At 33.2% G+C, this 72,089-nt stretch overlaps 4 protein-coding genes and 1 long non-coding RNA gene across 10 annotated transcripts; 2 read left to right on the plus strand and 3 right to left on the minus strand.

The window, feature by feature from the left end:
• Positions 1–2,161: 2,161 nt before the first annotated feature.
• LOC106665026 lies at positions 2,162–11,884 on the minus strand. Of its 2 annotated transcripts, none has more exons than XM_024228184.1 (9): positions 11,723–11,884; positions 7,339–7,420; positions 5,240–5,382; positions 5,002–5,137; positions 4,845–4,937; positions 2,836–2,900; positions 2,726–2,771; positions 2,508–2,575; positions 2,162–2,401 (listed from the first exon to the last, which is right to left on the minus strand). In XM_024228184.1, the coding sequence occupies exons 3-9, from the start codon at positions 5,366–5,368 to the stop codon at positions 2,177–2,179; spliced, it is 762 nt and encodes a 253-aa protein (XP_024083952.1). In that variant the 5' UTR covers positions 5,369–5,382; positions 7,339–7,420; positions 11,723–11,884; the 3' UTR covers positions 2,162–2,176. The 2 variants fall into 2 exon arrangements, with proteins under 2 accessions (XP_024083952.1, XP_024083950.1); XM_024228182.1 differs by lacking the exon at positions 11,723–11,884 and adding an exon at positions 9,582–9,941.
• A 1,664-nt stretch (positions 11,885–13,548) lies between these two features.
• LOC106663008 (protein tweety) lies at positions 13,549–59,458 on the plus strand. 4 transcript variants are annotated; one of them, XM_014387486.2, is made up of 11 exons: positions 13,549–13,813; positions 45,818–45,980; positions 46,702–46,862; positions 49,275–49,386; positions 49,447–49,781; positions 49,851–49,923; positions 49,989–50,347; positions 50,613–50,714; positions 53,854–54,009; positions 57,109–57,230; positions 59,209–59,458. In XM_014387486.2, exons 2-11 carry the CDS (start codon positions 45,855–45,857, stop codon positions 59,340–59,342), a joined length of 1,680 nt encoding a protein of 559 aa, XP_014242972.1. In that variant the 5' UTR covers positions 13,549–13,813; positions 45,818–45,854; the 3' UTR covers positions 59,343–59,458. The 4 variants fall into 4 exon arrangements, with proteins under 4 accessions (XP_014242972.1, XP_014242999.1, XP_014242989.1 ...); XM_014387503.1 differs by lacking the exon at positions 13,549–13,813 and adding an exon at positions 16,049–16,070; XM_014387494.2 differs by lacking the exon at positions 13,549–13,813 and adding an exon at positions 45,508–45,750.
• LOC106663027 lies at positions 50,730–52,787 on the plus strand. The gene is made up of 2 exons (XM_014387524.2): positions 50,730–50,884; positions 52,014–52,787. The coding sequence occupies exon 2, from the start codon at positions 52,093–52,095 to the stop codon at positions 52,744–52,746; it is 654 nt and encodes a 217-aa protein (XP_014243010.1). The 5' UTR covers positions 50,730–50,884; positions 52,014–52,092; the 3' UTR covers positions 52,747–52,787.
• On the minus strand, positions 53,848–57,102 carry LOC112127357. Its single transcript, XR_002910528.1, has 2 exons — positions 55,716–57,102; positions 53,848–54,001 (listed from the first exon to the last, which is right to left on the minus strand). It is a non-coding gene; the product is annotated as an uncharacterized LOC112127357 (long non-coding RNA).
• Positions 59,459–65,402: 5,944 nt separating the features above from the next.
• LOC106664014 lies at positions 65,403–70,739 on the minus strand. 2 transcript variants are annotated; one of them, XM_014389362.2, is made up of 5 exons: positions 70,636–70,739; positions 68,069–68,253; positions 66,285–66,561; positions 65,799–66,202; positions 65,403–65,731 (listed from the first exon to the last, which is right to left on the minus strand). In XM_014389362.2, exons 2-5 carry the CDS (start codon positions 68,251–68,253, stop codon positions 65,506–65,508), a joined length of 1,092 nt encoding a protein of 363 aa, XP_014244848.1. In that variant the 5' UTR covers positions 70,636–70,739; the 3' UTR covers positions 65,403–65,505. The 2 variants fall into 2 exon arrangements, with proteins under 2 accessions (XP_014244848.1, XP_014244857.1); XM_014389371.2 differs by lacking the exon at positions 70,636–70,739 and adding an exon at positions 68,326–68,439.
• Between the last annotated feature and the right edge of the window lie 1,350 nt (positions 70,740–72,089).

Below are 72,089 nucleotides of genomic sequence, written 5' to 3' on the forward strand. Positions count from 1 at the left end.
CGGTAATCACATTATGTTGTGAACATAACTGTGAAAACCACCAGTGCGCCGACTAACCGCAAAACATAGAGCCCCACTAGAAGAACCACGTGTTCCCTTTGAATTGTAAGAGATTGAAGGACCCGTCACCAAACAACATCAAATAACCCTTAACCCGTGTAAATCACCCCGATTTGCGGAGGAGACTGTGGTACTAGAAAGTCGAGACCGAAATTTTTACATACTTTTTTGTCAAACTTGTTGACCAACTTTTAAATAAATTCACTATTTTCGTGGTCCGCTTGACCAATTAATACAAGACAATTAATTAAGGTTTNTTGTATATCTTTCAAATTTAGCGTTTAGCCATTTTGGAGGAAAATCGGTGAAATATTATCTATGACTGGGTTTTAAAATTAAAAGAATCTTCTATAATTATTAATATAGAGGAGTTCAGCGGGTCTGGGGGTACATCAGCCGGTGTTAGCTAAGGGTAAAATTTTATAAGGCCCGGACTATTAAATAAGGATGTACTAACGATGTTGAAATCGGGAGATAGTTCACGCGAACTGTCTAAAAACATGTATAGTGTGTCAGGCAGGAAAAGACCCCCCACGTCAACATAATGGGAGATTGTTTTCTAAAAATTCCAGCATATTTCCCTATATAAACGGGATATGGAGATGTGAACTACCAACTAAATGTATCGTTATTTTAGTGGATATTTGTTAATTAAAAGAAAAGCATTCTTTTTATTTAAACGCATTTCATCAATTCTCTGCATATTATTTCACTGCAATCGGTAGATGGGACGACGTTGATTCTCACCCGGGATGCGGACGGGGCAGGTGAGTTGCAATGTTCGTAAAATTCTATATTCGGTCATGTGCATCCGTTCTGTAATTGATGCTGCGTTTATCTCTGTTGATGTAAAACATTTCTAAAAAGTTAAGTTTATGTTTGTTTTGTTCTGTGCTTAATATTTTTGGATTGTTGAATTCGAAATTGTGTTGGTGTTCAAAGAGTTGGGTGCCAGTGCTGTAGGATTTTGTTTGTTTTTTTGGAATCATAGATATGTTGTTTTACCCTCTTATCCAGATATTGAGATGTAATTTCGATGTAAGTTGCCGGACAATTTATACAATTGATTTTGTAAATTACATCAAACTTATTTTTTACTCGTGTGGGCTCTTTAATTTTGGAAAATTTTAAAATAATAATATAATATAAAACAGAAGTACGTTGGTTATCTGCAAGTGCATGTTTAAATTGATTTTTTGATTCAGTGTTGGAATTTCTGGAAACTAAAGACAATGATTTGCGACACAATTTTAATCAACTCAAAAAATGACATAGCCTATATATCTGATTTATTTGCCAAATTTAACGAAACTAATTTGAAACTACAAGGTGACCAATTAAATTTAATCAAAATTAAAAGCATAATATCTGCATTTGTTGCAAGACTTTTTCTTTACAAATGAAACTTGTGAAGAGGAGAACGATCACAGTTTCCAAATCTTTCGAAATTGCAAATTAGAGATGAAGATTTGCTTGCTTACTGTCAATACTTAACGGCTCTTCATACAGACCTGAACCAAAGATTTGAAGACATTCTTCACTTGGATATTTCCGACTGGGTGTTGACCCCCCCCCCCCCCAAGATCCCAAACAAAGATGAATCCGTACTAATACAGGAGCAGCTTATTGAAATATCCACAAATGAATAACTTAACCAACATTTGAACAAGGATACCAAAAATTCTGGTTATAAAAACAGATCCCAATTTTATATTCTGCATTATGGGTTATTGTACAGACATTGACTGCTTTCCTGTCTTCCTATTTGGTAGAACGTGGATTCAATGCTGTTATAAACCTCATCACAAAAGAAAGAAACCGATTAGAAATTATACACTCATAACATCTCATCACATTCATCCAAGTCATTAATTTTTTTATATTTTATTTTAAACAAAAGTAATTAATATTATAATTTATATATATTTATAATTTCAAAAATACTTCTTCAACAAAATGTTGTTTTTTTAATTTGTAATTTTTATATTGTGTTGTTTTTTGTGGCTTTTTCAGTTGGGGGTCCGTGGGCAATTTTTGACTATAAAAAGGGGTACATGGGTCAAAAAAGTTTGGGAACCACTGTACTAGAGAAACACACTGTACAGACTAAGTTCTATCAGCACTCAAAACTTAACAAATCACTTTTTTTATTAATTACCATGTTGCAGCTATTGTTGTTTAACACTGATTCTACAGGTTTATGTTTCTGTTCTGGATCATAATACTCTTGAATGTTTTGTCTTTCTTCTACATCACTACTATCCTCAGAATATTCACTTGTACTCGATTCACTCTGCAAACTGTGCCCAACATTCGCCGATAAATAACCTTCATCGTTTACCTACAATTGCCATATTGGTAAAAAATTAAATAATAGTTGAGAGCTGAGACTAAAAGATCAAAAAAAATTAATTCTGAACTTGGCTAAATATCTAGTAATTATATACCTTCTTAAATGATGTGGACTGTATTTCTGGTTCAGGTGTTGCAGGAACTTTATTCTGATTTCCTTTGGCTAAAAATGCATTCAATTACTATTTAAATAAGTAAAAAAATATATAATATAATGTATATTTTTAAAAAAATTGGCTATATTAGTATCATTAAATTTTACTTATCTGAGAATTGAAATAAAAAATCAAATAAGGAATCAATAATTAATTACAGCTATTGTTGTAAGCCACTGTATGTTGTGCGGTGTTTTCATCCACCTGTACATAAACAAAACCAATTACTGTTGAGTGCGCTAGATTACACATAAGAACAATGATTTACTTGCAGAAGGTTCCTATGTTCAGATTCAGGTTCTCTACCATGAAAATTCTTACAAACACGCAATCCTAAAAGAAAATTAAATTGTCTTTAAAGCCAAATGCCTAACCGACAAAAAATGAAAGCTTAGAAATCTATTAAACAGAGACGCTAAGATGTTAAGAATGAGTTAAATGTCTATAAATAAAAAAAAGAGTGTTTAAACTTGGAGCGCTAACATTAAGCGTAATTTCTTCACTCTGTAATATTTGCTTATTTTGACATAATACTGCTTGTACCTATTAGCCTAAGTAATATGCACGTTGAGGTTGTAATATGCATTAATTATCTAAATAAATTCTACACATCCCTACACTCAAGTGGACCAACCTAAGAAGAACCTTTGGACACTACGATGCATAAAAATGTATTCAAGAGTAATTTGGATTTTGGTAAAATCTGAAATCTCTCAGTAAAATCCGCATCTTGGCTAAAATCAAAATGGGTAGGTACATATAAAGCTGGGTTTCAATTGCGTGTAAATCACTTGCGTGACTATTTCGCAAAACTTGTCTCGCATTTTGGATACCTAGCAGGGACTTGAAAACGTTTTGCACGAGGTTTTTTATAGCGCATGTAAGTGCTATGCGTTGTCTGCTTCTCTCTGTGTAAATGCACACAAGTCTCGAGCTTCAGAATGAACCAGGAGGACTACATTTGTCTTATCCCACTGTATCAGAGCTATCAATTTTTGTGGGAAAAATAGAAGATGTGCGAAAGAAAATCTGGTTTTCTTTTTATTCTTATTATAAACGATGGCAAACCCTGATGCTGCAGTATGAATGGCATGCTTGTCTCATACAAACTGATGGCTCACCTTGTTGTCGTGAATGGCTCGTGGAAATGGTTAATATTATCGCGGAGCAGCACATGGAAAAGATTACTAGAAATGTTGAAGTAGGCCATTAAATTGATCTCTGAAAGGTGTCATAAAACCAACTCAAAAATAGCCTCTGACCTTTGATCGTGACAGGCCATGAAGCCTATCACAGGATCAAAATAGCAAAAAGCACTAGATGTGTGTATTCGAAACAAACGACAATGATAAGGTCAAACCATACTTTTCAGCTATCCAAGATTCACGGACAAAGAGAACGCCTGAGATCTCTCTTTCCACAAGGATGGCCACCAATGTTAAATAATTTCATCAAAAAAGAGGAAACATATAAAGCCTTCAAGGGGTTTCTTGTCGAGAGTTTTATAATCAACGATCTGGATCTAATAAAATTATTTCTCTCCTAAGTAATCGAAAATATTAATTACAGTTTGCCTTCATGGGGTTTCTTTTTCGAGAGTTTTACAACGATCTGGATCAAATAAAATTATTTCTCTCCTAGGTAATCAAATATATAAACAATAATTTGCCTTCAAGGGGTTTCTTTTTCGAGAGTTTTACAACGATCTGGATATAATAAAATTATTTCTCTCCTAGGTAATCGAATATATAAATTATAGTTTGCCTTCATGGGGTTTCTTTTTCGAGAGTTTTACAACGATCTGGATCAAATAAAATTATTTCTCTCCTAGGTAATCAAATATATAAACAATAATTTGCCTTCAAGGGGTTTCTTTTTCGAGAGTTTTACAACGATCTGGATATAATAAAATTATTTCTCTCCTAGGTAATTGAATATATAAATTATGGTTTATTTATTTATTGTCTATTTACTATTAACTTTATTATTTATTTTATTATGGAAAAATGGAAGTGTAGAGTGGGTTGTACTACAAGAGAGAACCAACAAAGAGAAACCTCTTTGCAAAATTCTTAAGTTTAGAAGGAGTACAAAGAACTCTTCTTAAATGAAAGTCCATACAGGCAATTAAAGTAAAACTGACTCCATAGATTTACATCCTAATAAATTAGAATATGAGGTCTGCGTCATGAACAGTGGGGAGGTGAACGAGGTGAAAAAAAATCTTAATCACAAATTAACTTAACAAATTGAATTACTATTTAAACTTTTACATACCTAAAGTATGTCCATTTTGGTATTCATATGGAACATGTGTTGAAGAATTACCAAGCAAAATGTCATTGTAGTTTTGACAATTTGATTTCTCCTCTGTAACCAAAGCGTTGTAATGAATTATAATGAAAGTACAACTGATGTAAACAAATATCATTACCAAAAGAATTCAAAATTGATCTAGTGTAATTTTTTGTGTCACGAACATTACTTGACATATCACCACAAAGTTTCAAAAAAGATGTCATTTGAGCTTCAATGAAGCCCAGATGTTTCAAGAACTTCTGATGCTGGTTCTATAACAAGAATAAAATTCGAATGGTTATTTTGGCTTACTTGAATGTATCAACAACAATAAATATTTATAATGAAATAATATACTGAAAACATAAATATACCTTTTTTTCATTTTCGACTGCCCACATTATCAAGTCCTTTGTAATAACGTTAAAGCCATTCACATTGTTCCTTCCGTTGAGTTGATTTATTTCAATCACATTCATTGCCATTGAGTAATAATTCTCCATCAATCTAGTATACTCTGTAATACATTAAATAACAGTTTAGCTCGCAAAGTACTGCTATAAATAAATAAATCCTTTTATTTAACCTGCTATCATTAACTGACTTGTGCATGATAGCAGAGAGTAGTTCAGAGCCACAAAAAATAAATTATACAAAATATTTTAACAAAATAAAATCTTCTAACCCAATATAAATATAAAATAAAAACTAATTACATTATTTTAGATGTAATTTTAAAATAATAAATTACCAAACAGAAACAATCTTTTTAAAAATAAGTTATTACATTTCATAAAGTTGGTACAATTATAATTAATAAAGAGTAATAATTACTAATTATTATTAAATTATGAAGAGCCCTCTCTGACCGATCCAAACCTCCAACGGTGCCAGTACTGGCCACCAATCATGGGAGTGTAATGCAGGCTTCAGAGGTGGCTGAAGATCTGGCATGGCACTTCACCATGGTGCCCAGTTCCAAAGCATATTCCAATAGCTTCTGGCAAAGGAAAACTGAGCACCAGTCATTGAAGTGGACAACATGCCCCTGATGATGGTGGAGTTCGAGTCCATGTTGGGGCGCACTTGGAATTCAAGTCTCGGGTGTGACGGTATCCCATATGAGCTGTTTCACCACCTTTTCCCCCAGGGAATGCTCCCTCATCATGTCACTGTGGGTTCATTGTCACCCCAGAGAGTCTCCTCATGAGCCATCATTCACCCCAATGAGCCCACAACCCCCATAATGTTTTTTCATTTGATTCTTATTAGTGAATGACTCATTTGATTATAGGGACTAAGTGAATTTACAGTTAGTTATAAGTTAAGTTAAAATTATTTGAGATATTATAGTCTTATAGTTTGTTTATTTTCCATTAAAACATGTTTAACAGTTATTGTTACATGGCAAGCTTTACCGAGTGAGGGGTTGATTCTTTGGCTATGTAGAATCTACTCATGTAATGAGTGTGGCCTATCCTCAGTCTAGACAACACTTCTTCCTGTTTGTTCTGTTGATTGGAAGATTCCATTTAAAATGATATAAACATGAAAACTGAATAAATTCTTAATAATTACTTAAATTCTGAGTATAAAAGTTTAGTGCTAAATCTGCAATTTTTCTATAAAATGATTTTAATAAGTGTTTCCTGGGTGATCATGAATGGTTTAATATAGCTGTTCGCTGTTCCACCCCAAGCGAATAAATTAATTTCAATTTATTTCTAGACATAAAATTTTCCAACACTCCAAATTTGTGAAAAAATTTGTAGATTCTACGAATTATTAAATCAATATGGAATTTAAAAGTTAAATTAAAATAAAAAACCCTGTCCAAATATTTTATTTTATTAGTAAATACCAAGTCACATGAGCAATCAATGGAGTCTGAACAAGTATTGAAAGCAATTTTCTTCGAGATTAAGTTTTCATCCAAAACTTTTTTGTTCTTGTTGGCTAAATGATAATTGTTTGAAAACCAAGAATGCACAATGCTTATGTCTTTATATCAGACAACACATTTTTTAAACCATAATCAGAAAAAAAGTGGTATCATTAGCAAAACTAAAAGGTTTACGAGATAAATTAGGTTGAACAAATTATTTATGTAAACAAGAAAGAGAATTGGCCTTAATATTGAGCCTTGTGGTACACCAGAAAAAATATTAGTTGGAACACTAACAGAAGAAGCAACTCTAGTAACCTGAGTTCGATTAGAAAGGAAAAACTAAAAAATTTCAATGGCACAACACAAATACCATATTGGACATCTTCAGCAAAAAGAACTCAGGATCAACAGTCAAATGCTTTACTAATGTCTAAAAAGACCCTAAAAACATAATTATTTCTATCCAGCTCATTTATGATATGGTCCATATTAAAGCCATCCCAGTTGATTTACCTGGTAAGAAGCCATATGTATAAATTTATAAGAATATAATATGTAAATGCATCTAGTTTACAGCTTACTTACCGATTTCTCTTTTGTTCAACTGTTTCTTCGCTAAAAGCAGCTTTCTCCTCAGGTTGCGGTTGGACTGAATAAGTTTGCTTACCTAGAAAGAAAATGGCTTGAAAATATTTAAAGGCAAGGAGTCAGTTAAGAACAGCCAATTGATCACGAATCAATTTTTTTCAAGTTGTCCATTTTTCCAAGAGTTAAATTAATTTCTTTGTTTAATAATAATAATACATTGAGACGTGCTGTTATGATCAGCGAGGGCACAAAACCCTGATTATTTCCAATAGTCGATCAGCAAATTGGATTAATGTTATTATTTAGAGTGTGGCGTTCCTAATCATCTGATAGAACAGAAAAATACCAATATGGTACACTGATGAACAAAATTAATGCATCACCCTTAAACTTTAATGTATTTAGATTTTTTTTAAATATTTTCCATACCAAAAATAAGACATTTAAAAAGAAAATGTTTATTAACTAATTCTAAAAACAATTATTGAGTAAGGGGGTAACAGAAAATTTAAAAGCAAATAAAAATAAATAAAAACTTTTGACCACTTTAATATCGAGTATTTCCACGTCTGGCAAGAATCATCCGTTAAACGCCTTTGCATACCTTGAAAAAGATTTCTGTTAAAATCTTGGGGAATTCTTTCCCATTCATTAAAAACAGCCATTTCCAACTGTTCTAGAGTGTTAGGACCTGGGTTTCACCGTCGTACTTGTCACTTAATTCAGTCCCAAATGTGTTCAGTTGAGTTCAAATCTCGACTTCGAGCTGGCCACACCAAACACTCAATTTCAACCTCAATCAGGTAGTCATCCACAATGCGTGATGTATGGAGCCTGGCGTTATCCTGCATTAACAAGAAAATCTACCTGATGTGGGGGGGGGCAAATGTTCTTCAATTATGTCTTGTAAGCACCTCTCTGAAGTTAAAAATAAGCAGAGATCTTCTTCACACAACCAATTCAGAGCATGTGTCCAAATAAATGTCACCCCAGAGTATCAATGATGCATTGTGGGGCCCTCTATATGAAATTACGACTTTTTGAAAATTTGAAGCCCACTCATCCCCCATCTTCAAATGTCCAATTCGCATGTTCTTGTAACAAGCCTGGCCATTTTCTGAGCTAGGGGTAAGAAGAGGTCCACGAGCCGTGTGACAAGCCCACAAGAGGTTATTTTTATCGGGCCTTCTTATTACTGCCCTGGAGGGAATCAAAACATTCCGGACTTGTCTTAACATATTTCTTATCTCATTTTCTGTTATGCTGTGGTTTCATATATCCTGATGATGGATGAGTAATTTAACCTAGGTTGACCTGTCTTGGCATGTTTTTCTGAAGCGCCGAAGAACGCTTCTTATTGCAGAGTGATTTACACTCAGCCTCCTGGCGACTTCATGCTGTATCATTCATATAATAATGTTAAGACCCTGACATTGTCATACTCACTCAAATGTATGATTGGAGCCATTGAAAAACGTTTATGAATAAGAATAATATCAAGTAAAATCAACAAATGAAAAAAAATTAAATGAAAGCGATCTGTATGCGTATCAAAATGGAAGGGCATACAGCAAAAAGGCTACTTTTTGTGCAAATGAGATTAATCAGTATAAAAGTAAACAAAGCATGATTTACTGTTTATTTTGACTATGATAGCTCATAATTTCCTGAAACCAATGTAGAAAGATAATGGTTTTAATTTTAAACTAAATATAATGAACGAAGTGTTAAATTTATCATCAATGTAAATAATAAACAAACAAAATAACAAAAATATTGATTACTAGAACAGAAGTCACTAGTGAATAGAGTGAAGTTGTTTAATAAAAATTATTAAATGATAAGGCAAAAAAAAACAGTTGAGGGAATTTATTGACCAGGTTCATTATTTCATCAAAAGGAATATTATGTCCATACTTAGGTGAATGATATTCAATTAAAATTTTTAATTAGAAACAATATAAAGTTAAAATATGTTAATATGTACATACACACACACGTATGACTTTAAGTGAAAAATAAATAATTTTTATGAAAAACATTTTGTTATAAAATTATGAAAGATGATTTAACTTAAAATATATAATTTTAATAATTGAAGATTTAACTTGTCTGCAAACTTGATTGTAGAATGAAGAAAGAGAGGAAGTAAAAATAGTAAATATAGAAAGTTATTGGCATAACGCATAATTCTATCAATAATTAGATGCCGAATCATACATTAATTGAGGAGGGCTTACTCTTTTTTCCAGGAAATTTCGCCTCTTTCGACTGTCCATGGTGCCAGGGTCAGTTGGGCGACGGCCTGCTGCAAAGTGTAAACAAACTCGGGTCAAACAACTCGGTCTCCCGTCACTTTCTCAGAGCGCGGCCGGACATTTCAAAGATGAGGGCCGCCGAGAGGCACCCGGTTATGCGCACGAAGAGGAAAATCGGATATTACGCGTCTGCCGAATTCCCGGGTATGAAGGAGAAAAAGGATAAGAGTAAACAAAAGGACGAGAATTGAGAAGCACAGGTCTGACAGAGTATTAGTACAGACTACAGAGCTGCCAGCACTGATCAGAGCAGTGCCAAAAAGGGATGGGTATCGAGCACTCGATGTTTCATAAACATTTTAAAAAACATCGATGATCATCGATGATCCTATTATCGATAGTTAATGTTTGTCTAATGTCGATGTTTTCGCCCGAACCATTGATGACCCGATCAAACAACATCATTATAAATTTGAGATTGATGATTGATTTTATTTAACCACAAAAAGTTAGGTCTCCTGGAACTTTCTTCCACTTAACGTGAGTTGTGTTGTTCATTATACATTTATGCTTTTAGTTTTTACAATTTATTTTACAAATAGAATAAAAGAAAAAAGTTTTACATATTTTTTATTAAATATTTCACGTTCATTTTTTTGTTAATAAATTTATAATATAATATGTATTTATTTATGTAAAAAACTGAATAATAATCAAAACAAAAAGAAAAGATAAACACTAAAAATTTTAGCAAGAATTTTTTATAGTTAATCATGACTTTAAAGGAATTAACCAATTAGTTTTTAATTTTCGTTATTATTATTATATTTATTTAGAGAATAAAAAAACATAATATAATATGAACATAATTTATGTTTAGTGGTCTAATTGACTATATTAATTATTTCAATTGATTAGTATTTTTATGTAAGGTCTTGGTTGAGATGAAAAAGTTAGCGTCACGAATGGGATTCGAACCCACGACCAATAGATCAATACATCGCTGCTCTAACCACTTGAGCTATCATGACTTCGATCTTTATTTTGAAAAATGGTAAGAAGTGGTAAAATGCAAAAGGTTGTAGATTGAGATGGGCTATAAAGGCTATAAATAGAATAATTAATTGATAATATGGTCAATTAGACCATTAAACTTAAATGGATTAATATAATAAGTAAAAGAAGTAATCACTTCACTAACAGCTCGCTCGATTGTCATAAGTCACTGAGAATCAAATCCAGATTACACGACATTTGAAAAATGGCAAAAAGTGGTAAAATGCGAAAGGTTGAGATGGGGAGTTGGTGTCTGAGTAGATTGAAGTCATGATAGATCCAAGTGGTTAGAGCAGCGGCGGCTCATGGGTTTGAATTTCGCACGTGACACTAACTTTTTCATCTCAACCACGACTTACATAAAAAAAAGGTAATAATATTTGAAATATGTACATAATATTAATTAATTTATGGTTCCATAATTTTATGATGTTGGTTATTTTCTATCAGATGTTATAGAATTTTCTTTTGAAAGTACAAAAACTGCTCCTCTCATCTGCTTTTTTATTATTATTATTTTTTTAAGGCTACGCCCTTATTCAGACAACATAGCAAAGCCCATACAGACCGTGCAATAGCAGCCCCAGGCCTGAAAAGAACGGAATCCCGCCAATCTCTTGCAACTAATGCTTTTAAACTTAATATTGTGCACAGGGTTTATCGAGGAGGTCTAGTTACCATTGACACCTCCCTTAAGCTTTCTGGAGATTCCTTGATCTCAGAATCCAGGGAGGCGCCCCTCACTCCAGTCCAAGACCAACCAGCACCCGAGGCCCTAGACGGGCATCACCATAACTTAGAGCCCATCACTCTGTCAACATGGGGTACCAGTAGAAAAAACAAGAGTTGAGGGGATAGAAAATTAAATTTTATCTATTAATTGGATGTCTGTTAAGAAGTTAAAAGTTGCTTTTATTGATATTGAATTGTTGTTTAGTGTGAAGTTTTCGGGGTTTGGTGGAGGGTTCTTGCAGAGGTGTATAAAGAACAATCAATTATGATGTCGAATGTGGAATGCAGTGATAGGAGATAGGAGAAGGTCTGGAAGAGAATGCCAATTTTTTTACCTTTCTTTATTGCAAGAAGTTTGTTTCCTGTGCAGACTCCTTATTGAAGCTTCCAAGACTCCCAGACGATAGTTCCTAATTTTGTGAAACCAACATAGAAAGATAATGGTTTTAATTTTAAACTAAATATAATGAACAAGGAGTCAAATTTGTCATCAATGTAAATAATAAACAAACAAAATAACAAAAATATTGATTACTAGAACAGAAGTCACTAGTGAATAGAGTGAAGTTGTTTAAAAAAAAGGATTAAATGATAAGAAAAAAAAATCAGTTGAGGGAATTTATTGGCCATGTTCATTATTTCATCAAAGGAATATTTTGTCCATGCTTAGAATTCAATTAAAATTCAAAATAAAATTAAAATTCAATTAAGATTCAATTAAAATTTTTAATTAGAAACAATATAAAGTTAAAATATGTATACATACATATTTGTGTACATATAGTTAAAATAATTGACGTTTATTACACACTTTAAAATAGACAAGGTTTATTACACACTTTAAAATAGACAAGGTTTATTACACACTTTAAAATATTTTATGTTTATTGCTTAAAATATTTTATGCTTATTACACACTTTAAAATAGTTAATTTTATTACTTAATTAAATATATTATGCTTATTACACAGTTTAAAATAGCTGATGTTAATTACACACTTTAAAATAGTTTGTTTATTACTTAAAATAGATTTTGTTTTGTTTATTATTCACTTTAAAATAGACGAGGTTTATTACCCACTTTAAAATAAACAAGATTAGTTTATTAGTTAATTTTATTACTTACTTAAAATAGATTATGCTTATTACACAGTTTAAAATAGTTGACGTTAATTACACACTTTAAAATATTTTGTTTATTGTTTAAAATAGTTTATGCTTCTTACACACTTTAAAATAGTTAATTTTATTACTCACTTAAAAATAAATTATGTTTATTATACACTTTAAAATAATGTATGTTTCTTACACATTTTAAAATAGATTATGTTTATCCACATTTTTTACTTTTGTTTGTTTAGTTTACTTTGCATGTAATTTAAATTGTTTTTATTCAGCCTCATTTGGGTTCTGATTTAATCAATTGTTTAGTTTTGTACATCAATGTTTAATTTCAATTTTGAATTTAAAAATGCCTTTTAGTGGTGAAGATCATTTTTATTTATTTTTTTATTTTCCTTAGGGATTTACATTTATTTTTTGACGAATAATCTTTCTTATTAAACTGCTTCTGCTACAACTGATGGTGACACAATGAAAGAACATACAAATCCTCTTTAATGTACCTTTCTAATCATTATTATTGATATATACAAAATAAACATTATAATTATATAATTTTCGATTTATTTGGAATTTTAATTAAGTCGATATTTTTACTAAGCCCAGAATGCCATTGAAGGGGAACGTGTGCAGTTCAATAATCGTTTCTTCAGGTGTTCGTCTGCACGTTTTGAACTTTTTAAATATCTGTGATTTGGAAAATTGAAATTATTGTTAAATTTATTAAATCGAAGCCAAGAGAACGAATTGGTCTCTGGTATAAAGAAGAGACGAATTCGCTGTTTTATCACTCTCTCTCTCTCTCGCTCTCTCTCTTTCCTATCACTCTCACTCTTTCTCTCTCTCTCTCTCTCTCTCTCTCTCTCTCTCTCTCTCTCTCTCTCTCGCACACATTTTTGATTCCAGACATATATTGATTTTAGCCGGTTTAATTCCACAAGCTCCGAAGAGCGTTGTGAACGGGCCGCCAGGAGGTGTTTAGGTCGTTCACCTCCGTCCGGACAAAACAGTCACCGTTTCGACGGCGAAACCACCCGGGGAGCTCGTACGAAATTCTCACACTTCGAAGCATCTTAAGAGCGGAGTCGGCGAGGCTCACAGCCTCGAAAGACGGCTCACAGGCGGAAAGAGGCCCGCCCTTCGTCACTCCGCCGGCGGGGTAATTTCGAGGAGACGCCGGACACGGTTGGCCCCACTGCCGAGGAGGGTTGCTTTTCAGTTGTCTGCAGCTTGCCTGCTGTCAGTGAGCGTTTTCTGTGTCTGTTTCATTCTTGTCTACATGGACTTTAATAAAGCTATTTAAGGTGAGTCATAATCAAATTATTAAGAAAAATAAATACCATTTAAACCTTAGATGGAAATTTTACCTTCATACTTTGCAAGTACATAATCGCCCATTTTTAGAATTAAACTTTAATCATTTATGGATTTTATATAAAGTTGAAAAAATTAATTTCATTTTGTTAAAAAAATGCAGTTATTTTAACAAAGGTTTTGACTAATTTTATTGATGTTATCTAGAATCAGAATTGTCTGCCATCTCTTGACAATTCTATTAATCCAGGGCTTTTTTGTTTGAAAATTTTTAAAAGAATATTTTATTAATTTATTCCTTTCAATTTTATCAATTGTGTAAAAAAAACAACCTTTAATTTATCATTTCTCTCCGCCGTACTTTCAATTAGTTTGCCATCACAGAATAATTTATTGTCTTCAGAAAATCTGCCAATAATCTCTTCGCGTTTGTGGAAAATATAGAAATACTCTCAAGCACCTTAAAGCTGGTTAAAACAGTCTGTGAGTAGAACTCTCTTTTCCAAAAAGTGAATTGACATACTCAACCCGCGCCTCAAATTATTACTATCTCTTCGCGTTGTTCGAGTGTCTTATTTATCAATTTTATTGCAACAATTTTTTAATATCATACATAATTTAGGTATCTACTTCAATAATGTCGGGGCAAAAGAAACAAAGAATAACAGGAAAGGTTCATCTTTATAATAGAATAACTTGTTAAATCAATATTTTTATACAAAACATACATTATTTCTTTTTATAAATTTGCTTGTCAATTCATATTGAGAAAATAATTTCTTCGCGGAATAAATTCTGAGAAAATAAACAATGAAAAGTATTATCTTAAAAAAATTCCATTCTTTTGATCAATAACTGTAAAAACAAGTTTGGGTTAATTTATGGAACTTAATAAAACATATAAAATTAATTTTGAAATAACGTATAATTATTAATTTAANATCAATAACCGTAATTTTTTTTATCGAACTTAATAATACACATAAAATAAATTAATATGAAATGAACGTATAACTAGAGATTTATATTTATTTTTCATATAATTAATTCAAATTTTAATTAATTTTTATAATTAATTTATATTTATAAACATTATTTTAAAAAAATCAATTCTTTTGATCAGTAACCGTAAAAAAAATCTTTGAGCTAATTTATCGAATTTAATAGTACATATAAAATTAATTATGAAATGAACGTATAATTTATTTTATACATTACTTATTTCGTGTTCTTCTCGTTATTGTATGTGTAAACTTTCAGACCGAATATTGTAGGAAAATCGTGGACAACCACAAAATGAAGTATATCTGCTTTGATTTTTCATTGTTTCACCACTTATTCATCACCGTTGTGTGAATTAACCGGGTTTGTACGTTAAAATAAATAGGTAAATCCACTGAATAAAAATGATGTCCGTATTCGAAAATTAATAACTTACCGTTTATATGTTTCACCCTTGAGGCTTGGATAGAATCGACAGTGGGAACCGACTTCCCACTTCAAATCAACCAAATAAAACAAACATTTTTTCTACTTCTAATAAAATTGATATCATTCATAAATAACTATCAGAAAAAAATTAAGAACCTCTGCGTGATATGCAGGAAGAGTCAATGAGGTTTTGAAACTCACAGGGATGTGGAGCCATGCCAACTCAAGTACAGTGGCCAGATGCGCTAGGTTGGCGGTTGAGGGTCCATGGCGAGAACTACCGGATGCTGGGCCTACAGATTCTCGATTGTGTTTAAGTCTGAAGAGTACGATAAACTCATCCTGGTGTTCTTCGGACCATGCACGTACTCTGTGAGCTGTATGACTCGTCGCATTGTCCTGTTGGTAGCCGTAGTCTTAAGGAAAACCAATTTGCATATAGGAGTGGATGTTGTCCGTAAGGACAGATGCGTAATTGTGTTAATCCGTTCCTTCAAAAATGATGGGTGCAACCCGAGATGGATGGCACGAAAACATTCCCCAGACCGTAATGCTCCCTCCTCCATCTTGGACATTTCCAGCTCCTCTCTTTCGGCAATTGTTGGGTTATTTGGTTTCAGCGTTTCACGCCGTACTCGCTAACGTCCATCCGTCCGAGTCATCGGAAAACCCACCTGTCGCCTCTCAGTGGTCGTCCAGTTGCAATAGTGGCGTAAAAATTTCAGCCTTGTCGTCGATGAACAGCAGTCAGCATAGGTGCATTAACCAGGTGTCTGCTGCGGAGGTCGCTGAACAGTCATTGAGGTGACACTGTTGGTAGCTCCTTCGTTCATAATACAATAATTTAATTATTTAAACTGCTCTTAAATCATATGTTTCTGGAATGAGTCAGAAAACTAGAATGGGATCTTGCTTGTTGTGCACTATTATCAATTAAATGTGATTGTATACGCAGGGTACAGAGTTAGGCCCTATCATTTTGACTTATTTACTTTAACGATTTAACAGATTGACCATTTTTGGGAAAACCTTTAGTTACGCTGATAACACACTTATACATAGACATAATATTTATTCAGCAAAAAAATTAGTTGAAATACTGACGCCATTAATAAAAAAAATTTTTGTTTACAAAGATTGTCTTGATCAAAATTCTCTGCTTTTAAATTTAGAAAAACTAACGTTATATCCTTTTCATTAAAAAACATACCAGGCTTAAACAAACAGAAAATTATTTTACAGTCGTGCAGACACATATTTAAATTGTTCATTTAAATCTCTTCCTTTTGTAACAAAAGTAAAATACTAGGTGAATTACTGGACGAACATTTAAACTGTAATTTTCATATGGAAAAGTAGGTAATAATATCATACTGAGATTTTATCTGACGGACGGTTTTGTCGAGTCCCTCAGGGAGATGAATTCTCACCTTATATTCGCATTAGGGCGGCGGGTATTACTCAGGGATGCATACTTGGCCCATTTCTATTTTCAATGTACACTGCAGGTTAAAATTTCAACACATACATTCGCTGATGATACAGCGATTCTTACACGTAATTCGGACCCCTCAATTAACACTCAACGCTTACAATCCACCTGAATGATGTACGGTTCACAATGTGGAGAATGAAGATAAACCCAACGATAAGCGTACAGATAAATTTTACCTTACGTAAAAGTATCTGCCTGACAGTGAGTATAAATGGAGCCCCATTGCCTACTACTGACCTTGTGCGTTATCGTGGACTTTTCGTGGATGAACGTCTGACTTGGAATCCCCACACAAGACTGAAAAGACAGGAAACAAACCGACGTTTTAAATTATTAACAAGACTGCTTGACTCACGATCAAAATTATCTATTGAAAACCAACTTTTAAAATACTAGACAAATGATAAGACCTCTCTGGGCGTACGGCTATGAAATATGGGGCCACTTCTACAAGAGACTCAAATGGCAATTTCAGCATATATAAACATATTTACTTAATACAATTCTTGTAGTTGTAAATATCAAATAAATGTACTAAAAAACAAGAAACATTGGTAAAAAGAATCAGAAAACATTTTCCATATTTCGAAGAATTTTACCTTTATCTACTTTAAAATCTGGTTATTTCGGTTTAGCACAATCCATATTTTGTGAGAAACGATTAAAAATATATAATATAAATAACTAAATACTATAATTTTACTTATAACAGAGTACTTAAATCTATTTTCGAAAATAGAATTAATATCAGTCTTTCGTAACTTTACTCGGTTACAAAAAATGTATACGCTCATACATTCTTGACTCAAGAGATTAAAAGTATCCCAAAGCCTTTTTATTCTAAATTAATATTACGTTTTACTTGTTTTATTATAATAAAAAGACATTGTAAATTTGTTGTAAAAAACTCGTACTATCCAGCCACAAGTATTTTTACTTATAGAAAGTAGGCGGTAATGGAAAAATAACAAATTACTTTTTAATTATGTGCTAGTTTTTTAAACTATTCAACTTCGAATCCAAAAAGCTGTATTTTTATTTTCTATTATGTCAAAATAAAGATTTATTAGTATTATTTGTTGAAGTTGTGAGGAGCGGTAAAGAATGAGGTAGTTTAGAAAAACACCTTTTTCATTATTTTTTGCAGCGTTTCGACCTTTATTCGGGTCAACTTGAAAGTGTTGTGAATGTTGGTTTTGTGTTCATAACACTTTCACACAAAACCGATATGTCACCACAAAAATAGCACCACACTTTATGCCCTGAAGTGACCCGAATAAAGGTCGAAACGTAGGCAAAAAAATGAAAAAGGTGTTTTTCTAAACTACCTCATTCTTGACCACTCCTTACGACTTCAACAAATTATGAAATAACAGGTTACTAAGAAACACACATTACTATTGGTATTAATTAAAATATCGAGTTTAAAATTAAATTCATTTTAAGAAATGATCGAATATACAATATGTAAAATACACAAGAGTGCAATAAATATCTTCATGAATGAGGCAACTTTTAAATGAAAATAAGTCATATTTCATATGACTTTCTTTGCAGGCTTAAAACAAACAAAATGATCGAATATTCTTCGATTACTGAATTTGTTTAAATTTCAGATCCGCACTGTTTCAACTTTCGTCACAGAATTCTTGTTAAACCGCTTAAAATTCATTTGGATCTTTACATATTAGGAAAAATTCCCTGAATTTTTTTCGATATATCTGGCGTGGAAAGCGATAAACATATTAAAATAATTATCCATTTGGATATTATCGGAATTAAAAAGCAAAATAGATTGGTTAATGGGTTGATTTTTTTTGTCAGTGCTGTGTGTCATAAATAATGGTTGAAGGATTCAAATTCTGAAATGGTTGAAAAATTCAAAAGCTGTCAGTGTAGGCAGACTCCAAATTAAAAGCCGAACATCCGAAGTGTGTAGCCGTTGTCAAGAAGAATTAACTGAAGGTACTGCACAGTTCTCTTCTGTCAACTGATCATAACACTAACAACATTGAGGAAAACTGACACAGAAAAAAAACTGGCTCCACACACAGTATCGTTCAATGTATTCTTCTGATCAGAATGCAGGTCAACCAACATGTAAACTGAGCACATATCCCTTTACATGGCTCATCCATATCATTGTTCATACTACAACCAATATTATAGTGATTTTTTTGTTTGTATGGGGGTTATATTTATTATTTCTTTGGACGAATGTAGAAAGTTTAGATTAATTTCTGCAATGTAACATAATAATAATTGATAATAATTTGGTCGACGCCGATCATTTTGGTATGACAGTCTCTTGGTCCCACTCACAAAACCTTTTCAGGTTCTATGAAAAAAAATTATAAATAATATTTCGCCTATCGAGATTGTAGACTACTCATTATGTTTAGAATATTAATTTATTATAATGGTTTCTTTTGTTATTTACTATTTAATAAAGTACTAAGTTGTCCGAATTGAACAATAGTAAACCAAATTTATGATTTCGGTTGTCTGTACGGACAAAATTCCACTTCCGCGCCATTCTAAACAGTTGTTGATTGCACTTCATTCTATGTTATTTATGTTGTTTTTCTTATACATCGTCTACTCCCCCCACTCGCGATTTTGATAACCCCATAACATGATAACATTATCTTAATGTGTAAAACAACGAAATATATGCCAAAATTTATAATTGACTATCAATTTGATAAAAACGCCTATATACCCTATCTAGAAAGGACGATAGGCTCTGTGATTTTCCTTTCTAAAAATATTTAAATTCAATAAACATAAACAATTTTCTCAGTTCAGATGAAAAGATTGGCTTTTGTGTAATAAATAAAGGAGTTGACTATCGCGGAATAAATGGGTCTTACATCAGAATAACACCAATTGGATCAAAACTTGCTCAGTTTGACCTACACGAAGTGGACATTAGTCAATTTTAGGTTAATTGCCCTTTTCCACCTTAGCATTAATTGCCACCAACACATTCTTAAATTGGACGCAAATTTCATTTTGGTTTTCAAAATCTTCTTTTGAATGATACAAGATATATTTTTTACTTCATTTATTTGTTTCTACAACTACATAATGATTTATGAAGTACAAATGTTGTATAAAGGGCATCATCAAAGGGTTCGTATAACCTCGTAGTTGAAATACGCTCGTAAGAAAAAAAATGTACATCGTCCCTTGTACAAAATGTCATTCTATATTTTCGGACTGCATATAGCTGAATTAGCTTAAAAAATAATTTTGTTAACTAAACATGTGGCTTAACGAATATAAAAGACATTACTTGCGAGTTAAAATGTTATGTTATGGAAGCAAAGGCTATTTTCAAGCACAGTCTTTTACCTGTGAAACGTTAACCTGTTGAGGCAAGAAGTCTCACCGAACCGAAAGATTTCCTGTATATAGGCAGTGACAATAAATATTTCTTTTAAAAAAGCTTTGGTAGGTTCTGTATTTATCCAATTTGGCACTAAAACTTATCATTTAATGAATAATTCTAACAATCTTTATAGTTGTAATATTTCATCTGGGTTGTGCGAGAAACTTGTAGATTGATCGTACATATCCTATCATTTTGGCTGCTGAATGGCAAGACACTTCTGACAAACAAGTCCAAGCCATTCGTTTGTGTAGGATGGTCTTCTTATTATAGTAGTTTAGCATCTAGGGTTTTTTCTTCCAGGACCTAGAGAACGCCTCCGACTCTATACAGCAGAGCTGTTGTTTATAGGATAATTTCTTTAATTGTGTAATCACAATTTTGCATTCGTATCTCAAAATAAGTTCTTTTCGTTTTGCCATCCATCCATTATCCTCTCTCATCCTTCTTCCCTTTAACCTAGTAGCTGAGGCTGTATTAAAACCATTGCTTAACTTGAAAGAAATTTCTGCAATAGATGGATGCTTCAGGATTTTATCTCGTCTGGCAAGGACACTAATGATAATAATAACTTACAACAGTTAATTATATCTATGTACATGTTTTATTAAAACAATTAAAAAAAGAAAAGAAAAAGGTTGCTACAACCACAATAGTCAAATATACATTGAAGGACAAAATTAAGGCACCACCAATTTATTTAGGTTTATTCATATTTAGCATACCAAAATAAGTTTGGTTGTAAAAATAAGACATTTAAAAAGAAAATGTCTATTACCTAAGTGAGTGATTTTTACCCAGTCTCCTGGCGACTTCGAACTATCCTTCCTCTAATAATGTTATGACCCTGACACTGTCATTCTCACTCAATTGACTGAGCCATTGGAAAAGGTTTATGAATAAAATAATATCAAAGAAATCAACGAATGAAAAAATTAACTGAAAGCGATCTGAAGGCGTATCAGAATGGAAGGGCATAATGCTACTTTTTGTGCAAATGGGTCTAATCAGTACAAAAATAAACAAAGCATTATTTACTGTTTATTTTGACTGCGATAGCTCCTAATTTCCTGTGACTAATGTAGAAAGATAAATTAAAGATAAAATTTCTTGTAGATATGCATTTTCAAAGTTGGCCATTTTTTTCGTGCAAAAACCAGGTGGTCCGTTTTTTTTTTTTTTTTGATGGGCAGTATATATACCCACTTCATTCTCGCTAATAACTTACTTTTACTCTCCAGTCATATACTCGCTCCAGAGGACTCGAGATTCCCTGGGGCGGAGTTAAACAACTCTTTTTTCACGCTAATAAATTACATTCATTCCAATGCCCCATGCGCAGTCTTGTCGGTTTGGCCTTTCCCTTTTCTACCCGTTCTCCATGGACCAGGGACCGACCTCTTTCTTAACATGCCACAGTTTAGCCGGGTTATTTCTATTCTGTATTTGAAATTAATAGTTTTAAATCCAAAAAATATAGTTTTTCTAATATCTAAATATTATGCATTTAACCATAAATTGAACATTATCTTTACTTTATCTTCTATTTTAAGATGGAATAAATTGTTATGCTTTGCTAAAATTTGTTAATATTTTTATTGAAAATTTCGTTTATGTAACAAAATACATTAGAATTCTATTGTACGATTAAAAATCTAATGTCATCAAATTGTTTGCTTAGTTTTTGTGAATACACTTTAATTTATTATTGATATTGTAGCTATTGCAGTTACGTCATTTTCCATCATTTTGGTCTATACTCGCTGTTTTGTCAACGACCATCGATGTCCATCACTTTACAGATCCCAAGTGGAAATCTAACAATTATAAAATTTGTTTGGTTTCCGTGAAATTTCTCTTTATTTAAAAGTTAATTTATGAAAACAAAAGCCCTTTTAGACTTGAGAGTGATAAGAGATAGTTCTTGAAAGCTTGCTTCTTGGCTTCCTGTGAATAATTTCATTATTCCATGAACGGAAGATGCGCTGGGAGAGGATTTCGGATGAATGGGGGCCCTGGTTGAAGGATAAATCCGAGGAACGGGGGATGACGAGCCGTTGGCCCGGATCAGACAGCCGGCCGTCGTCGGCCGTTCTCCTGTGACCGTAGAAAGTGAAAACAAGGCTGGGTCCGGGGTGGGTAGTTGTTCAGGGGTGAAGGCTCGAGGGTTGGGGTTGCTGGAGTTGCTGGAGGGGTGCGAGAGGATCGATCCCGAAGGCCACACCCTCGACTCGTTTCCCTGCACACCCAAGCCCGCATCAGAAAGCATGCCAGCATATAATTGTTAACATTCATTACCATTTCAATTTTTAAAATCTTATCGTTTAACAGTCTTTATATTAATGCAATTTTTTGTTGTATGTACCACCATAAAACATCGTCAAACCGGTTGAGCAGATGACTTTTTGAACCAATTACGGATAAATTAACTTTTAAAAGATCATACTTTAACTCTGATGACGGTTCTCTAAAAAGGATAAGCTCGGAGAAGGCTTGTAAAACTTGAATTGAGGATTAATATCAACGCCCATGAAAAATAAGTAGCACTAAAGTTATTTAACGCTAAAAGTAAAATTGTTTCAGTTTGTATGACAAATTGACCTGTTTGTAACAAGACGTGTTAATAGTTCTTTTTCAATGATTAATTTCTTTCGAACATTTTATGAAACATTTTTCTCTATTTATCTAGGTTTTTTTTATTTGTCCCATCCACCACCCTATACGGGACTAACGGACCACGCCAAACTAAAAACTGGGGTTGTGAAACAAGAAATGGGGACATCTTTGAGCTTATTGTCCTCTTCGGGCCTTGCCTTATGAACGCGATGATCGAGGACAGTATGGGGATTTATTTTCCTTGAGCTTAATTTATCCTAAGCTAATGGTTCTCCCCTTGTTGGTTTTCTCTTTACATTTTTTTATCATTTTGACTAACTTTATGAACCTATTAAGAGTTTTATACCGTTAATTAAATAAATATATACTTACATGAGTAAGTAAATAAATAAATATGCGCTCATATTTGACGGCCAAGAATTATCAGGCTGGTTTTGGTCCAGAACAAGTTTGCTGAAAATTGGGGGGCCAACTGTTGCGGAACAGGGCTTTACGTCATCTCTTTCCTTTTCAAAAAATCTACACGAGAGCATTTTATAGCGCACGTCATCATCCGTATCGCCTTAGGGGCTGATCAATGGTGGAATCGGAACATTGTTTGACAAATTTAAAATAAAGTAACCTTCTTTAACTCAAGTATTAAATATGCTGACGGTTTTATAATTCAGAAAATGACGTTGTCTTGGATAATATTCCGTTGGACATTTGAAAGGAAAGGTTGCTCAATACGTACCATCTAATTGAAGGGTGCAACTCCTTGACTCTCTATAAACAAAGCGTGTAGGATTGCCACCCGTTATGAGACTTGAGAATGAGGCTTGAGAACTTCAATGTTCCGATTTTTGGAGGAAACAGGGTTGTTTATTGTATATATAATTACAGTTTTTTTTGTTCCTAGGGTGTGTTGAGAGTGAATGTATGTATTAGTGTGATTGTGCAGAATGAGAGGGCAGATGGCGGAATATTGAGTACCCAATCAGCCCTCCAGTAGGTCGATTAGTTGTATAAGATGTGTAAAGGGTGATGGAGGAATGTCGAGTACTACACCACCCTAAATGAATTAATGGTGGTGAATGTGTTTGCATGTAGGAACTACATGCATTAGGTGCTGGATTGACCTAGATGTTGACTGCACCCGGCCCAACCTCGGTGCTGGATAAGACCAAGGTCTGCCCACAGACTGCCAACACCCGGGGTGGGTGATTCTCGAGACCTGCCGGCGATTTATTGTAAATTAAAAAAGTTGGAAATGCCGGTGGACTGAGAGAAGTGATAGGCTCTTTACATATGTGTATATACTTTGTATGTACATACTTGTGCAAATTTGAGATTATAGAAATCCAAAGGAAATGTATTTCAAGAAAAAGAAAGATATTTACCTTATACTACCTAATTTTGTAGGAAGTTGCCGTAATTTTTTTTATCAAATATGGTATAGCAGCCGAACGTTTTCAAGGTTCAAAGTAAATGTACATGTTTAAATCGAGTAAATTAATTTAATTTAGTCGTAAGTCCATTCCAGTTGAGGTGATGTGATGCACGAGCACGAGGGTTTGTTTTTTGTCCCTTAAAGTTGGCTTTAGGATTAACGATCTGCTTTAATCCCAAATTGTCTGGATATTTTGTTGAGTCACAGCTCTTGACCTATTTTTCATGAACTTAGAGTGACCACAACTTCGGCTGATTTGAATATTGAATAATTTATAGGTATATATTTTATTTAATATATGTTATTCATTTTTTTTTATTCTGAGTAAAACTATTCCGACAAAGATATTTGCTTTGTTTTAAACAGTACGCTGTTCTGGCGGTTTGATCAATATAAACAAATCGATTATAAGTGTTCAATTAATTACTATAATGGTAAAATAAGATCACCTTAGATGTTAAAAGGCTCGGAAATAATTGTATACACTTTTAAAGTGTTATCGTGAATATAAATACTAATTTTATCCCAGATTATTGAATAGCATATATAACCATCCGTAAAGGTTTTTTGTAGCTATATGCTCCTAACTGCTATATATCTATTTTTTTAAAGCAAAAAATGACCTAACCCCTAAAACTAATATAAAATATACACTATATTATTTACAGAGGTACAGATGGGAAGTCGCCAGGATATTCATAACGTCGACGTCCCATCATTCACGCTAAAAAATACATTCATACAGAGTAGAATCTTTCAAGCCATATGTACGAATAAAAGTTGGGTAGCAGCCGTGGATTTAATATTTCCCGGTGACTCACCCGCCTATCACCCTGCCCAAACCTACCTAAATCATGAGGCTCTATATTCCGCCCCACCGCAAGAGACCCGTCCACACACGCATGCACGCACGCACACACAGACACACACACACACACACACACACACACCACACCACACACACTCACTCACTCACTCACTCACTCACTCACTCACTAACTCATCCTCACCCTCACCCACACACACACCCTCCCTCACCCACACCCACATTTGCGCCTATAAATATACTCACATCCCAGTGAAAGCCACGTATGAAGGTGATACACAAAAACTTGTATTAACTTCAGTATTCAAATAGACTAGAAATATTGGGTTGTCCGGAAAATAATGCAGGATTTTGGTATTAAACAAAAAAAAAGAAACTAGTTACTTTAAAGCAATGTTCTTTAATCAAAATAATTTCCCATACNATTCATACAAATGAGTAATCCTGTAAACGTAAACAGAATATTTTATATAGATTTTTTTTAATGAAAACTTAAAATCCTGCATTATTTTCCGGACAACCCGATATTAAGAACAAATTAAAAATGAATAAAGATTCGAAATAGATTGAAATAGATATTGCGCTGAGTGAATCCTTGCAGACAACAAGAGTTTCACCGTTCGCTATTATTGGCTTAATTTCGATTAGTTAATAATTGTTTGGTTCTTAAAGGAACGTGGTGTCGGATATTGTCGTGGTGAAAGAATACATCTGTTTGTTAGTGCAGGCCGTTTTAGCTTTATTGGAAGGTCTAAATGGATTTCTCGTTCACAGTACAGTTCATTATTAACCGTTTACCCTTCTGGTAAAAGATCAAAATGCAAGGGGCCGGACCTGTCCCATCAAATGCACTGCGTACGTTTTTTTCCGTGCATATGTAGGTTTGGAACAATTGGGTGTCGTTGACCGGGTTGGCAATAAGCTTTTTTGCCGATTAGGTTTTTATATGTGGTCCATTTTTCATCATCTTTTACCATTCTATGAAGAAATAAGAGTGACGACAGTAAAGAGCAAATTGAGATGCGATCCGCCAAATTCTTTCGATCAGTTCGTGTGGGATCAATGAAGCGAACTGTTTAACAAACCAAAGCCTTTGGGAGTGGTTTCCAATAATTGTTTGGGTTGTATGGATAACATTTACTATCTTTCCTAGTTCTTGAGTCGTGAAAAGGGATTCTCTTTCAGCCTAAGCCTCAATACGTTGTCGTGTACTTCAGAAGGATGTCCTCAGCGCTCGTGATCTTCAAGAACAAACTTTCCTTCTTTAAATCAAGGAAACCACCGTTGGAGTTTACCAAAATTTACAGCATTAGTACCAAACTCGCACAACAGTTTTCATTTGCAACAATTAATTGCATTGTTCCCTTTTTGGAATTCATAAAGTAAACTATGCTTTAGGGATTAAACGAAAATAATGTAGAAACAAGGTAAATATTGATCTAGTTAAGACTATAATTGAAAAACGATATTACTTTCTTGTAAAACCAATCAAATTGGGGCTTAAATATTTATGTAAATTCTTAACCAAGCCCACCTATTCAAGATCCTGTGTCTTAACGGTAGACATTAGCCAAACAAGGTCGGAGCCAATATCCGTCGAACTTACTATAAATGCTGCCTGGTTTTTAATCATTCTGTAAGGATAACTATAACGGTCCTTTTATAATTATCTGCAATTAATTATTTATATTTTTTACTGTACAAAAGTAGTACATACTACATTTGTTGTTGTGCTTATCAGAATAAAACTTAACATTGTCGGCTTCCGAAATGTTCTGCTTGATTAGTAGTCGTTAAAAGGAAACGTTCGTTGTGGCTTGACACCGGTTCATTTACCTGTATCATTTAATTGTATTCATATTATTCGTCGATTCTGTTTCATCCGGGAGGCTTCATAATGAGATGTTTGGACTATTTTATTTGAAAGGTAGCATACAGGCGTTCTCAGCTATAAAGGGAAAAAGTCAATTATGATATTTAGTTTTGAATTTGTAACAAAATTTCCTACAACTTGTTGAAGCCTACAATGCATCTAGTGTGTAGTCCACTCGCATTAGATCTGATAGAACATTATTTTAATTGTACAAATGTCTCAAATTTATCTATATGTATTTTTTTAATCATACCTATATGTATTTATTTTTTATTTTTTTGTGTACCTATTTTTTACCTATATGTATCAGACAATGCCAATAAGATGTTTTGTATTGAATTGTTTATTTTAAAGATATGGTTGCAGTGCGGGTTTCCCCTTTTTTAAAGGTATTGTTTGGAATGAGTACTCTAACTTCTACCACATTAATTGCACGAAGCCTACATACAACTTCCGCGTTGGATATTGATCCATTTTGGCGAGAGGTGATTGAAAACTATTGTAGAATGAAAAATCTGTTCAAAAATGTATGCAACATTTTGGGGGGAAAAATGGGCCATTGTGAGTGCAATATGGCCCAGCCGTTAACGCTAGTTATATTCCAGTTAAAAAGGAGAATATTATTTTCGAAGGGAGTTGTAACTAATCGTAGATCTTACTTAAGGCGTGACTAGGCTTGGCCTAGGGTAAAGGGTAGAGAATTAGTGGGTTACTTCCGCCCACGTGTCTTATTATATCCGTTCTTCGTTCTTTGTCGGCACGAAATAGCTTCCGACCCGCATTCAGAAATAAAGTGATCAGATTTAAGTTTTAATCCGTCAGTTTCTTCCGGTTAATTGAATGCATATCTATGTTGTTTAATTACATTTACGGGAAGGGGCATTTTTTTATCTTTCTGTACTCTGTCCAGGGAACGTACTCTATAATAATAATGTGGGAAATTTATACCGACAAAGAGCTGATGTCATCGCCGGCTTTATGATGTTTTTACTTCGTTCTGGTCTTTCATGCGTTTCAGCCTGCAGCCATTTGAGCGTCTATTGACTCTCTGCTTTTATTTGAAAACTAAGTCGATATCCTAAAATGCTAGCCTAAAATTTGTACCTCAGGTTGTCAACTACAGAATAAAACATACAATACAAATATATACATCAATACAAACGTAACAATCAGGACACAGGCATTCCCCCAGAGTACTCAGTATTCTTCGCGTCGGGGTTGAACTCGGTTCTCGCTAATAACTTAACTCTCCAGACGACACACACTCATCCCTGATGGATATTCCTCTGGGCGGGGTTAAGTAACTTCTTCCTTTCACAATAATAAATTACATTAGATTTTGCTCTGAGGTAACGGAACAACGATCTATGCCCGCTGCCGTACCCCAAATAGTCTATAATTGAAAATATGCTCGACCGTTTCTATCCTTGCATAACGGGCACCTACGCTAGCGCTTTCCATTCAGAAGATGCCTGTTATTCTTGTATGATCTATGCGTAATCTTGTCAGCATGGCCTTTCCCTTTTCGACCCGTTTTCCGTTGACCAGGGACCGACATCTATCTTAACCTCAATTCTATTTTTACGAGCCCAGTGATTTTTTTCTATTCTTCTTTTACAACATAGCTTTAAATCCGCTGGGCGTACAGGATGGGAAGCCTTTTTGACCGCCTGTCTGCTTTTTCGTCCCCTATCTCTATGTGGCCAGGAACCCAGCAAACACGACCGTCTTCCCGTCTGTGTCAATCTCTTTTAATCTTGCTTTTATTTGTTTTGCCCACGGAGGCTTTTCTCCTGAACTTACATAATAAAAAAGAATTATGGGATTGACAACTATCCTACAATTTGCAATAAAGTAAATCTTTCTAATTATGATGAATCCTATGCGATCGACCAACGTTCAATACCGATGTTTCTGTTGAATTTGGATTGTGGTCAAAAGGAACAAATACTAGTGATGTATCAACGCCAAGCTTTCCACAATTTTTATTGTGTTCCTCAGGGCACCACAGAGACCGATAACAATAAAATAATAATAAAATGTTTGTTTCATTTTCAGTAGCCTGTGAGTAGCCAAAATGAAACAAAAATTGTATTATTATTTTATTAATGTTATCTGTTTCTGTAGTGCCCTGAGGAAGACAATAAAAATTGTCGAAAGCTTGGCGTTGGTAAACACTAGTATTTGTTCCTTTTGACCACAGCCCAAATTCAACGGAAACATCTTTCTAATTAATAGAAATGATAAATGATGGAGTGAGTGTGGTGTTCAATACTTTTTAAAAGGATAATTCCTATTCACAGTAAGTTGTTTTGCAACGATACGGATTTCGAGCCTTTCAGCTCATCATCAGGTTGTAGAAGTCCTTCAACCTGATGATGAGCTAAAAGGCTCGAAATCCGAATCGTTGCAAAACAACTTACTGCGAGTAGGAACTATCCTTTTAAAAAGTCTTTCTAATCATGTATCTTGGTTTGTTAATGATATTTATTCAGAAGTTTTTAAAATCGAATAATCAATTCTTATCCTGTTTCTATGGAAACACTAACGTGAAACAAAAAAATTCGTAAAATTTGTTCATCTAAGAATGTATTTAATTCGTTTAGTTTTTCAAAAGTCACCTGCAATTTTGTCGCCTAGAAAGCAAAGTACAAACCTTACGTAACGAAAATCGGAACGGGGTTCTTAAACACAGCTAGGATATGCAAACTCAGCTTTAAACATTTTGCGGTTCTACTTGTAAAAGGAATAATAGAAATCGAGGCCTTGTAAGGGAAATTATAGAATTAAATAGTACACGTTTAGTGTGACTAGTTAAAACGAACTGGAGACTGCACGAGTCGGTGGGTGAGGAAAAAGGCAGATATGCTTAAGTCCAGAGAGTGACCTGTAACAATCACTAGTTTGAAATGAATAGTACTTAAATTTTCTCTATATTCTCCTGTTACATACTACATTTGTGTATTTACACTACTATCTATTGCATTCATCTCTATTGTACACTACTATATGCTTTACATCTAAGGAAAACTAAGAAAGATTTGCTTGGTAATAGAGCCTAAACATGTACTCCTCGTTAAACCGGAAATTCAAGGTCGAATGAAGATCGGTGAACTTAATTGTTTAAAATTTGCAAGGGTGTAACAAAACATTAATATTTACACTATTCGTAATCCTCTAAATGAACACCTAGACAACGTATCAACTTCTAACAGTATACCAATACCGTTTTAATCGCCCGAGGATGAAGAACTGTTAAAATCACTCGGTGATTATATCTCCCTACTCGTCTACCGACCCAATTCATTTTCCCTGCCTACGCTCCTTCCACATTACAAAAATTAATAAATCTACTTTCTCTAAATTCTTGGAAAAGACGACGTTAAAAATTGTCCAGCGATATCAAATGTCATACGTCAGACCCTTTATTGTAAATATAGCAATATTTTTCGTAATAATTAAATAACGCGATCTCGTTATTATAATTAGTTTAGTACATTACAGATTCTTGATGATGATGAAAGGAGATTAGGATGTGTAGGATGTGGGGATTTATGTTTCCCAAGAACAGGCTTTCTCAGTACCTTGGTTAAGTCAAGCGACTCGATCCTTCTATAGAGTACTAGGTTATTGACTGTCGCTTCAATTCCATTCCACGGGTTTTCTTTGTATCACATGTTATGTTTCCATTGAGCGGCTGCTTTACATTCGCAGATGATATGAATGGCTCTTCCTCCTCATTGCATAATCTACAAATGGGATCATAATTGAATAAGCCCATGTTTGCTCGGATGCCACTGAAAGGTAAATAGTCCTTATAACTCCTCTGAATTGGTCTCTCTCTCTAATGGAGCAGTGAGTTTGCCAGGTCTTGGCGAGGGTTGTTTTAACATAAGTTTACAGTGACTATCGCCCCTAGAGTTTGTCCATTTTCCTTTTTGTCTTTTTTGGATTCATTCTGTGATGGAGGGTTCTGTTTGAGGTTCAGGGCCTCTATATGGACTTGCTCCTCTAGCCAGTGTGTCTGCTGTTTCGTTACCCAAAATTCTTTGTGTCCTGGTACCCAAGATATCATCATGTTGTGTTTCCTCAGTGTTTTTGGACATTTTAGACGCATTCACTGACTGTGATGTGATTTTTTACATGCTAATTCTTTCATAGCTTGGTTATCCGATCTTATGAGGATTTTTTTACTTTTAAGATTTTCCAAGGCACAAGCACTTATGGCATGCATTTCAGCATGTTCAACGAGGTGTTCTTCCCTGGCAGATTATTTATCAACCTAATTTAAATATTGTAATTGATAATTGGAATTTGCATTCTATTATTAATTGTAATATATGTTTCGGAAGGCAGGATTTTCGCACATTAAGATTTTTCAGATTTTGTTTTTTTACATAAATACAAAAATAAATGTAGGTACTACATAGACCACATCAGGAATGAATAAACAGTAAATTCTCGTTATCGGCGGGAGTATGTACCAAGCATCGCGGATAATAGGAAACACCTCAAATTTCAGGCTTCGAAACATTTCCTTTTAACTGCATATCAATCACATTTTCTGTATCGCGTGTATCTATCGTCGCTGTATGTATGAACTTATGTATACATATTTCGTTTTTTTTTTTTTTTTTTTTTTTTTTTTTTTTTTTTTTTTTTTTTTTTCCCAATAAGAAAAGTACAATGTACGGCGACTTACATAAAGTTTATTCCACGCAGGAAAACAATGTGTACAGCAAGTATGCACCTATGCACGACAACGACACAGATGAGAATAAATTATTAGGGGCCTAAAAAAGTTAAAATTTATAAAAAAATTAAATTCCATAGTTAGAAATAAATGGTGATGAATCAGCGCATTTTTCTCTTTCAGGCTACTCAAAGAACATTTTTATGGGTGTACGGTTTTTTAACTGCTGGAAATTTTGTTGGAGGAATGCATGAGTTAGCAGTCGTGTTATGTTGATACTTCGTTCCACTTTTGCATCATATTCTATGATTTTGTCTTTCAACTTTTGAGATAATCGAAACATTTCTCCATTTTTTATTGTCCGTTCCAGTTTTTCTTCTATTTTGTCTGCTTCTTCGTCCTCTTATGTGGTCGATCTCCTCTAGATCTTAACCAGGGATCAGTGATGAAACCTCGGATAAAGAGAGCCTACTGTATCGCAATGCATAAAAAGTTTTGTGCTTATCTGTAATTAAATAATTCAAATACGTGGAACAATGAAATTTATTGTTTTGTCGATATAAATATAATTATATAATATTCGAACTGGCTGTATAATGTATATTGAGATTTTTTAGTATTACTTAACAATCTTTTGCAATAATATAAAAAAAAACCTTTTTTAATTTAATTCAATGTTTTCAAAATCTCCAAAGAATCAAATTTTTTCACTAACTTCATCTGATTGTCAAATGGCGTGAATCGTGTAAAGTGAATTTAAACAAAATCTACATTTTGCTGTTTTTGAGTGAACGTGTTTTTGGTTTGTAGGAATCGCATCGTCTGGCTGTTTCGGTTCAAGTTGTCTTAAAATAGATTAGGAGCAATAAACGGAAACGTTTAAGGAGAAAGTAGGGGTCCAAGACCCTCCTCCATCAATTGAACGTTTATGTAGACTAAAACAGACTGACTTCAGCTCTTTTCAAATATTACTCACCTCTTCAGAAATTTGAAATGTTGTAAACGTTATCTAAATTTCAAGTGGATTAGGTCTAAAGAAGCTGAACGTTTTTTAGACTATAATGGAACCAGTTTTGTTCATTTCTTCATCTGAGACTTTTTATCTTTTTAGTATACCCTAACCATCCCTAAACTTGTCAAAACCAAATTTTATTATTATTGCTGAAATAATTTTTTCATGGTTGATTTTACGTTAAATACAGACTGAAAACTGAGTCGAGGATACTCATAACTTGCGCAACTCTAATCCCACGCCGTGACCGACCTAGCCGGACACGGTTTAATAAGTTAATAGGTGTAAGTTTAAGGCTTACACGATTCATTCAGAAACTAACGGTTCCAAACTTTTAGGAATCCTAAGATCGATCTTCGAGCGAAAAACGAATATGTTTCCGGGATTTAATCGAAGCAACTGAAAGCTTGAAGGCCAGGAATAGATCTCATCTCGCCTCATAAAAAAGCGTGTTGTATGCCTATTCCGTTATCTGAAACCCTCTACAGGTCACATGCTCCAAAGGATGCAGGCAAAGTAATATATAAATTCGGGGCTTCTCTCGGGTACTATGAAAATTTGAATAATTAATTTCAATTTGTGATTTGTACAGAATATTGATTTACATTCTTTTGATTTTTATAATGCGTCTGAATATACGCGTTTTTTTATTTTGTATCCATCTGATAACAAAAAAAAATGGCTATCCTTACTTCCGATCCTTGATAAACCGAACGTGTGAGAAACAGTTTTCTCTTAAATCTAACTCCACATATTTATACGTTTGTCCTTGCGATTTATTTATCGTTATAGCGAAAGATAGCTTAATCACATAAATGTAAACAGCAAATCCGTTTGAATCATTAGAATCCTAGGAATATGCGCCTTCTGTCCAACTGCAGGTCCTATAATGACTTCACCTTCAACCGGATGTAAACTCCCAATTGAAATTGAAACTTGCCCTTGGATTTTAAAAGTTCATAAAATCACCTTCACGTATTTCTTTTGCACTAAACGATGTCGTTTGAGAAAGAGTGCTGTACTGTTGTTTGATATAAAAATATGCAGACAATGGATGTGTACCCACCAACCATTCTTTAATTGGCTCTGGTAGCCCAGAAATCTCTGAAAGAGTAACTTTACTAACTTCATAACATAATCTATTACCTATCAGCCCTCTTTTTTTCATTGCATCTAATACACCTTATCCATTTTACACATTTACATACAACATTTCATATCTTTTATTGATACTACAATTATAACATGACAAAACCAGGTCCTATGTCCTTTCTCTGATCATAAGGAACACGTGTAAAAAAATTGATTAAAATCTTTTACGTACAAACAAACTTTCTCACTTTATAAAATTAGTATAGATTTATTCCTTTCAATTATCATCACATTGGAAAAGAGTTGATGAAACGTAGTTCAAATTAAAATTAATTATTTGTGTGGTGTTTAGTGACGTTAGTTAATGATTATTTGGAGATCGTGAGATGCGGTTTGGTGTGACGTAGGTTTTAGAAAAACATTTTCTTTATCGTGCCAACGTTTCGATATTTATTAAGATCATCTTCAGGGCCTGGGATTTATAATCATTGTTTATGTAATTAAAATATAATTTAAACAATGTTTATAATTCCAGGCCCTGAAGATGTTCTCAATAAAGATCGAAACGTTGGCACGATAAAGAAAATGTTTTTCTAAAACCTACGTCACACCAGACCGCATCTCACGATAATCCACCAAATAATCGTTAATTATTTGTAATAATCTAATCACCATACAAATCCGGGCTCTACCTATGACAAATTGGCTCGTGTTATGATGTGAATAGTCTAACAGGAAGTCCTCTTATCTCTGTAGACTTTTGCTATTTTCCAATCACGTTCTTACAAATGGGACGTGGTTTGTAAGTTTATTTAAGCTCTCTTTTCCATTTAAAAAAATAAATAATTCAAATTTCGTATATGTTCCATTGACTTGAAATAAGTAACTACTTTGTTCTTCTAAAAGCTTGTCTCCCAATAAAAATTAATAGTTATACTTGCCTAATTGTATTGTATTAATGGTTCATGGGAGAGCAAATTAGTTGTTTTTAAAGTTTAAAAAATACTCGGTTAAAACAGTTTCGAGTTGAAATTTCAAAGAATTTTGTGTGCACCGGCATTTATTTAACCCATTATTTGATAGGCTGATAAGAGATAAATCAACCTTGGTAAGGTAGATATGATGCTTAATTACAAAGAAATACAGCTAACTTTTCAACAGCCATATACAAAACTTTTTTTACCCCTACGAAATTTTTGGTGATAATGTATTATCTTAAATGTAATAAAATTTCGCCTTTCTTCTATCGAAGCACAAAGGTTTAATAAAAGTTCAATTATCACTATTTTTGCATTTGTTCAGTTTCGATTTTGAAAGTGTTGAAACGCAAAGCCTTTTGAAAAGCCAAAACTCTTTTTTGTTTTTAGACCATGAATGGGTACTTTTCCTACACAAAATAAACTTTTTATTTTATGTTTTATTAGAAGAAGTCATTCGTTTTCGAGTAGGCAAATCGTTTCATCATATAATATCATAAATAACTATGTCCATATGATAACTGCTACACAATCATGAAATATACTTTGAGCTATAGATAATGTGCATTAACGCCCATTCCAGTTATAAAATTTTTCGCGAATATACGAATTTGAGTAGAAATAGTTAAGAGCACATACGTTCAATTAATTTTTTGCCATTTTGCCAATTGCCAAAATGGTACAAACATTTGTTAAACACCTCAGATACACTAGAATCGTTCACGAAAATATACAATTAAATTTTTGTCCCCTCTATGTTATTTGAAATAAAGGAATATAGAAAATCAACGAATTTTTCTCGATTACTTTGCGAGTTTTTGCTTTTGATAGTTATACATATTACAAAGTTAAATTTCAAATGCAAGGACAATTTCTAGTGTTTCTGTATACCATCTCTAATTTTATTTAATTCAACATGTACTGCAAATAGCCAGGATTAACGCTCGTTATTTGTCTACTTTATTTATTTAACCCATTATTAGTTGTGTTTTAAGTTAAGAGAATATTGCAGTTTTTGAAATTCCATTAAACAGTACTGATTTTTATAGGCGGACCCATTCCAATCAAAACACTAAACACTCATTCGACAAATACTAAATACGATTCATTTGAATTAATAACTTTAAAAAAAATAATAGTTATGTGTAATATAATTTTAAAAAAGTATGAACATGAAGTTACACTTCTCGGTAAAGTCCCCGACATTACGGTTGGCAGGGTTTTATGGGCCAAGGAGCACATTTGGAAGTAGCAGATGTTGTATTTTAACTTTACTATGGCGTAGAAGGTCTAAAAGCCCAAAGCTTTGGGAATGAATAGAGGGTCATGGCGAGGCTTAAAGAATCCTACCCACCTACTCTGCACCCAGGAACACATTTCCTCCAGATGTTTAAAAGGAGTTGCCACACTCCTTAGGAGGTTCGTTAAATTTCACTCAACATCGAATTCCATTCCTGACCACCTTAAATCGTAAGCGGTCAAATAGAATTGTTTAAGTTGGTATTTGTCCGAGTTAAACTCTACATTGGAAAGAGGGGAATAATATACCTAAATTAAAAATAGATCTAAGACATTACGACTCCAAGTAAAACGATAAAAACTACAACAAACAACTAAATGAGACGATAATAAAGCCCATTTATATGTAAAGCATCGAACTGGGATCAACCAAACAACTATCATCGCGTCCAGGTTTCTCCATCCAAAATCCTCCGAAAAATAGTAAACGAGATCCCCTCAGCGTTATCGGTTATCGGTTCGTCACATTCTTTTGTTCCGAAAAGATAAATTTCTGAATCGTTTCGACACTCCCAAGGATTTTGTTTGTTTTGTGTACATTCTGTATGACACTGTATTTCGCTGTTAACCGTTCAGTATCTAATGATGTTCGGTGGTTTGACTGCATGTCGGATTAAACGACACGGCTGCTGATTAATAATGTCTTCCAACCTGCAGGTCTCCTCCAAACGGGAGCTCTTTTAGTCGAAATAAATAAATTCACCAAATTGCACGTTTCGAATAGTAATATCGTGTGGAGCCGATTACGTTTGATGACTATATTTCAAGTGACGCCAATTCTGAGAGTTCAGTGAGCCGATTAAGGACGATTTCGTTTAACGCTGTGTGTGTGTTGGATAGAGCAATCCCTAAATATCTAAAAATCAAAGAAATATCTCAAGTATACAAAATGACACATTGGTACAGTAATGATGAAATAAACTTGGACCTCAGAATAGATTTCAGGAAATGGCTTCACCCATCCTTTTACAGAGGAATCGCAAGCAAAACAGTGATGAATATACCATCACATTTACAAATGTGGAAGCAAAACAGATGGGAAAGTAGGATGCGTTTTTGTCGTGCACGGAGAAAATGTTCCACATGTCGGCTACTAGAAGCTTTCTTCGCACTGCTCTAACAACCAGGCTGAGCTGATGGCTATAAAAGAGGCTCTTAAATGGATTCAAAGAAGTGCTAACTGTCTAAGAGTTCCGTGCTTATCAGCACAGACAGCCGGACTCCTAATGCCTTGATAAAGATCCGAAAACGCATGACAAGAATAGTCCAATGCATTTGGAAAATGTTAACCGATTTGGAAAGAAAAGGGTGGAAAATTTCAATAAACTGTATTAAAGTATCGGCAGGGGAATTCAGAAGCGGCCCGAAAGGCAAAAGAAACAGCGAGAAGCGAGGAACTAACAGATGCTTTCAACCTGGCACCGATATCGCATATACAACCAGAGAGAAACTTAAACTAGAATGGGATGAAATGTGGCAGAACACAAACAAGGGAAGTCACAGCAAAAAATTTTATCCAACAATATCACAACGTCTAAGAATAGAGATCACACAGTCACGGAAAAAATAAAACACATCTAAAAAGGTTCACGATCATAGACTTGCGAACGCGCATGGGGCAGAGCGCAAAATTGGGAGCACATTATCTTGGACTGTAGCAAGTTCGACAATGAAAGATCCGATTTGATACGTGCAATAGTATTACAAGGACAATGGCCACCAAATTTTTAGAATTAATTAAGGCATTTAAAAAAGATTTTTTTTTCATTTATTAGAAAACTCAACTTTGGCTTAATTTAAAATATTCAAGATATAATAGTGTTAATTCAACATGTAATATGTCATATGGAGCGTGTGGTAAATAAATTTCCTCTTATTGGGAGGAATAAGCCAAAGAGCTAAAATGAAATCAAGGCGCTAAGAAATACTAAACACGTTTTAACGTTTATGAAGGTTGGCCAAAAGACCTGATTGTTTGCATATTAAATGACTGAAATCAACTTCGTTTAAGAGTTTGACCAACGTCCAGTCCTCCCTTGATTGTTATTTTTCCAAGTTTTCTGAGTCAGACAGAAATTTAAAAGTGTGGTATGGTTGATTGTAACGAAGCGATTATAATCGCTTTGGATCGTTCACGAATCAATAAATGGTTTTAAACACCGAATTTGATGATGGACGCCTTCCAATAATCCCCAAAGGAGCAGTGCACTCGCGACCTGTTGGGCATCGAATCATAACACACAGACCCTACTGAAAGTGTCATCACTGGTTGATTCTTCACACCCTTGTTCTAAATAGTCCCAGTTCATAATAAACCAGTACAACTGCAAGCTCGAGGCTTATCCGTCCAGCCCCAGACGTGTGTTGCTTGCAATATTTACCGATAAAACACGGAGCCACCTCGAGCAATAACGAGTCTTTACGTTCCCACGTATGGCAAACTTCTGACCAAGTTCGCCAAGCTACTCGCCGTGGGAACAAGGCTTAAAACTTAAATGGCTTGAATTGTTACTCATTCAATTTCATTTGAACTTTTTTTCACTGTTTTGTTTCCTATAGAATTTTTTTTCCACTCGATAGCTTTTCTGGGATTTGACTATACGTCAATAACAAATGAGCGTTCGAGTTGTTCTACTCAAATCTTCAGTCATTGACTTGTACTACGCTGAAAAGTTATTACTTTTAGATAGGTTCGAGGATTAGGTTTAAATTTCTAAATGTTTACACTCTGTTCGAAAGATAAAGATTACGTTGCTGTTGGGAGCTTCATAACCGCCCTTATCGACCACCCTTGAACAAGCCTACTCTCTTCCCCGCACCCTGTCACAACATTCTCATTCCTTCGGATCTCTCTCTCTCTCTCTTTTTCTCTCTTTCTCTTTTTTTTCTCTCTCTCTCCCCTGTACATTACATGATAATCAAGCAATATCATGGTATTGAATTTACTATTCTCGTTTTACGCCTTTTTTATGTTATCGGAGAAAATATCACGAAACGTTAAGTTGAATATACAAGTTCGTCGAACTTAATTTTTCGCCTTCGGGCATAGCAATTAAAATAAAAAAATTATATTTTATTACTGAATGTTGAAAGGTTTTACGACCTATTGATGGCACTGACTGACATCGTGCTAAAACGGGACAAGGTAAACTCTTGTATCTTTAATATTTGAGCACAGAATTATTTTGACCGGGGTTTACACTTTTAAAACTGCTTTTAGAAAATCGTTGGTAGCGGAAAAACCGATTCTGTTTTCCCATTTTCTCGGTAGGTGAACTAGGTGTAGATAACGAGAGAATAAATACATTTGAACCTCACTGACTCTATCCCCGTCGTTGTTCCATACTGCTACCATGTTAAGGTTCATAGTCACACTTGTAGGCTTTGAAATAGTCTCTCTTGATATTTCACAAACCTTTCCTAACTTAGCATATTGCTCTGCCTAAGCTGGCATACTGCTATATGCCTAAGAACATATAAAGAGTAATCTGTAATCACTTTAGTTACCATTTACCAAATTCTGTAAACCGTATAAGCAAAGGGATCCCGGTTCCGGCAGGTAAGTGCAGAAGGACGAGCCGAGGGGTATGGTTTCGGTTCGACTGTACTAATACCACCCCAACTGTATAATAAATGTCGCCTGCACCCGAACGCCTTTTCCCTGCGACATACTACAATACTTTCGTTTTGTCACTACCAGCTCGTCCTCTTCGTTCAATTTAATATTTTAAGGCCGTGAAATTTCTATAGAGACGCGGCGTCGTGAACGGAGGAAATGCACAAGCTATATCGCTTTTTCTTAGTCATGAACGGCATTTGCTTCACTTTAATCTTATCCACTTTATTTGCGATAAAAGAGCTTAGGATTAAAGTACTGTACACAATGCCCGACTATAGAAATTGGAAGTTATGAATTAACACACAATGAATTTCATTTAATTTCCAATTAATCCATACATGTTTAGCAGTCACAATTGACCTATTTAATTATTTCAATTAATTATACTTTTTATCCAAAATCTTGGTTGAGATAAAAAGTATAATTAATTGAATTAATTTCCAATGTTTGGCATACGAGTGACCTACGACAATACTTAAAAATTTTTTTTTGGCTTTTCCTTTTGGAAATATTGTCATTTGATTTTTAAAACTCGACAACCCACTGTTTTTATATTACTTTAAAATTACTTTAAAACGAGATATTAACTGACTTTAGAAACTTGTAATTTAAATCAAAAACCGTCATGTTACCTTGCCAGCGTTTCCACATTGGGCCGAAAATACTGGGGTCACTATACAGGGTATTCGGCTACTCGAGTTACAAACATTGCCCGTAGTTTCTACATTCAAAATGGAACTAAAAAGTCCTAATTAACTATGGCCCGAATCTCAGCAGTTTCGGCGTTATTCCACTTTTTCTGATTTTTGAAGATTTTACGACATTGCTTCATATGAACTCAATAACTCCAAAACTAAAATTTTTTGGACAAACCGTTTATACCATTGAAAACTAAGTTAAATTTCCAATAAGATGTGATCAATACTAAACTTGTAAACGTTCGTGAAATAAGTGTTTTTTTAGTAGCGAGAACATTAAAAAAAATTTTTTTTTCAAATTAATTGAGGTTTTTAGTTGAGACAAAAAAGTCAATGGCACGAGCGGGATTCGAACCCACGATCTTCGGCTAGATACGCCGCTAATCTACCACTTGAGCTATCGTGACTTCGATCCACTCGGACACCAACTTCCCATCTCAACTTACAACCATTCGAATTTTCCCTCCCTTTTGCCATTTTTAAAATGTCGTGTAATCGGATTGGATTCTCGGCGACAAATGGCGACAAATGAAATGGCGACGGAGTGCTTTAGTGAAGTATACTTCATTTTAATTCATTAACTTCACTAATGAAAAATGGCAAAAAGGAGGGCAAATTCAAAAGGTGGGGTTGAGATGGGAAGTTCGTGTCCGAGTGGATCGAGGTCACGATAGCTCAAGTGGTAGAGCAGTGGCGTATCTAGCCGAAGATCGTGGGTTCGAATCCCGGTCGTACCATTGACTCTTAGATCTCAACTAAAAACCTTAATTAATTGTAATATATTAATTGGTCAAGCGGACCACGAAATTAGTGAATTTTTTTTCAAAGTTGAAAAAACATACTAGGTGATTCTAAACTTATAACGTTCGTGAAATAAGTATTTTAGTAGCGAGAACATTCAAAAAGTTTTTTTCAAAGTTGAAAAAACATACTAGGTGATTCTAAACTTATATTTCCAAACCTTAATTACTTTTTTCAAAGATGAAGAAATTGATGTAGGCAAGGAAAAAACCATGGCCGACCACCGTTTTCTGAAATTTTCTGAAACTAGAACTTAATAAAAAAGCAAAAAAAATGAAAGATAATTAAAAAAAAAACGAAAAAAAGCGACACTACACATAGCGAACAAGCAAAGCAGGAAAATTGGACAAAGTATGCAACTTGCAAAATCCAACTTTACCCCAATAAAAAAGCACACACAAAAGAGAAAAAAATTCAACGTAATTTTTCTGATTTGGTGTTCATTATGTTTGTTGTCTCTTTGTTTGAGTTTTACGTTGTAATTTTCTTGTGCTCTGTTATTAAATAAACTAACTTCTGTATTGTCGTTCTTTTTTTCTTTTGTCTGGGTTTAGTGTAAATACTTTGCCAAATTTTTCTGCTTTGGTCGTTCGCTATGTTTAACGTCTTTATTTTATTTTATTTTTTCAAATTATCTTTTTGTGCTTTTTTATTAAGTTCAAGTTGGTAAACAAATTTTGCCCAGGACAAAAGGTTGAATTACTAGATGAACCCGACCACCAGTCCATATCCCCAAGAGAAAACAAATTTATTTGAACTCGTTTAAGTTTTTTAAGTTTAATATTTATGTGTACATGAGAGGTTCAATTTTAAATTGGCCTCTAAGGAAAATGTAAATTCTAAATATGAATATGCTGTATATGGACTCAAAATAAATTATAATATTATCCTAATATAAAATTGATTTCTTAAAAACGGTCATAAATTATGAATTAGTAGGTGTCTGTAATTTTAGGAATGTCCTAAGTACTTCAGTTTACTTAGAGAGATACCATCCTATATTATTAAAATCCTGAAATTACAGCGGTATAACTATTGCTCAAAAGGGTGTACTTTCATATTTGTGGAGGCCACATGACGCCAGTCGATTTTACATATTTACACCAGTGTTACCGATCGAGTGTATGGTATCGTTCTGGCTCAGCAGATAGGTTTTAATGAGCGAACGTAGTGTATACGGATACAGTCCGATAGCGGACGGGTGAGGGAGATAAGATTAGTAAAAACCATGGAGACGGAAGGCTGAAATTGCTGAGCAAGTTCAGCCATGTATCATGAAGATTTAGTTTAATATACAAATAAACTAATTTAAAAACGTAATTACTGTAGTGTCTTATTTTTCAAATTTCACTGATATGGTATAGTTAGTAATTACTGTACCTCGAAATGTAAAAATAAAGCAATGCTTCAAGGTGGGGTTCGTCTATTGTGTTGTGAGGTAGGAGCATATTAATAATTTAGTTACAGAGTTCTTCCCAGCAAAAGCTTTTAATTAACAACCGTTGCTAACAGTCCAATTCATTAATAAATTATATCCCATTATCTGTTCGTTTATACAAAATTAAAGAGTATGAGTTAAATTTTGGCCTAAACGTTTGTATATTATCAACTCCGTTGTGATGAAATGGAGCACGCACGTATGAAATGATTAATGAATGCTCTTTTAAAATAGTGTTTTCTTCTACTTCACTGTAATGTTGACATTTCTGTTGGCCTACTGTCGATTGTAGCCAAACTCTTCGATTTAAAAGAACTAAAAAAATTATCAGTGTCACTACTACGAAGTACGTAACATAACCATACTTGTGTATGTATTTCAATAATTTCAGGAGAAATTTTATATAATATCCCATTCTATATTTTTCTTTCTTCCACTTTTGATCTGTAAAAAATCAAATTTAATAAAAAACAATATCGTTATTATGTCATAATTATTTGGAGATCGTGAGATGCGGTTTGGTGTGACGTAGTTTTAGAAAATACATTTTCTTTATTGTGCCAACGTTTCGATCTTTATTGAGATCATCTTCAGAGCCTTGTGTTGTCTACTTTTTAACAAAAAAGTTCTCTGATTTATATGTCATAATTTGGATTTCCGTTTTTCGCCAATACTTTTTCCGCTATTGCAACATGGAAATTTTGGTGCGGAGTTCGGCTAACAATTAAAACCGGCTAAAAAGATAGGAGGACAGGATTTTCATTGAAAGTCCTCGAGGGTAGGAAATATAAGGATTTTAAACGGCGCGTCCTGCACGCGTTTATTATAATTAAACGGACTTAAAAGCGATCCTTTTCAAATACCTCTCTGAGATTCAATTTCGGTTTTGACGTGCATTAACAAATAGCGTTTTGTGCCCCTTATCAGAGATCGTGTCCTTTGACGAGAAGACAATAGCGTAAGCAGCGGAGCTTTTCCCCTTTTACACCGCGGAGAAAACAATGCACCACCCGGTGCTGTGCACTCTGGACCGTCCTACAAATACTAGTGTCGTCAGAAAGTCTTTCTTTCGTCAGGACTATTAATATTATTATTATCAGCACTAATAAATTTGCAGTAAAACCTTGAGTGTTTTCTGTTTGATCCTAAACACATCTGTTAAATTGTCCAGTTTAATGTTTCTTATGTAGTTCCAATTTAGTGTATTAGCAAAGAATAAAATAAATAGCATTATAGAAAAAAACCCTAATATTTTGTTGTTTATTAGAAACTATATCTCTATATTTTTATATTTATATTAATTACAACTCAGTTATTTCAATGTTAATCAAATTAACGAGCCGAGTTTTAATAAAAAAGATTTAATAATGATGGTTTGAAAGAAAAATCATCAAAACGCCGGAAAACCATTTAGTGATAGAATAAATTTAACTAACAATTTATTCTATCACTTAATGCTTTTCTGGTGTTTATGGTGAATTCTTTCTAACTATCATAATTCACCATAAGAAAAAGTCATTTTTCACTAGAAGGCAAAAGTTCATAAGAAAATACTCCAAAATACTGGAAAATCATTTTGTGATAGATTAAAATTTAACTAACAATTTATTCTATCACTTAATGATTTTCTGGTGTTTATGGTGAATTCTTTCTAACTATCATAATTCACCATAAGAAAAAATCATTTTTCACTAGAAGGCAAAAGTTCATAAGAAAATTCTCCAAAATACTGGAAAATCATTTAGTGATAGATTAAAATTTAACTAACAATTTATTCTATCACCAAATGATTTTTTAGTGTTTATGGTGAATTTTCTTTAAAACCATCATAATTCACCATAAGAAAAATTCATGTTTAACAAAAAGGAAAAGCTTGACAAGAAAATTCTCCAAAACACCAGAAAATCATTTAGTGATAGATTAAAATTTAACTTTTTAACTTTTCGAGGTTGTGTATTTTCTTCCAAAACCATCATATTTCACCATAAAAAAATTCATTTTTCACAAGAAGGCAAAGGCTCATGACAATATTCTCCAAAACACTGGAAAATCATTTGGTGATAGATTAAAATTTAATTAACAATTCTTCTATCACTTAATGATTTTCTGGTGTTTATGGTGAATTTTCTTTAAAACCATCATAATTCACCTTTTAACAAATTCATTTTTCACTAGAAGGCAAAAGTTCTTAAGAAAATTCTCCAAAATATCAGAAAACCATTTAGTGATAAATAAATTTAACTAACACTTTATTTTATCAATTTATCATTATTTATATTATTATCATTATTTATTATTATTTATTTATTTTTTATCAATTTATTTTATCACCATTAAACAAATTCATTTTTCACTAGAAGGCAAAAGTTCTTAAGAAAATTCTCCAAAATATCAGAAAACCATTTAGTGATAAATAAATTTAACTAACAATTTATTTTATCAACTATTTAGTGATAAATAAATTAAAATAACAATTTCCTCTATTATTAAATTTTTTTTGGGTGTTTGTGGTGAATTTTCTTTCAAACCATCAAAATTCACCATAAGAAAAATTCATTTTTCACAAGAAGGTATTCGTAAGAAAATTCTACAAAACACCAGATAACAAGTTAGTGATGATTAAAATTTAACTAACAATTTATTGTATCACTAAATGATTTTCTGGTGTTTTTGATTAATTATCTTTCAAACCATCATAATTCACCATAAGAATCTCTAATTTGGTTTACATTAAAATAAGTATGTACATTGTTATTAATATAACGATAAAAATACATACATATTGTTTGAAATAATCGACAAAATATGAGTGTCTGGTTTTTGTTCTTCTTTTTCTTTGAGTATATATACAACAGAGAAAGAGTTGTATAAACTTGCAGTTAAAGGGATTTCTGAAAGGATTTGTGTTTATAAAGAACAAACGATGATGTAAGACAATAAACATTCGTTTATTTTGGAATTATAGAAAGAATTAACTTGTTTTCCGTTGCTGATCTTTTATAAAGTAATATCAACTATCAAGATATGATGTGTCGTGTGTATTTGAATGATTTAATGAAATCCTGCTAAACAACCAGTAAATAGGCCATTTCTGCAAAATGCCGGTTTTTTAAACAAAATTGCATTTTAACAGTATTAATTTTACACTTATAAGAAACCGGTACCTGGTTCGCAAGTTAGACATTTTCAATCTTGAAATCTGAGATTACATTTCTCCTCCACGGTTTTCTTTTGGTGAATTGATTTCCTTTTAGAATTATATAACATATGAAAAATCTAAAAACTATTTTTTTTGTTCCAGGGTATGATGTAGCGGAGGGTTGGGGGTCTGCTAGATCATGCATCCACCAACCAACTATAATTCTCCACCTTTGGCCAAGTTTTTCCATGCTCTCCCTCATATTAACATTTCACTGCATCTTGTAAATTCTACATTTGCCCCGGACAGCGATGTCTACTTGGAGGTGCGTGTATTATTTCATCTATCACCCAAAAAATGGATCAAATTGTACCCAATTGAAACAGTAGTTTTTATTGATGAATAAGAGTAAATTATTCCAATTAATTAAATTATTACAATTATATTAAACTGATATATGGAGAGGATAATACCAAGTTTGGTCAAAAAGATGAATTTATTCAGCTTTTTGGGTTAAGAACCATATGCTTAGTTACAATTAACCGTTAATCTATTTTAGTTAGAGAAAATATGACAGCTGCAATGAAATCCCTAACTTCCTTTCTAAACCCCCTTCTTCGTTGCAGTACAAAAGAGAGCTGCTTCATCTTCAAGTATGTAAGCCATAGAGGGGAGGATTTTCAATCCTGCAAGTAGTTGTTTAAGTCATTATTAAGTATTTTTAAATTTTTTACCCAATATTTGTTTTTTAAAGGTTTTTAATATTAACACTATTTTTATTATATATTTTTTTTTATTATGCCTCTCTTAATTGTGTTCTGGATAATCATCTTTAATCTTAAATAAAACTAAATCATAGTTTGTTTTTGTTAAGGAGAATGTGTTGAATTAAAAGATCCAGTTGAAAGGTAAAGCAGGATGTGATGATTTAAATATAATGAAATTAATAACGATGTCAATTGGGCTTCCCTGTTGTTCATGGGGCTCATCATACAGCTGTCTTGCTAAACTGAAACATTTATAAAACTACCGACATTTGTTTTCAGTCACTCGGAATCCTTGGCTCTATACCAGCCCTTTGGCTTATTTTCACCCTGCTCCTCCTCCTGCTGTACCTCTGTACGAGATGCTGCGACCGGAAGCCAAGGCCGAAACACAGTATTGTCATCCTCAAATGGACACTGTCCTTCTTCACGATGTTCTGCTGGTGAGTTCATAAAAACAACCATTCGAGGGATAATTTGTATTTTGTTTATTTAACCCCTTTCTCTGCCACATATTGTCAACATATGATTCACATTTGTATTATTATTTTACTTGAGGCATCCTACCCACTTCCCCATCCTCTATCCAGTGCTACCATGCCTACAGGTACTTTAGAGTAGGATCCTCTCACTCTCCTTTTGGCAAGAGGGGGACTTGGGCTTCCCTCAGGGTAGCATCCTTAATCTGTTACAGGTATAGTTTGTACTGCTAACACCATCGGTACACCACTAACATTACATAATCTGATGATGCTGTCCATTCTATTCTCCAACTCTAAACACGTTATAGCTCACTGAACCCTCCAGACACACCTAAATCCCTTGAACGAGTTTCAAAAAATGGTGAATTAAACTAAAAACCACAAAATCCTAAAACATCAACTTTACCAAGGGGGCTGCAATAGTTTAGTTTATACTCACTGTAAGGTAAAGGTTTTGGGTTCAAATCCAGTGGCCTTGCCCTCGAACCCGACATATTTACAAATGTGTTTAAAAAAAGAAAATGCTGAAAATATCTGCTTCCTTGGAACTGCATTTAGGCAGGCGATAGATCTGAAACCCAATACATAACTTAAAAGGACATAAATTGATGATACTGATTATTTAAAAAATAAAACTCCTTCACCTTTATTTTGGTTGTTGAATTTTTTGTTTTATTTTTTATTACCTAAAGGTATTTCGGGATCAATGCTGGTACTGCTTTTCGTGGCTTTTAACTCAGAAAATTTTTATAGGCAATAAAAAGTAAAACGAAAAAAGAGGTGAAGTTCAATAAATGATTGCTTAAAAGACTACTGGACAACAGATCTAAACTCTCCCTTGACAACAAATGCTTGTATATGTACAATTCAATGCTGAAGCCAATATGGGGGCACAAAGGTTCAGAACGGGTTCAACCAAACCTTCCTATCTCTGCAAAATCCAGACCCTATCCTTGCATCGGTTGTCAATGCCCCATTATATGTTTCTAACTATGCCATCCATAATGATTTAAATGATATAAAAGAAGTTGCAAGATCTAACTACAAAAAATTTCACTCAAATCTACAATCTTATTCTAATTTTCACATACAACTTTCCTTCACATCTCTTCACATTAATCCTCCTCAATGTCTAAGCCTGCTTTCGGACAGTGCTAATAGTGAGAATGATTTTAATTAATCAATGATTTACGAGTATTGTGACTGGATAGCTTCGCCTCTTATTTTATTGTTGTTATTTCTGTGTAATCTATGTAACATATTGTGTTTCATGTACATTGTTGTTCAGCAGTAATAAAACGTATAATATCTATAAAAAAAAACTTGAAATCAGTAGCAAAATAACCCACAACAATCATTTATTTATATTTTATCAAATATCTCAACATCCTGTTTTGTATTTATATGTACAAGCTTTTTTTACTAATTGAAATAAAACCTTTTGGTCTTGAATCAATTCTTGAATAAAGATGTAGACATGATAGAAACTTTGTGAATACTTTTCTAAAAAGTTGATGGCTGCAACAGTGGATACAATGACAAGGCTACTCATTAATGTAACGGTCTTGGAATTTGGGGCTGCAGAGATTCGAACATTGAACCCAAATAAAAAATCAATAAAGTATCCAATAAATTGTTAGGTAGGAATTATTTTATAACATGCTTTTTATTTCCATAATTGATGTGACACTTTTTTTAAAATTGATGATCGTGCTCAACTCATTCGAATCCTGCTCATCTCTATCTGCCTAAAAACAAAACATCATTTTTCTCAAAATTCTTTTATTATTACTGCCTGTAAAAATTATAACAAATTGTTCGTAGAATGATTTCGAAAATGCAAAATCGCCATCTTTTTTCAAAAATCTTCTGTTTAAAATAGCTTCAAAAAGAATCACTACTCTTTCTTTTTCTGTTGATTCTCAGAAGAAATGTTTTGCTTCTTTGTCTAACTTTAAGTTTAGATTTTCACCATGTTCACTAATATTCTTTTCTTTTCCTTAGTTCTTTTTTTAAATTTCTATTTATCTACTTATTTTCTATATATTTATCAATAAATTGATATTGCATACTACTTAGACCTGATTTTATTTTTTAAAATTAATTTTAGTTTATTATTAGTATTTAATTTTCTTAAAAATTTCATGCATAATTTTAAATGAAAAACTTTATTGTAAAAAATATTTTTAAAATTATATTATTTCTATTAGGGGAGAATATCTCCCAGAACATAATAAACTAGTTTTCTTTCTTAACATTTTACATGAGTAACAAAACCCTTCATTGTGTCATTTTTGTTATGATAGTCTTTTGAATGATTTTCAACAAGAAAATTATCAAAATATTTACATGTTTGTTGATTATTTTCCATAGTGGGGCCGTAGGAGTAGGGCTTTACGGAAATGATGATGTTCACAATGGGATGCTTGAGCTGCTCACTGCAGGCCGAGCCATGCACGAAACGATTAGCAGTGTTAAAAATCAAGTAAGGAGATTTGTATAGGTGCTGACACATGGCAAACCGATTTATCACTTATGATTTTAGACATTGGCTATTGATTCGACCCTCACTCTAAAAGTGAAGCGTCTCCTTACCCAGTTAGGAGACGTTTTTGATGAGCCCGTGAGCAACCAAACAGCCCGGGCCGTGCTCTTGAGGGTGTTAGAAGAGATGACATCAAACACTAGCGTAGCACTGGCAAGCCTTCAAGACATTTCTAGACCCCTAAACCCAGTAACGTTGGCACCTGCATTAGATACCTTACAAAAAGCTGAAGATATCAGGTGGCCTGTTACGATGGTTGTTTTAAGCATATTACTAGTCTTTTGTGTCATACTTTTATTTGGAGTCGCTAGGCACTCACGATGTGCTCTCATCACGTACGTGTTTATTTTTCTTTCTTATTTTTCAACGGAATTTGTGAAATGACATTTTTTTTTATATTTTAGATTTTCTGTATTTGGTTTGTTCGCTGTTATATTTTCATGGCTGATGGCATCCTTGTATTTAACAGCATCTGTTGTAAGTATTAAAAAAGATTACTTTTTTTGGAAAATTAATTTAATTTCAATAATATAATTTTGAAGGCGCTTGGAGATTTATGTGAAACCCCTATGGTGCTAATTAAGCTGGAAGCACCAGCACCCTTACACCATGACTATCTAAACTATTATATGACTTGTGAGCATGGAGATCAAAACCCGTTTTGGGTAATTCTGCTAAAAGCGTCAAAGGCAATAAGCAATGTCACGGATGGTGTAAATTCTATGACTCGAATTGCTAGGCAGCTGTATAAACCTCACCAGCTACACCCCAAGCTGGATATGCTTGCAAAGGAGATAAAACTAGCGTCAAACCTAATCAACAGTCTTACAACAAAACTGGATTGCACCCAAATTCACAACCAATATATGGCTGGGCTCCATGCAGTTTGTGAAATGGCTCTGTGAGTTTTACATTTTTTTACTTGCCCATAATCTACTTCTTTTATGAATGTACAGTGTCAATTTTAAAATTATTTTAATTTTATTTCTTTCAACACTGAGAGATAAAATGCAACACATGTTACTGTTGTTTTTTGTTTTCATATTTACATTGGAAAGTGCTTTTTTGTCAAATCAATTTGACTCAGATCAAAATGAAAAAGTTTTTTATCCTCTCTACATCCGTTGATGCAGACTGATGTTGACTAAAAAAATAACGGTTTACAGATTTGGATTGACTTTTATGTTGGCTGCAAGTGTTGGAGCGGGATTTCTCTTTGCTATCCTTGTGTGGTTGGACTCGCACACGTGGATATATATTAGAAAAAAGTAAGTTACTACTGTTTATTATATCTAGTAATAAAATGAATTTGTTACCATGGTGTTCACTCAGTAAACACATGAAACACTCTGAGAACAAAAAATGAACAAAATCAAAACATTTTGAAGAATACTACAGATTTACAAGCAAAATGGACCTGTCCAGAGTTGTGACAAGTGTAATTATTTTTTTCTACTAGTTTTCTTGCACATACAGTATTCAGTTTTCTTTCTTTCTGCATGATATCTTTTACATTAGCATGTGACGGTGAAGAGCTTAATTATAGATTATTCTAAATGCTTTGGTGCTTTGGAATGGTCGTAGGTCATTGCAGCATACTTTTTATTGCTTTTTATATTTAAATTTTTTAATTCTAAATCTGTACGTATGTATATTAAAAAAGTGTATTTAGTGCTATTAAAAAGTTGCAAAGTAAGTGAAAATGGCAATAAATTGTCCGTGAGCATTGCAAAATTAATTGTTATAAACAATTAAAACAAATATACATACTAGATTTTTGTGTTTGAAAATTATTTCTCGATTGCTTAGACATTTTTTTATCTAAATTTACAGGCGCTACTCAAAGTCCAGGTTAGTAGTTTCAATTGATGCCACTAAACCCCAAAAGTTCAAGTTTCCAACACCTAAAAAACGGCTGTGGTTTTAGAAGCACTAATTTTACTTGCATGGCTTATAGTGAAAACTTGTGCAAGTTATAACATCTTACTGGCACTAATAAGCTGCCTCTAACAAATAGATGTATTAATATTGTTAAATGCAATGTATATTAGCTTTATTGTTATAGAATTGCCTTTTAGTTTTACTTTTTATATTCAATTTTCTAATTAAAATTAGTTTTCTACATTATTGGCTTTCTTTTCTCCCGGTCACCTTATCGGGCTTTCTTTTGAGTATCTAAGGTAAGCAAAATTTCAATATTTTATATATGTATGTTTAAAAATTTCTGTTTAATACATTTGAATTCTCATTCTCTATTAGTCGATTGTGTAATAAAACACATAACTCTGGTGAAATTGATTAATTCTCACCTTGATTATTTACCCTGGCTACACTGAGCGGCCTACTTTTTCACCGCGGAAAATTTTTGTACTGCGATATATTTTGGCAATTCCGACAATAGGCAGACCACGATGATTAGATTGATGCAAGCTAAGCATAAATGTTCACCACTCTAGATCATTCTAATCACCAAAATAAGTGTTTGAGTTTTTTTTCTACCTCTATCAATAAGCAAACCAGTTGTATAGTTCAAAATGTTTATTTACTAATTGGAAATTGTCTTTCAGTGATGCTTGTTCTATAACCTGACAAGTGCAGTTTTCATGAACATGAAAAATTTATTTCATTCCTAAATCTTTCTAATTTATGGAAAATCCTGAAATAAGCCAAATGGAGGATATCCGGGTATTACGAAGATCCGAATCCACCCTAAGTCTTGGAGTAAGTAAAGTACTAAGCACAGAAAACTGGAGAATGGTACGCGGCTTGGAACCAGTAGTACTTCGTGCTGAATCTGACATGTCAAAGGAATCGCTTATCATTTGCGATGAAGAGTCAAAAGGGAATAAGGCGGAGACCGACCTTCTCACGTTCAGCAAAATGAATCTTTTTCACGTAAACGACTCTTTCGCCCACATAAAACTGTCCGAAATGAGACGCTTCAACAAAATGAGGAAGAAGAAAAAGAGCTACTTTCAAGGTTCAAAACAGGTTGAAATGAATGTCGAAGATGACGAAGAAATGGAAGATTTTATACATAAAGATTTTGAGTCCACCACAGTCATATTCGACGGCTTGTCAGATGCTGAGAGCACCAGCAGTGAAATAAATGAATGCTTTAAACCTGTTGTGAAAGGAAAGCAAATCGGTTCAGAAATAATAAAAACTAGTTCTGATTGTAAAGCAGCGATAGATAAAAAAATAGTGCAAATTCATTTCTCCCTGGTTTCATGGATTATTCAGTTATTTCAGTTGTTTATTTCATTTATAACAAAAACATTCTCATCGAGAGAACTATGAATTCACATTTAAATACAAGAACATTTTAATCTATTTCACAAGTTGTTTATTTACTATTGATAGAAAAGCAATACTAATTGATTTTATTAAAGAAATAATACAGTATATTTAATTAATATAAGATAACTGCTGGTAAAATATTATACTTGCGAATATGCATTTCAAAAAGGTAAGGATTATTCATCACTCAAAGACGATCTTCAATAGAAGTCTATGTTGGTTACTCATCATAACATGTGCCAACACTTACGCAAAAAAGAAAAAAAAAGAACTTATTTTTTGGAATAAAATTACTGAATTTACATTGTCTTGGGTTATTACTTCATTATTACATTATAGTACAGATCTTATTAAAATATTGCCCTCAGAAAAAAGACAGTTATCAGGTCTGTCATAAAGCAACACATAGTGAAACACTAGTTAAGAATTTCTCCACATTGTGTACTTAAAAAAGTTCCATTAATTTGAAAAAAAAGTTTCAAAATTTGAATAGGCTGTTGGTTTTAAGAAGGTTATTATACATATTGTAGTATATATACATTATAAATCTGGGCTTTTTTCAAAAACACCAGCACCCTGAGGGTTTATATGACCTCTGTTGTTGCAAAAAAAAAAAAAATAAAATAAATAAATAAATAAATATATTAAGATGCAGAGTGTGGGGGTTTAGGGAACAAAAAACCATCAGGTTACAACAAAGAAAAATCCAATATATATTAGGGTCTTATGGTCTTATGATTTACATATTAGGGGGGGGGGATTCCATGTAGGTTTATATTATTTTTGGGGGAGGGGAATAGGCCTAAAATTCCAATTTTCTATGGTGGGAATCGAACCAATACCCATGGTGGTACGCTGAGAGTCTACTACTAACATCTTGACTAACGCAGTCACCACCAAGTAACAAAAAATCACTCATTTTTGAGAGAGAAAAAATTAATTTTTAATAAATAGATTCAAATGGCAGGCAACTTAGTCATTGCTAATATATTTGTGTTTATTACAACTTTTTCTATCAAATATTAATCAAATAACTATCAAATATTAATTTTTAAGTGTTTTTTGAATATGTCAATGTTAAAACAATAATAACTGTGTCTGTTTCAGGAGAGAATATTTACAGGTGGATGAACAGGATCCGTTCTTACCACCTACAGCAGCTTCACAGGCAATTGCAGCACGGACGCTCCATGGCCAAGGGTCGTATGGCACCCCTTTTCCATTCTCGCACACGCATGCTCAAACTCCGCCTTACCTAAACACGTAGTTATCAGTTTATTTGTCTTCACTCTCACTTTGATGAGGGTTACTTAAAAAAATCAATATTAGTTAAATAATATTTTTATTATTATTATTTAAAAAAATATTTTTAGGTTTTGTTTCTTAAAAATACTACTTTCATAATTTTTACGTACAAATTGACTGAATATAAAAATAATAGGCGGATGATGAGTTGGGTGTGATTTCCTTGTTCTACTTATTTTTTGAACTATAAAATTTTGGTTTTAATCAACATCAATCATTTTTACAATTGACTTTTTATATTTTTAATTTTTTTTTTGTACAAAGCCCTGGAGCCTTTTTTTGCTTGCGTGAATTTCAGTTGCAAACATTTTACAACCGTTTTTATGTTGTCTTCTGCTGGAGGTGTTGAATGTTTTTTATTTTATTTGTCTGTAATGCATTGTGAATTGCATTAGCACGCCAATCCAATACATTTTTAGTTTAATCTATTTATTGTGATCAACAAAAAGTTGAAAATAATTGTAAATGAACTAAAAATTGTATGTTAACAATGTTTGGCATGAAAAAAGCCTTTGCATGGTAGGCCATTGTAATTGGTTCCTAGCATACTAATAAGCATTTTAAATTTTTTATTCTTTGTCAATACACAACTTATATAAATAGATAATCAATATTTGTTGTACTTTTATTTTCCTAGTTGTTTACTGCACAAATTGTTCATAATTTTAAAATTCCTGCCTTATTTGCTTTTACGCACTGCACTGCTCCATAAATGATGTTGGGAAATGCACGTTACAATTCTTTAAATAAGATCATTGTCTAGATGCTAAAAACACGATTGCAACAACATATTTTGGGGATATTATATTATTATTATACATGCATAAATTGTAATAAAGAATTGATTTATTTTTTTGTGTGCAAAGTATGGTCGAGTTGAAAAAACTAGTGTCACGAGCGGGCCCGAACCCATGATCTTCGGATCAGTACCTCGGCACTTCTGAAGTTACGAGAGCTCAAGTAATAAAAGTGCCGAGGTACTGTTCTGGAGGTCATGGGTCCCGCTAGTTTTTTCACTTCAACCATACTTTGCATAACGAATAAAATAATAATGTATAATAAATCAATGAAAGTAAATACTTTGGTTAATAGGACACAAACTAAAACATATATAGATTAATACAATAAAGAATATTTCCAACCGAACCTGTGTCACTTTCTGTTTTGTAAGGTTGTAACAAATACCTTTTTTGATCATGATTAATAATAGTAATATCAATCCATATATGTATTTAATAGTAATAACTGATGGTATTTATTATTGAAATTAATTATACTTTTAATCTAAGGTCTTTGTTGAGATGAAACAGCTAGTGTCACTAGCAGGATTCGAACACACGACTTTCGGCTGGTAAGTTGAGATGAGTTGGTGTCCGATGGGTTGAAGTCACGATAGCTCAGCAGCGACATATTGACCCGAAGGTCGTGGGTTCGAATTTGTGACACTAGTTTTTTCATCTCAACCTTAGATTAGATTAAAAGTACAATTAATTTCACTAATTAATAATAGTAAAGTTTACACACACATTTTTACAAGTGTGAACAATTCACAATACACTTCACATTAATAAATCTCTTTTAATAAAATGAGATGAAAATTCAATAGACGTTAAACCGTTTATAATTAAACAGAAATCTCTTGCTAAATAAAATTAGTCGCTTACGTTATTGTAAATTGATATTATTAATGTCTCATTGCGAATCCTCATTAAATGTGCATGCTGTAAAAAGTGTTAGCTAAATGATAAGGCTTTCTGTTGTTTGGTCAGTTTGTAATCTAACAGGAAATATCATGTCAAATTTGCTTGATAGGATTGGAATGAGAATTTAAAAAAATAAATTATGATTTATCGTTTTATGTAATTCACATAGATACTAGCCTATTTAAGTTTAATTTTTAATTTGCAAGGCTAAAAAGTTCCAATTAAGGATTAATACTTTATTAAAATGTAAAATTATAAGTAAATAAAAATCGCCATGGAAAAAAAACCAAAAAAAAACCACAGTATCAAAATAACAAAATGCTTGTTAAGCAAAAATGCATCTGATCCTTAACTGTGACCTTAATTATTGCATGATAAGCTGGTAAAAAGTTTTTGCTGATCATAGATTTAAGTTCTTGAACTCCTGGGATTTCCTACATCAACAAGATGTATTGTCAATTTAGAAATTACAATTAATAACAAAAAGTGAAACGTTATATTAGTGTAAAAAAAACTTTATGAATAATTTTACGCAATCACTTCTTGTTCTATATCGCCTTTTACAAATTTAAAGGGATGTTTTGAAGTGAATGTTGAAATTATTCAGATTTTACTGGTACTAATGATCTAACACAAGCTTATATAAAATGACACTTTAATTAACATTATATTATGTTCAACTAACGGCATTTGCTCCTCTCTGAGATGATATGAAACAGATTGACAACTAAACCTGGGAGAGAGTAGATGGATCCAATTAAAGATAAAGTAAAGTGCTGATTAGTTCAACATGCTTTCACCGACACTTAGACCATAAAAATTTAAACATTATAACAGAAGTTACGCTTTACTAGAATAGTAATTAATTAATACATCCTCTGTAATTAATTTATTTGATTTGAGCAATGTCAACAACAGCAGCTTTTCATCTGCTCACATTGTATTATATTCACATTAGTGTTGCAATTGAAATTCACTTAGAACAATTTCCTTGATTTATTTATAAAAAGTGGAACAAGAGTATATAACATCCAGTCCAACACCTATTTTTCATTAAAATGTCCCTTTAAAAAAAAAAATTAAAACACAAGTAATTTTGCAAATACCTAACTCAAATTGTTTACATTCTACAATAATTATTTTACTTTAAGCTGTGTTTAATCTTAGGTATTTTGTTGGGAGATGTTAATTGCATTACTGTCGCTGATTAGATTAGATATATATTTGGATTCATTTGAATTTAAGCACGAGATATAAAAAAAGAAATTATTTGTTAGAATTTGAAAGTGAAATAGTTGTATTTGTTGTAATCTGGACCGAACGATACGATTCTATTGTGTGTATCTGGTTACAGGGGCCTGCATGGAGCAGGACCTGGGGGTATCTGTGATAGGAGCGGAGTTAGCCAGTACGCGACTCTAAATAGAAAATTTAGGACTCTTGAACATCCTTCAGCATCAAGGAGGGGTGACATTGGTAAGCCTTAATAAATAAACGGTATTAAATCGTTAAATTAAGGTATTTACATAAAAATAAAATCAATGTGGAAGTGAAAGTACCAATTTTTTAGTGGCATTATTTATTTTATTGTTGTGATTTAATTTAAGGCTATTACTTTTAAGTATTAGTTAATAGTTAAATATTTAACTTGTTTGTTTTTATTATTTTTATAGTTTTCCTTTCTCTTTTTATCCCTTTCTCCAGTACATTCTGGTGAAATGGAGTTTATTTTGCATGCTCCTTAAAACTTATACATGCGTGTAATGAAGTTACAGGAACTAATAACTCTAATTATTATTTATTACAAAGATAGCATTTTACATAGCAATTAAATAAATAAAATATGATTGCTTTTATTAAGTTATACATTTAAAATCATTTTATTTACTTAATTATATCTCAATATTTATTGCATTAACATTTTTTTATTTTCTTTTTGATATAATCAGCCTTTTTGACTGGCCATCTTCCAAATTTTATGAGAACTCTTTTATTGAGATACTCCTTGGTCTTTGGAACATTGGACAAGCAAATATAACATTATCTCAAGTTTGATGGACTTGTAGACTGCATTTACATGTTGGATCATCTGCGATATTAAATCTAAGGAGAGAGAATTTTATTTCAGAAACTGGGTCATCTTGTAGCTTTGCTGGAGGTCAATTAAGTGAAATATGTTAGGAAAAAATGCTTTCGATGCTTCCGCTGAGGGATATGTATGTTACAGATCAACCGATAATGAAAGGTAAACATAGGTTTAATTGGGAAAGTAGGAACCAAGGCTTTGCCGCTAAAGTGCAAATAGTTTCCAATGCTTCTATCTTTAACTGGCTAAGGCTGGGTTTAACCAATGCTAGACAGTTAAAGCTACAAGTTATGTTAAACGTTTTGGAATTGTTCATAGAAATTTGAACTGAACACATTTTCGATCTTAATTTTTTAGATTTCTTCAACACATTACAAAACAAATATGCACAGACGAGAGAAGATGCAATACTAACTACAAGAGATGGAACCGTTAGAAACTCTAAGGGTTTTAACTTATAGAATTGATTGGACACCGGTTTTAGCCGGTTAAAAGTGGTACTGTTGGAAAGTTTTCAGGGTTTTCAACCGACTAGGTTTGGTCAGACCCGGTTTAGCAAATTAAAGGTGGTAGCATCAGAAACTCTTTGGGCTTCAAAAAACTAGGATAGAAGGAAACTCTTCAGGCTTCAACCGAAATGGATTAAGTAGACCCTGTTATAGCCGGTTAAATGTTGTAGTATTAGAAACTCTTCAGGCTTTAACCGACTAGGATTGATTGGACCTTGGATTTAGCCGGTTAAAGATGGTACCATTAAAAACTCTTCAGGCTTTAACCGACTAGGATTGATTGGACCTCGGTTTTGGCCGGTTAAAGGCGGTAGCATTAGAAAATCTTCAGGCTTTAACCGACTAGGATTGATTGGACCTTGGTTTTAGCCGGTTAAAGGTGGTACCATTAGAAACTCTTCAGGCTTTAACCGACTAGGATTGATTGGACCTCGGTTTTAGCCGGTCAAAGGTGGTACCATTAGAAACTCTTCAGGCTTTAACCGAATAGGATTGATTGGACTTCAATCGATTTTAGTCGGTTAAAGGTGGTACCATTAGAAACTCTTAGGGTTTTAGCTGCAAAGCCTTGGAAAACTCCACTTTAACTATTTAAACCTAGATTTACCTTTCATTTTTGCTTTATTTGTAATATATTCATATTGTAATCTTTGAGTTTACTGTTTTTGCATGATTCTATGACAACATCTCTCTCAAGGTCTCGCAAGGTCATTTTGAAATGTAACAAAATAATTAAAGTGATAATAATTAGTTAATAAAAGAAGTAATTTTTTCCCTTTACAAAACACAGGTTTGAATGTAATTGAGGAGAAAAATGTTGCTATTAAAAACTGTTGTTTTATACTTGAATTCATTTCAGGCATGACAGGCAGAAGGAGTGAGGCAGGAAACTCGTACACACTTGGAAGCAGGAAATCTCGGTCTGATGGTCCGGGACAATACAATACGCTTTCAAAAAAATGCAAGACACTCGAATCATCAGATTTTTACTGAAAAGAGCCGGTCGAGCGTGAGAAATCGGTCTACGCCATCACCGACCTCTAAGCCCGACCGTAACTCAGTTCCCAGTTTTATATTGTTTTATAATTAAATATTTGTTGATATTTTGATATCGGTTTGTGTACAGCTTTTATTTATTTTATGAGTGTAAGGAGAACATTTTTTGTCGTTCAACTTGTAAATATTTTTAATGATTTTTGTATCATTCTTTTTAATAGTGATTTATAGGAATAGTTTCTCCTTGCATATCAAAGATTTGAAATTAAATTTTATAGTGACATTATAAATACATTAGACTTTTTACAAACAACACTAATTTTCTACTTACACTATGCTGTTAAACAAATATTATTTTTATATTTACTTCATATATTCCTAATTTTTGTATAGAAAATTGTATAGACATGTGATTCTGAGGAACTGACAACTCGACGGCTGGGTTAAAACATTAATATTTCGTATGGTTGTTATTCTGACACAAAGATAATAAATGTAATTATACATTTTGAAATTTGACTGACAGCTTGGTTTAGATTACTGGAACATTGAATATAGAAAGATATAAAAACAAAATCAAAGATTTGAAAGAATATAAGGGAGATTTCAATTTAACAAAGTGGATATTAGTTGTAAAAGTTATCTCATTTGACAATTATTTTTCATAGTAGAAAAACAGCTGTCTAAAGAAAAATTGCATAAAATGTCCAACTTCTGCAGGAAAAAATAAAAGGAAAGAAAATTGTGCCACAATTAAAATGTTTGAACCTCACCTCTATCTTATCAAGATTGTTTTTGTTGTGCTTCATCAATTTTATTTTTAAATTAATCATGACAAAGATTCGATCTTGAATTTAAAATAAGCTATATCTAGTCTTTTTAAAAATAAATAATTGGCCTATGACTGCATCGAAACAAGAAAAATAAAAATATAAAAGTAAAGGCCTTTAATGATGCCAACAATATAAATTGTTATGGTGCAAAATTAAATGTAAATAGTAGTGGAGTTTTTCATAGTCCATCATAATGAAAAATCATAATTATTGTGTTATACATTTTTAAGTATTTGATAATTAAATGTGTAAATATACTGTTTGAATAAGGTATTATACAAATAATAATAATAAAACACATTTCAAAAATTATTTTTACAAGTTAATTAATAATGAAATCATTTGAGAGATTTTAACTTTTGTTTAATATGTTAAACACATAATATCTATGTACACAAATTATTATATTAATTCACTGTTTTTTATTGCGTTTGTAAATAGATGTGAAAAATTCTTCTAGACGTAGATACTTTTGGTAAGGTAATTTGTTTTTAAATATAATTTTGTACCAAATATTAGTTGTGATTAATTTCTATACATTCTATTTCATGAATAAAACAAAAAGTAAACATAAAAAAATAAAAAATAGATGTTTGACTGTCAATTGTAAATTTTATATTTTATTACTATGGCTGTTTTTAGAAAAGAAAATCCTTTGTGAAGTGATCTGGAGATGCCAAATTATCTAAAGCCAAATCTTAAGGGAAATAATGAAAGAGTAAATTGACCTTTTATCTTAGGTTATTGTGGATCAGTGTTAGGAAGTAAATTTTTAGAAGATTGGAAAAAAATTTTCCCTATAAACACTGACTGATAAAATATTGCCTCTAAAAACGGCATACTTCAAAAGACCAATAAAATTTATTGTGTGATGGAAATGGCTTTTGAATTTCTTTTAAATGTAAACATCAATATCTCAGGTTGTTCAAACTAGGGATCAGTTTATTGAGCAATGTATATGTAATTAAAACTAATATCTGTATTCATTCTGATACCAAAGAATTAAAAATAGGTACTACTATTATAAAAAAAATAATAATAAAAAAATTATATATATAAATATTGATAGTGTATAAAATTTAGTATATAGGAATTTAGAATGTGCTGTGTAAGAATCACAGGTGGGTCAAAAAGTGTCAACCATTTTGGCATCCTCCTATAATGAACTGTCGTGTCAAAGCTCAAGATCCATTTCATTCGATTGAACAAAGCATTAAAATAACAACACATACGGCAAACTGTTCATTAGACATTTATTTGTTACGATCTTTGTGTTTTTATCTTATTTGTATAGTTTGTATTTTAGAATAATTTATACGCTCTCTCTTTATATAGCTATCTCTCTATCTTCCCTCTCTTTTTTATTTTAATTTTAAACAATGTATCAATTATATAATAAATAATAAGGGATGAATGTAAATTAAAAAAAAGAAAGAAAATGTAAAGATGGTGATAAAAAGTGAGTGAGGCTTTAAAAAACCAATTAAATAAACTATATATAAAAAAAACAAACAAAAAAAAACTGTTAATTAAAAAATAAAATAAAATGTTATTGAAATAATCAACTTTTGGACCATATTGCCAAATCATTTCATTTTTGTAAATGTAAATTTAAAAATGCCATTATTAATGGTTAGAAAAATCCTAATAAAATATTTTATTGGGAGATGAATCAACATATTGTCTAAGGAAATAGTAATTGATTTTATTGCTCATTTGTACATTATAATTATGCATCGTGACTGAAAATTTATTGTAGGTATTGTAAATCCAGGTTGAACAAATTATTTTATAATGGAAAATCAAATATGTGCTTGTCATGTCTATTCTATTGTGATTTATTTCTCAAGCACGTTCAGTTTTCATAAACAAAATTGTTTTTATTCGGATTTAAGTCAACTTGTTTGGTCGGTTTTATTTTTTATATATGTCGTATGTAATCGTGCGAATATCCCATTAACAACGTATCGTATATCATTACTGATCAAGTGCCTACTTTCCACTGCCAATTTGTAAATTTTACAAATGTGCGCGCACCCATTTTACACAACCGTTTTAAATGAAACTTCCATAGTTGTTAATGGAACTAATGACATTTTATTGTACTAAACATCAGCTGTAGATTTGTAACAAAAAGTTGACTTTTTCCGAATATTTGTAGATTAAATTAATTAATAATTATTTTACAGTTTATTATGTACGTAATAAAGTGTAAAATTGTTATTCCCATTGTGTACATTTTTCATGCATAGTTAGTACAAATTTTTTCTAGGCCTTGAGAACCTTGGAAGTTATTTAGAAATAAGTCTTTCTATATAATTTGTATTATGATGATTCTTGGCATGAAAATGATATGGAAACATAATTAAAATAGCTCTTGTCATTTCCTGTCTCACCCTTTATTTTATTTTATTTATTTATTTTTTTGCAACTGCAAAATGTAGCCTGCTGAGATTCAAATCCAGGGCTTCAGTGATGAGTGCCATGCCGTGCCAATGCTCTAACCGTTGCGGTAACAGATGCCCTAGGTCGAGAGACTTTATATTTTATTTTGATCAATCAGAAATTTCATTGTTGCCTTTTTAAACACCAGTGTCTTAATAGTAAATATACATATATGTTATATGTATATAGAAAAACAAAACTTTCAGAGACAACTTCAGAGAACTGTAGATGTCAACTGAGAGGTGAAGAGAAGAGTATAAAATCTGCATTTCTCAAGTGTGGTTGCAAATATTGCATTTCACTTATGAAGAATCTGGGCTGAGTACGTGTTCAAACGTAGCAATTTCCGACTTTCAAAATAATGGATATAAAATAGTTACATTTTTAACCTTAGTGCTTCTCTTGAAATAAAGTGGGGGGGAAATAAAACATACATTACATTGTTACATCACAAACAATTACATATAATCAAATATCCCACTATAAATTATAAAAGTATACAGGGTGAATTGCTACTCGTGCTACAAACTTCTCCAGTAGATTCTTCACCCTAAAATGAACAAAAAAGTTCATATTGTCCATGGTCCGATTCTCAACCATTTCAGAGTAATTTCGCTTTTTATCGATTNAATGGTTGAGAATCGGACCATGGACAATATGAACTTTTTTGTTCATTTTAGGGTGAAGAATCTACTGGAGAAGTTTGTAGCACGAGTAGCAATTCACCCTGTATAAAGCAGCAAGCAGGCAAAACTCAGCATGGGGATTCCACGCAAAGGTTGGCTTTCAAAAAATAGACATTCGACCACTTATGACAGCTGAGAACTTGGGGATACCCACAATCAAGAATGGCTCTCCTGGCGCAATCCTTCCCCAATGACCCAATCGAAGATGATAACTCGGACCAAACACAATTGAGGATAAATACTAATTCATCTTTTGATCTTTAAATCATTGTGTTGGGTTGTTAAAGCACCTGAATCTCTATCATTGTATACCACGGTAACAGTTCTGGGTTCAAATCCTGGCATAATCCTTGGAGTTTTGAGAATGATTTGAGGCAAATAATTGTAAACTGTTTCTTTACCCCAGTCTGCGGTGGATGGGCATTAAACCTTTTAGTATTACAGGTTAATTTAATTTTATCTATCTATCTGTTATGATTGACAAAAAGTGTCTACTTGACACAATATTTTGTGTTGTTTGCTCATAGGATTCACAATTTAAGTTTTATTTATTGTTTTACTGTCTGTTAATTTTTACAACCTTTGTGGGTTATGATAGCAAATCACATGTAAACATCCTTTGGTACAGATGGCATGACACAACAATGTGAAATATTTATATTGATGAAGATTTTTGAATTTGGATTTTTATAGGCTCAATTCCGCCATGTACATGCTGACATACAAACATGGGCAGAATTGAGTCTAATCATTTCTCCTAGTCCACTGGAAATTCCAGCTTTTGCTATTTACAGTAAATGGCCAGCAGACTTAAGAATTACTCACCCTGCGTGTTGGCTGTCCAAGGGCAGACAGTCTTATGCATCCAGCCACTGAGGTTAGGAACTGGGGGCGGTGCTGTTCAGCTAGATCAATTCAGCACCTAACCCATTTGTACTCACGGTCATTCGTAAATACATTCACTCCTATTTACTTACCATTCATTAAATTACATGTATTATACAACTAATCTAATTGTGGGCTGATGGGGTACTTGATATTCTGCCATCACCCCTCTCACACCACAAATTCACGCTAATAAATACATTCACCCTTAATACAACTTTTACACATATTGTACAACTAGCCTAATTGAGGGTCGATGAGGTACTCGACAGTGTGACATCGACCCTCCCACATATCGTATTCACGCTAATAAATACATTCCCTCTCAATACAAACTAGGTATACACAATTATTTTTATTGTATACACTAGAACAACCCAGTTTCCTTCAAGAATTGGAACATACCCAAATATTCGCTGCCGTGCAGAAGCACGATTCTCACATCTCTGTATGGAGCCAAGGAATTGCACCCTTGAATTAGGTGGGACACATCGAGCAACCTTTTTATCTGCATGCCAAACACATACACGGGCCCAAAAGTAAATAAATGTCTGTGTGTTATTGATGGAATGGACAAAGATTTTGGAGGCCTTATTCCAAAAGTAAGTCAGTTGATTTGAATATTACGTCTGGTGATAAATGATGGATCACCCCAACCAACCAACCACCACACACTCTAGTTGGCATAATTTAAATCCACAATGGATGGTGACAATGGATGCCAACTGTTTCCTACCTAAACCCATCCTTGTCAAAACGGTAAATTGTACAAATTTGTTAAATTGTTTCTTGTTTCAATCATTAACGACTATGAACTCAAAAGAAATTGCTTAGGGTAGCACGATTTCTGTTGTCATCATATGCTCTAATCGTACAGCTTAATCAGTTCCCATCATTTTGGTCTTTCTTTGTTCACTGTTTTGGTCTACCATCACCCTGCATACATCAATGACGAGGTCAAAAGTTATTCTCAAGGAGGAATTCTATTCTAAGGTTGACAAATATCTTTTACATGCCCTGAATGAATCGTTGCAAGGAAACCCCATGTGCCAAAATGAATTTAAATGCAGGATTTTTGAGGACGAAAAATCATCCTCGATTTTGAAGAATGGTAGTTTGATTATAAAGTCGTCCTTTTTGAAAGAATTCACTTGTTTATATTTAATTCTTAGATAGTATACATGTATTGTTCCAAAAAGAGGATAATATAATAAAAATAAGGATATTTTTGTATTAAACTTTTAAGTTTTCGTCAGTCATCAATAATGGATTTTATATAATACTAAATAATAAATAAAACAGTAAAAAAAATTATGCGACTTGCATTACTGTCAGACTGTTAATTGCGTCACTTGGTTTCGAATTTGGATTGAGATACTCGGAGAGATTTGATTCGCACAACATCATGACGTTCCAGGAGTAGTATGGCATGACTTGAGTAGGCGTGAGTTGACCTCCGGTATGGACCAGTTGGAAATTGTCTTGAGAGAAAGGAGTGTTTGTATTCCACTTGTATATATCTGGATAGATCTCGTACCTAAAAACAATTAGTAATATAATTAGAAGTGTCTGTATTATTTAAATACGATTGTAACACTAGTCACCTGAAGTATACACAGTCCAACCCATCGGTTCCGAGAATGATCAACCTGGCGGGTTTCAATCCTACCTCAGAAGACTTAGCCGTACTGGCTTCCTTGCGAAGGCATTTCGTATCTATGAAAAACATTTTTTCACCCGATCGATAAGTGAAGTACAGGAGGGTGCTAGTCGCCTTTCTAACAAGGGCGAGGTAGAGGACGTCTTTTGGTGCGTTTTCGGAAATAACATCGTCTGGCAGCATGACCCGATGGCCGACTTTGTTCGTTACATCCCAAACTATGATCGACATAGTCGCGGCATCGCTTATGTACAAATAACATTTTCCGTCCTTGTCATAATCGGCAACGATGAACTGGACACGCGATATCGGTTCGATCAGGCTTTGGAGGCTGATGACATGCTCTGTCTGAAAATTAAATATTAAACAACAAAGTTACAAAAAAATCATGTAAATACTTAAAACCGTACTTTATAGAAGAAATGTTTACTTTTCCTGTTTCGACGTTAATGCCGAGTACTTTTGGGTAGCATCTATCTGTCGGATTGGATTGAACGAACTTAATAGACCCGACATCGAGTACCCACAGAATTTTCATCTCATCAAGATAAAGGTCCACTGCGGACTGAAGACAACTGCAATCGCCTTCCGTCTGAGGCGTCCACGAGGGAAATAGCTCGATGTTCGGATTTTCCGTCGTCACGTCGTTCATTGGAGCATCGGAAAATCTCATTCTTACCAAAGTTGCTTTACAATTCGGTTTCAACCTATTAATGATAAAATAAATTTATTTTGCAAAACAATTTACATTTGACAACTGAGAAAAACAGAATTTTTTAAACAGAGAAAGCTCTCCGGATCGTTACATACTTTGTCAGGGTAGTAGATTTGAACCGCATGATTTTTAAAAACAAAAATATCAGAGATTGTGGGGAAAATCATTAAACAAAAACACCACATGCTCAGGAATGTAACCGTCCTAAACTATAAATATATAAAAAAGTATATATACTATCTTAAATAGATAAATAAGTGCGCTGCGAGTAACTAGGTAAGTAAAATAAATAAATATATATATAAATAACTCAATAATTATATCAATCCAATTATTGGGTGGGTTAAGATGGAAGGTCACGAGGCCCTCGTCGTTTTAAATGGCGTGGAGGATTGTAAGGGTGAGACGTTGAGGAAAGAGTTATGGTGGAGGGATAGTTTAGGGTGGAAATTGTGGAAATAGCGTGTAAAGCATTCTGATGAAAACTTTGCTTTTGCCCGCTATATTTTTATTAATGGTCGCTGAAGTTTATCCTCGAGTCCATTTCGACACCCAGGTAAGCGATTCTCATGGAACACTCAAAATAAATTCCTTCCATGGTTATTTTGAGGAGCGCTTACTCGTGCGAGCTCGTCCTTTCTGCCAGAGTACTGATTCTCCAAGAAGAGCAGTACATTGGGAAGCTAAAAAACTCAGTCTTACCAAAGTTGCCTAACAATTCGGTTTCAGCCTGTGATTATGTAATGATGTTTAAGTACATTGATGCACATGAACTGACTATGTAATACGATACTAAGGTTAATGTGTAGCGATTAGTGACCGTTAATCGATAGTTATTCAGATATCGTGAGATGCGGTCGGGTGTGATGTAGGTTTCAGAAAAACATTTTCTTTATCGTGCCAACGTTTCGATCTTTTATTGACTGAAGATGATCTCAATAAAAGATCGAAACGTTGGCACGATAAAGACAATGTTTTTCTGAAACCTGCATCACACCAGACCTCATCTCACGATTTCTGAAAAAAATTAAATATGTTTGTTTTTATTATATTGAAAATAGAAATACTTTGATTGAATATAAAAAATATTTGTTTGCATTGTATAAATTCAATTTTTTCCACATTCTACATGTATTTGTTATATTAAACAATGTTTGTAAATCCCAGACCCTGAAGATGATCTTACCAAAGATCGAAACGTTGTCACGAAAAAAAATGTTTTTCTGAAACCTACATCACACCCGACCGCATCTCACGATATCTGAATAACTAAGGTTAATATTGAATTTTTTACAGTTGCCATTTTCAATTCAGCCATTTTACATAGTTATTTAAAAACCAATATTTACAGGACAGCATGTTATACTCTGAGAAGTCTTTCTATTCCATACAAGTAGATAATATAACACAAAAACTGTGCTTTTTTTAAAAATTGAAATACATATGTACGTTTCTAAAAAAATATAGTGCACTATTTTAAATTGAGGCTCGCTTTTTACCTGGGTATGCAAAGGTAAACGAAATCTTTGTAGAATTGAGCCCTGGTTACAAGCCCGTTGTAAGCTGTTCTTCCTGTTTCATCCATTTTTGTTAAGCTGCCCCGCCACTGGACAGAGTGGGTGGACTTTTCTGTCGCCAGGACAAGGCAGACTCCAGAGAGGAGCAACCATCTCCCGAATCCCATCTGGAAATGAGAAAAAATGTAACAATAAGAGCCCAGCTTCGAATTTTGAAGTATATAAACGCTTATTGAAACCTTTTTAATTCGTAGTTTTGTTGTATTCTTATTATTCGTATTATTTATAATTTGTATAGTTGTATTTATCAGTTTCAGTGACGAAAATTTGGCAGAACTAACTTAACAGAGGCAATGCAATATTTTGCTTCTATGGATAAAGAAAAGGTTATTACACAGTTTACAAACAACTTCATCCAGAGAATTTTTATTTTTGTTGGTTACGTCGGTTTTTAGTTATGCTCGGCGTTCCGCAAAACAGGCGGCCTTCATTTCCTACAATTTTTCCTACACGGTCTTGATGGGTATAATAATGTTTTAATTAAAATCCAATTAAAGGAAGATTAAGCGAGGGTATATGGTACGCAGACCATCTCACGTTTTTGATATCTTCAAAATTGCTTTTCGGTTACAATAGCAAATCTTCACTGGTGACGCACGAAACCAAATTATCGGTCTTTGACATAACTGTTTATAATTGAAAAACGCATTTCTGATTGAAGTATAAAATTGTTGGGAAGGATTTTCTAATAGGGAAGTCATACATCGCAATTTGGAAGAACGGAAAAACGGCAAGGAGCGATTAGTCTCTTATGAAAGTTTGGCCGATATTTATTGAGGCTCGTAATTATATATTTTATTTGTTATGTCCAACGAATCAAAAAAACAACATCAAAACATCGAATGTGGTTTTTCACTGGATCTTTGTATGGTCTGATGAACGGGTCGTTGTCAATGTTAAGTCCGAGTCGTTCTTCAAATAATTTTGAAGACATCTATTAAAAACTTATGTCAATTTGGAGGGATTTTTTGTTTGCACGAAATTTGTAATTTGTAAGAAGAATTTGTACACGAAATTTGTAAGAAGGCACTGTCTTCTTCGGTCCACAGCGGATTGACTGTAAATAGTGATACCCATCCACCCTTGTTCCAGATGGTCTGGCAAACGGTTTGCATAAAATTATTATTTATTTAAATTCAAAAAATTTTAATTGTTTGTTTAAAATCTAAAAAGTAAATTTAACTTATTTTTTGCGTAATTAATAAATTGTTTTAAAACTTAGTGCACACTATTCAAGTGAGTTAATTTTTATTACTTTGACGTCAAAATAAAAAAATAATAATTGTAATTTAGTTTTAAAAGGGTATATATTTTTATAAAGAAAAGTAAAAGAAATAATATTTCATTTTAAAAGTTGTGTTAATATTTTAATTGTATTTTCTAATTTGCTGGTCAAAATTTTAATAATAATAATAATAATAATAATTTCTTTACCTTTCTTTATGGAACTATAAAACGAGAATCAAATTCCATTTTAAAATGAAGGTTTGTAGATTTGAGATAGGTTTGTTATAGGATAAAAGGATTCTTTAAATTAAAAATAATAATTAATAAAATATATTGTCATTTTATGTGAAAATAAATTGTAATTAAAGATTCAAATTTAACAAACATTTGGTGTCGTATTTACTTTGGTTTAAATGAAATATAAAAGGTGCCTGATCGATAAATGAAATAATTGTAGTCAGGTCCGATCGTAAAACACCTCTGGGACCTTGTTTTCGGTTTTTCGAATTCAGGGTTGGGCCCAACAAAAAGGAAGAAGAGACACGCTATATCACAAAATATAACTGGAAAAGTCGCCCAATGAAGACCTAATCTAGTTAAGTTTGTAATAAGTAGTCACTACCGTGGGTTGACCGGTGGGATTTTGTAGAGGACAAGAGGGTAAGTATGTGTACTTATGGACTTATGGAATTTTGTGTAACGGGAAGGGATGAGTTCTTTGACAAAAGGAATTTGGAGGTCGGTATGGTAAAGTTCGCGACGAAATAAGGATCATTGGCCATCTTACAGAGAATTTTTGACTTCAGTGACTGAATTATTTTAGAATTGGAGACATATTTAAGATTGTTTTGTAAGATCTCTGTAGTTATATTGATATGTAATTAATTTAGACTATGTTAATGACTTTAAAATAGGTCGAAAGTTTGCCAGATAACGATTAAATTAATTTTTTCATCTAGACAATACCGAGATCCAGATTATTCGTGAATCCAAAAGTGGACATGTTACATTTTAAACAGAAAATGTGTTTTTTTTACTAGATTTTTTTAAAAAACATCGATATATTTTAAAATAGTATATAAGTTTTTTTATAAAATATTTACTTGGAAATAAATTAAATAATAAATCTTATAACCCGACCACCAAGAAACAGTACAGAATCAAGGATCCCTGATAATACCCTAAATGCCAAAAGTGTAAACGTAATTAAATAAATAAATGATTATAAATTACTGTTTTATGTTAATTCGTTGACGGCTTACCTTGTATTAATCTGACCGCGGATACTGCAACGATTGAAAGGAGGTGTTCAAGCGTTTGCTTTATACCCGCTTAGTTATTGTTTTGATAACGTTTCCAAACTGTAAACATTTGATCAAAGGCCAAACAGAATTTACAATTATTATTTTGTTTGATAATTGCTTTCTCCAGATATTTGTGGTTAAAATATAATACATTTATAAATTGTTAAACTTTATATTTTATAACTTTAAGTTATTTGGTAATAATGTAATCTAAATTAGGGGCGACATTTCACCATTAGCTCTCACGACTCACACTAATAAATACACACGCTAAAAGCGCATAAAACAAATCTATATATAATAATAAAAACCCACGTCCACCAAAAAGCAGAACAGGGAACCCAGAAACTCGCTACTGTGTCCGAGAACCATGATTAAATCCGGCGGCATGCCTACACACTCTCTGTAAGGAACCATGGCATGATAAGCTTCTATTATGTGGGAACATACATCGAGCAACCTTTCTCGGCATAAGAGGCACCTGCGCGGGCTTTGGCGTGTCAAGCGCATATGACCTATTCTTAATCGACTAAGGACCATTTCTCATTTCACAGGGTGTAAGAAACAGGCAAGAGTCTTTCGGACGACCCACCACATTATTATTACAACATATTTCATTATTATAGTCGGGCCTATTGACCAAGAGATCGTTAAGCCAAATATGCGCACTGTACATATCCTTTTATATCAATGGTTTATACGCTGATGGACAAATTTAACGCACCATTTTGTTTATTTAGTTTAAAATTAAATTCAGCCAGGAGACTGAATGTAAACACTGTACAATAGAAAGGGTTCTTGGGCGCTTCAGAAAAACGGAGCTTCACACTAGAAGGCCAGGACAGGGTTGACCTAGGTCTAAAGATAAAAGAGACGATAGATTCATCCGTCATCATGCTCTACGAAACGGCAGCCTCATTATCTTATTTCATTACGGGCAATTAGATGCTAAGTCCGAAATGTTTCGATCTCCTCCAGTACTCAAAGAAGAATGTTCAGTGAAAATAACCTCAGGGCTCGGCACACGTGGATCTCTTCTAACCAAATGGCCAGGATTCAATAAGCACGGAACATGTGAATTGGACATTGGAAGATTGGGGAGGAATTCTTTTTACAGATGAGGTAAGAGTTGGTCTTAAATCTTCGGATGGCCGTACTTTCATATCGAGACCCTCAGGAGACAGATACACCCCATGCAGTACGGTTCTTCGGGTGACATTCCATGGTGGGTCATGGATGTTCTGGGGTGGCATATCCTTGGACGCCCGCCCCGAATTGGTTGTTCTGCGAGGAAGATCTCTAATTATGGATGACTACACGAATCAGATTGGAATTGCTTGTTGTGGCCTGCGAAGTCCAAATCTGAACCGAACCGAACACATTTGGAACCAACTTAAGCGAGGAGTACGAAG

The sequence above is a fragment of the Cimex lectularius genome, unplaced genomic scaffold (genome assembly GCF_000648675.2).
Source record: "Cimex lectularius strain Harlan isolate CLEC.00 unplaced genomic scaffold, Clec_2.1 scaffold170, whole genome shotgun sequence".
Classification (NCBI taxonomy): domain Eukaryota; kingdom Metazoa; phylum Arthropoda; class Insecta; order Hemiptera; family Cimicidae; genus Cimex; species Cimex lectularius.

Excerpts from the sequence above, each read along its gene's own strand:
- LOC106665026 (XM_024228182.1), bottom strand. The coding sequence starts at position 9,620 with ATGGACAGTCGAAAGAGGCGAAATTTCCTGGAAAAAAGA. Across the intron at positions 2,772-2,835 it reads AACATAGGAACCTTCTGCAA|GTGGATGAAAACACCGCACA; the intron begins GTAAATCATTGT and ends GTTTATGTACAG. Across the intron at positions 2,576-2,725 it reads AGTGGCTTACAACAATAGCT|CCAAAGGAAATCAGAATAAA; the intron begins GTAATTAATTAT and ends ATGCATTTTTAG.
- LOC106663008 (XM_014387486.2), top strand. The coding sequence starts at position 45,855 with ATGCATCCACCAACCAACTATAATTCTCCACCTTTGGCCAAGTTTTTC. Across the intron at positions 49,924-49,988 it reads TGTATTTAACAGCATCTGTT|GCGCTTGGAGATTTATGTGA; the intron begins GTAAGTATTAAA and ends ATAATTTTGAAG. Across the intron at positions 54,010-57,108 it reads ACTCCGCCTTACCTAAACAC|GGGCCTGCATGGAGCAGGAC; the intron begins GTAGTTATCAGT and ends ATCTGGTTACAG.
- LOC106663027 (XM_014387524.2), top strand. The coding sequence starts at position 52,093 with ATGGAAAATCCTGAAATAAGCCAAATGGAGGATATCCGGGTATTACGA.
- LOC106664014 (XM_014389362.2), bottom strand. The coding sequence starts at position 68,253 with ATGGGATTCGGGAGATGGTTGCTCCTCTCTGGAGTCTGCCTTGTCCTG. Across the intron at positions 66,562-68,068 it reads GTTTACCTTTGCATACCCAG|GTTGAAACCGAATTGTAAAG; the intron begins GTAAAAAGCGAG and ends TATCATTAATAG. Across the intron at positions 65,732-65,798 it reads TTGGACTGTGTATACTTCAG|GTACGAGATCTATCCAGATA; the intron begins GTGACTAGTGTT and ends AATTGTTTTTAG.